This window comes from Trichechus manatus, unplaced genomic scaffold, assembly GCF_000243295.1.
Source record: "Trichechus manatus latirostris isolate Lorelei unplaced genomic scaffold, TriManLat1.0 scaffold00035, whole genome shotgun sequence".
Lineage (NCBI taxonomy): Eukaryota > Metazoa > Chordata > Mammalia > Sirenia > Trichechidae > Trichechus > Trichechus manatus.
This window is the reverse complement of record NW_004443971.1, coordinates 4,658,701-4,727,183: the sequence shown is the minus strand read 5'-3', so window position 1 is coordinate 4,727,183 and position 68,483 is coordinate 4,658,701. Positions and strand designations below refer to the sequence as shown.

Genomic DNA, 68,483 nt, shown 5'->3' with positions numbered 1-68,483 from the left:
ATAAAACAACATGTGTACTTCTGTTTCATGAGAAACTATTTGTTCTGTAAGCCTTCACCTGAAGTACAATAAAAAAATAAAAATAAATAAAAAAAGATGGAAACAACCTAAGCATCATGAACAGATGAATGGATAAACAAATTATGGTACATAAAAAATTGGAATACTACACAATGACAAAGAACAATGATGAATCTGCAAAACATCTCACAACATGGATGACTTTGGAGGACATTATGCTAAGTGAAATAAGTCAATCACAAAAGCACAAATATTGTCTGAGACTACTATTACAAAAACCAAAGAAAAGGTTTACACACAGGAGAAAAAACAGTCTTTGATGGTTATGAGGGAGGGTAGAAGTGGGTAGGGAAAAACACTAAATAGACAATAGATAAGTGCTAACTTTGATGAAGGGAAAGACAGCACAACTTGAACAAGGCAAGGTCTTAGAAGCTTCTTAGACACACACAAACACCTTGAGGGACCGAGTAACTGGGGCTAAGGGCAAGGGACCATGATCTCGGGGGTCATCTAGGTCATTTGGCATAACATCGTTCATAAAGAAAATGTTCTACATCCCATTTTAGTGAGTAGGGTCTGAGGTCTTAAAAGCCTGCGAGCAGCCATCTAAAATACATCTGTTGGTCCCATCACATTTGGAGCAAAAGAGAATGAAGAAAACCAAAGACACAAGGAAAATATTAGTCCAAAGGACTAGTGGACCACATGAACTACAGCCTTCACCAGCCTGAGTCCAGAACTAGATGGTGCCCAGCTACCACCGATAACCACTCTGACAGGGATCACGATAGAGGGTCCTGGACAGAGTGGGAGAAAAATGTAGAACAAAATTCAAATTCACAAAAAAAGACAAGACTTACTATTCTGACAGAGACTGGAGGAACCAACAAGAGTATGGTCCTTGGACACACTGCTAACTCAGAACTGAAGCCACTCCCAAAATCCACATTTCAGCCAAAGATTAGACAGGCCTATAAAACAAACAATAACACACTGAGGAATGGGCTTCTTAGTTCAATCAAGTATAAGAAACCAAATGGGCAACACCTGCCCAAAAGCAAAGACGAGAAGGCAGGAATGGACAGGAAAACTGGTCAAATGGACACAGAGAACCCAGGGAGGAAAGGGAAAGGGAGAAAGTGCTGATACATTGCAGGGATTGCAACCAATGTCACAATTTTGAATGAGAAACTAAAATTCAAGAAATATGTAGGAAATAAAGTCAGCAAGACTTCGAGATTTATTGCATGTGGAGGGGCTTGAATGGGAAGGAGTCACCAGTGCCTCAGTTTCCAGAGTGGACGGCTGGGCAGATGACAACACAGGACACAGGTGTGGGGGAGAAAATGTCAGGTTCAGGGTTACAACTCCACTCCACCCCGACCCTTTGCACTTCCTACTTCAAATTTCTCATATCTCACGTAGTTACGACTTTAGACATGGTGAGCTTGAAGTGACTGCAGGACTTATGGGAGTGATGTTCATCTGCCAACCACCCTTCATTCATGCAGCCACCCCTGCAACCAAGCAACCATCACTGAGCCCCTACTAAGACCCCAGGCACAGTACTAGGCATAGGGAATGCAAAAATAACGAAGGCACAGCCCCTGTCCTCAAAGAATTCACATTCTAATAGGGAAGATAGACAGGTAAGATAGAAATATGCCTGGACTCAGCTACCTACAATTTCACGATCCATTATCTACAATTCCAAATCCAAAAGCCCTGAAAATCTGGCTGGGGACCATGGTCTCGGGGAACATCTAGCTCAATTGGCATAACATAGTTTATAAAGAAAATGTTCTACATATGGGGTCTTAAAAGCTTGTAAGCGGCCATCTAAGATACTCCACTGGTCCCACCCCATCTGGAGCAAGTGAGAATGAAGAAAACCAAAGACACAAGGGAAAGATTAGTCCATAGGACTAATGGATCACCAGTATTATACAGCCTCCACCAGACTGAATCCAGCACAACTAGATGGTGCCCGGCTACAACCACCAACTGCTCTGACAGGGATCACAATAGAGGATCCCAGACAGAGCTGGAGAAAAATTAGGACAAATTCTAACTCACAAAAAAAAAAAAAAGACCAGAGTTACTGGTCTGACAGAGACTGGAGAAACCCCGAGGGTATGGCCCCCGCAGGATACCCTTTCAGCTCAGTACTGAAGTCGCTCCTAAGGTTCGTCCTTCAGCCAAAGATTAATCAGGCCCATAAAACAAAACAAGACTAAATGGGCACACCAGCCCAGGGGCAAGACAAGAAGGTAGGAGGGGACAGGAAAGCTGGTAATGGGGAACCCAAGGTTGAGAAGGGGAGAGTGTTGGCACATTGTGGTGTTGGCAACCGATGTCACAAAACAATGTGTGTATTAATTGTTTAATGAGAAACTAATTTGCTCTGTAAACCTTCATCTAAAGCACAACAAAAAAAAGAAAGAAAAAAAGCCCTGAAAATTCGAAAGCATTTAAAAATAAATAAATTTGAAGTTCATTTGACAGCAAAACTAAATTGAATTCACCTGAGGCCATTTATGCTGTTCATTTATTCCATTTAGTGTAGATATTCATACATTTTGCTGCAGAATTATTCATATGCTTGATTATGGGGTGTTGCCTTAGACTCTGGGGTAGTGTTAGTTCTGTGTTAGAAATTCACGTCTTCCATGCAGGAGACCTGGGTTCAATTCCAGGCCAGTGCACAGTACCACCCTTTTGTCAGTGGAGGCTTGAGTGTTGCTATGATGCTAAATAGGTTTCCAGGCTAAGACGGACTAGGAAGAAAAGCTTGGAGCTCTACTTTGGAAAATCAGCCAGTGAAAACCCTATGGATCACAACAGTCCAATTTTGTTGTACATGGAGTCGCCATGAGTCGGGCGCTGACCCAATGGCAGCTAACAACAAGACTTACACTTTTCTGGGGGTGCTAGGTAATGAGCAATATGCGCACCACACTACCTTCCTAAAATCTGAAAAGGTTTGAATTCCAAATAACGTTTGGAGGGCCCTGTGAGTTTTTACAAGGGGACCGTGTGACCATACCTGGATTTCACTAGCTTGTTCTCTCCCATCTGCATTACTGCTGGACCTCAGCCTCCCGGTTAAAGTTCTTGCTCCTGGAAGCTCAAAAAAATTTCACAGATCAAGCGACCACTGCCCCCATCTCTTCAGTCCCGCATTCCACGGCTGCTGCCACAGCAGCTGACATTATGTCCTGGTTGACGTTCTGCTGCTCCAGGCTGGGGCTGTACTGCAGCCTGACACCGTGAGGCCCCAACAGCTGGGCCACCAGCCTGCCATGACGCCGCAGCTGTCTGTGTCTGCATCCTACAGGCAGAGTCTTCATCAAAGATACTCTCAGCCTCCACCATGACATGAGAGCTCAAGATCTGCTGGGAGGGGAAACAGAGCCTGCCCTGTGCATTCAGCTCCATTGAGAGGTTCACGGAGCAGGGTCACTGGCCTAAGATGCTGCAAACTTGCCGACTAACAGTCTCTTCACTGTACCCAAAATCGATGGTCGTCTCCAATCCCCATCCCCGTTCCTGAGCCTGCTTCTTGGTACCTGATCTTTCTTCTTAAGGATAAATTCTGTTCATAATTTAGTTTTGGTTCTCCCCTCTTGGAGTACCCGGATGGTGCAAACAGTTAAGCCCTGGACTACTAACCGAAAGGTTGGAGGTTCAAACTTACCCAGAGGGGCCTCAGAAGAAAAGTCTGGCAATCTGCTTCTAAAAGGTCACAGCCTTGAAAACCCTGTGGAGCCCAACACATGAGATCACCAACAGCATTGGAATCTACTTGATAGCAACTGGTTTGGGGTTTTTGGTTTTTTCTCCCCTGTTACAGCCAAGTTTACTGAACACACTCATGTCTTTTAGCTCTTCTGTCTCCCTAGATAATCTTATTTGGGCCCTTGGCTTTAACCACACACTCGGCTGCTAACCAAAAAACTGGAGGTTCCAGTTCACCCAAAGGTGCCTCAGAAGAAAGGCCTGGTGATCTAATTCCAAAAAAATCAGCCACAGAAAATGCTATGAAGCACAATTCTACTGTGGCACACATGGAATCACCATGAGTCAGAGTTGACTCAACAGCAACTGCGGTGTTTTTTTGTTGTTGTTGTTGTTTTTTAGTATATGCTAACCAATCTGAAACTGGTCTTACAACTCAGATCTCAACTCTGAGTGCCAGACTTGCACATATCCACTTGGCTGTCTCACAGGGCTCTCCAGCTGAGCATTTAGTCATATCCATAAATGGTACAACCGTCTACCCATCACTCCAGAACTAGAGGCCATCTTTGATTCCTTCTTCTCTCTCACCCCGCCCCCAAACCCCATTCATTAGGAAGTCCTGTCTGCTCTGACACCAAAAGATAACTTGTCTCTGTCAACATCTTCCCACCTTCACCACCATCACCACTGCCGCTATCACCTCTAAGCGCCTTCTTACAGTTATCTCAGTTCTATAATCCATTCTCCACAAAGCAGACCAAGTGTCATGTTACAACCATAGATTAGGTCATTTCCCTGTTTAACACTCTTAATTCATTAGAACAAAATCCAAAATGCAGTATTATACTTAAGTGAGCTACAGAAAGAATAGAGGTAGCATTATGCAAGAGTGATTAAGATCATGAAATTCCAGTTCTTGCACTCAGTATCTGGGTGACTCTGGATAATTCACTTTTTTGAGTCTCAGTGTCATTTGTAAAATGGGGGAATGATGATAACTGTTTCATAAGTTGTGAGGATTAAATGAAATAATGCATAAAAAGCACAGCATAGGGCTTGGCACATGGTAAGTGATCAATAAATACTAACTGTTCTTTGATTTTTCTTTTTCTTAATTTAAAGAAAGTTATTACTATCTCTGCTGTGGGGAATAGGGATTCAGGAACATTTTCAAAGAAAATGGGATGCTTGAATTTTTTTTAATAGACCTTATTTTTTAGAGAAGTTTTAAAAACCATTTACTGTGGAGTTGACTCAAACTCATGGAGACTCCACGTGTGTCAGAATAGAACTGTATTTCATAGGTTTACAGTGTCTGATTTTTTCAGAAGTAGATCCCCAGGCCTGTCGTAGTTATCTAGTGCTGCTATAACAGAAATACCACTAGTGGATGGCTTTAACAAAGAGAAATTTATTCTCTCACAGTTTAGGAGGCTGGAAGTCCTAATTCAGGGTGCCAGCTCCTGGGGAAGGCTTTCTTTCTGTGTTGGTTCTGAGGGAAGGTCTTTTTCATCACTCTTCCCAGGAGCTTCTCAGCACAGGTACCCCAGGTCCAAAGGATACTCTCTGCTCCTGGCGCTTCTTTCTTGGTGGCATGATGTCCCCCTCCTCTCTGCTTGCTTCTCTCTTTTATATCTCTAAAGAGATTGATTCAAGATACAACACAATCTTATAGACTGAGTCCTCCTCATTAACATAACTGCCTCCAATCCTGCCTCATTAACATCATAGAGGTAGGATTTACAACACATAGGAAAATCACATCAGATGACAAAATGGTGGACAACCACACAATACTGGCAATCATGGCCTACCCACGTTGACACATATTTTGGGGGGACACAATTCATTTCATAACAAGGCCTTACTTATGAGGCACCTCTGGGTGAACTCAAACCTCCAAGCTTTCAGTTAGCAGCTGAGCATGTTAACCATTTACATCACCCAGGGACTCCCTAGAGCGGTTTTAGGTTTACGGAAAAATTGTGTGAACAATACAGAGTTCTCATACGCCCCCTCCTTCCTGCACACTATTTATCCTATTATTAACATCTTACATCCATGTGGTACATTTGTTACAATTGATGAACCATATTCATATACTATCATTAACTAAACTCTGTATTTCAACATTCAGTCTTTTGTTGAACAGTCCTGTAAGTATTGACAAATACATAATGTTACGTGTCCAGTACTACAGTATCATACAGAAACATTTCACTGCCCTTGTATGGAGTCTTGAAGGATGAATAAGAGGTCGCTATGTGGATGAAGCAGAGTACAGAAGAGCCTTCCAGCCTGAGGGGAAAACATATGCAAAGAGACATAAACTAGCATAATGTGTTTGGAGATGTACCAGTATGGTGAGGCATTAAGTTAGTGGTGAGGTAGACCAAGTCAGGAGCCTGATGAGGTAGTTGGAAAATAGATTCTGGAGGGTCTTGTTTACTATAACAGAATAAATGGACTTTAGCCTGTAGGAGATCGGAAGCCATTGGAAGATGTCAAAATGAAGGATGACAAGACTGGTTTTGCATTTTACTAAGATTTTCTGAATACATACTCAGGCTTCATGTGTCAGGATTTTGATGTTTACTGTTCATATTAACAATCCCACACATGGCATATATGCCTGGTCCTTGACACCGTAACAGAAGACTCACGTGTGGCATCTCATTTTAGTTGTCATTGAATTGAATGACATTTAATCAAACTCTTTTTGAAAGTGAAAGAAACTCAGTTCAAACTAACTTAGGCAAAAACAGGAAATTAAGGGCTCAATAACCAAATGAAGGACAGAAATCCAGCTGGACCTTAGGGACAACAGGCACCAGACACTCAGATGCCACCGAGACGCTTTCCATAGCTCGTGTCCACATCTCTTGGCATGAACATGTGGCTTCATGTTCTCAGACCAGCTTAGCTTAGATGGCAGAAAAAACAGCCGTCTCCTGCCCTAGAAACGGCCTGGCCCATGTTCCCACCGGCGCCAAGTTCAAAAAACCCATGGAAGGATTGTTATTAGCCCTGTGGGGTCCAGCATTCTCTCTTCACCAATCAGCTGTGCCAGGGGAACGGGATCCAGTGAGTGGCCCAGCCTGTGTCAGGAACACATGGCTCCACCCATCAACTGTGGCCAGACATGGTGGCTTCTATCAGAGCTGCCCAACAGAAAAACAAGTTTTTTCCAGAAGAAAGGAGGGTGAGAATCAGTGCCCAGAAAGGGGAAGGAATGCTGTACAGACTCCACAGGCAGGGACGGATTACCCAGTAAGTAAGGAATGCACGGGCTTAATGGTGTTTACTTACTAATCAAAGATGTGGGAAACCCATGTGAACTTGTGCACTACAGGTCACTAAGAAAACACAAGTAAGCCGGTGCATGCCTTGCTTGCTGGTTAATCTGCTCCTGCCCACAGGAGACGGCCCCTCTGCTTGTGAGAGCCTCCCTGCTATCAAGATTGCATTATACTTCCTACATTCTACAGATGAAGAAACTGAGACTCAGATTTGTCACCCAAGAAGGACTCAAGTGTAGAATGAAAACGTGTACTAGGAGCTAAAAATTTGCAAAGGACTCTAGGACCTAAACTGTCTTTATTTCGAGACATTATTATTTCACTTTCTTGTTGTTTTAAATGCTAACTAAACTCCGCCCACAGACGTGTCTTACATACCTGAGATCTAGCCACCCTTCTCCGGTCCCCAGAGTGAGAAGCAGAATCTCCCCCTTAAGCCTTGTCTTGGAATGAGAAACTGTCATGATCTCCATGGGTGACTGGAAGGGAAAAGCCACAGAAGAGCTCTTGGATTTCCACACTAGAAGTAGGTTCTGCGGAAGACGTGGGCAGGTCGTGTGTGCATGAATGTGCATCTGTGTCTCTGCTCTGAGTTGCACTGCCAAAGTTTGTGCACAGCATCTAACATCTAATGGTGTGTTATGGATTGAATTGTGTCCCCCCAAAATATGTGTTGAATTCCTGGCCCTTGTACTTGTGGATATGATCCTATTTGGAAATAGGTTTTTCTTTGTTATGTTAATGAGGTCATACCAGTATGGGGTGGATCCTAAACCTAATCACTTCTGATAGGACCAGAACAGACACAGACACACACAGGAGGAAGACAGATGCCCCGTGATGATCATCTGTAAGCCGAGGAATGCCAAGGAAGCAGGGAACACTGGGGCTACCAACCAGAAAAGAAACAAGGCCGAGACCCTGATTTGAACTTTTAGCCTCCTGAACTGTGAGAAAATAACTTTCTGTTGTTGAAAGCCACCCACTGTGGTACTTGTGTTACAGCAGCACTAAGAGACTAAGACAGGCAGTGCGAGGTGGAGTCTCAGGGTCCCAGGAGACATGCTAGCGCTGCCCTGTTTTGGGTTAGGAGGCTGGGATATCTATGCCATGTTTCCTTTTTGGAGAAAAAGGACAAATCGATAATCCAGGAGTCTGGCTTATTGACTTATTGCCTCACTGCACCTTCAGGCCTTTAATTACGTCTGAGACCACTTCAACTCTGTACCCTAGCTGCAAACTCAGCGCCATCCCAGCTTGGACACCAGGTCTGGCTTCCTTTAGGAAGCCACTATGCACGAGACTCAGCGTCCAGCCTTCCTCAGGGCTAGTACTCAACTCTGCGACTGAGTCCCTGCCTTGTTCCTTGACCAGTTCCCCTCCCTGAACCCCATTTCCAACCTGGAATCCCTGCTGGAGTTCCTGCATTAATAATCTGCCCGGAGTCTAATTCCTCTGGGACGAGGTACGTCCTTGCTTTCATTTCTACCCCCACCTGGGTTTAGAGTCTTGCCCTGATGGCTTGTACCCTGATGTCTCCCACCAAACCTCACCTCTATGCTGCTACCTGCCAGCTTGCCTGCCTGAATCTTAATTTACATTTATTGAATGAAGTAATAAATTACTAGCTGTTATATGTTAGCCAGAGTCCCTGAGTGGTGCAAAGGTTAAGCACTCAGCTACTGACAGAAAGGTTGACGGTTCAAATCCACCCAGAGCCACCTCAGAAGAAATGCCTGGCTATCTACTTCTTAAAAAATCAACCATTGAAAACCCTATAGAGCACAGTTCTACTCTGACTCACATGGGGTCGCCATGATTTGGAACTGACTCCACAGCAGTTGGTCTGGTGTTTTTATAACCACTTTGAGTGCTGTGTGACCAGGGCTAAAATACACAGATAAGACACTATCTACTCTAAGCCTCAAAATTTAGTGGAACAAATTAATTTAATAATTGAGTATAATGGAGGTGTGAATAAAGTATTGCCAAACTATGGGGAAACAATGGATCCTTTTGTTGTGGAGATTTCACAGAGGAGGTCAGATATGAGCTAGTTCTTGAAGCATAGTTAGTAATTCTCTAAGCAGAGAAGATGCTGATGCTCCTGGCTGAGGAAAGGGCACATGCAAAGGTGTGTGGCATGCAATCTCAGAACAGGGCCTTCCCCAGACGGCCGCTGCGGCTCTCTGCACACAGGTAACGCCCACATTACCTCTTGCTGGAACTTCAGACTTGGTCAATTTGCTGGACATGCCAGCCACTGCCCATTGCCACCTTCTTCAGACACTGAGCTCCACCTGCTCTCTAAATCTTTTCATCCTCAGCAGGGTTACAGGTTACAATAAGGTCAATCTTCCCTTACAGAGAAAAGTCTAAAATGACTGGCCTGGCCTGGTTCTCAAGGCTGACGCTTCCAGAGCTTCCTAGAGTCTGCCTTTGCCGCCACCCTTGCTTTCTCTCCCTGGACTCTGACTTCCCTTTTTCCCAGCTATGCCCTAGTCCAGAGGAAGACTAGAAAGGGTCTCTCCTTCCCCGTCTCTCTTCACTTCTCATCTTGCAGGCCTAGCCCCCAAACATGACCCTTTCAGTAGGCTGATGTAGGGTCCTCTAGACCCCAGAAGTTTCCGATTGGTGCAAACTGTTGATGTGCTTGGCTACTAACCTAAAGGTTAGAAGTTCAAGCCTACCCAGAGGTGCCTCAGAAGAAAGACCTGGCAATCTACTTCCTGAAAATCAGCCACTGAAAACCCTATGGAGCACAGTTCTACTGTGACACACATGGGGTCTCCATGAATCAGAATCAGCCTTATCATAATTGGTAACTGATAGACCCTAGGATCTAGCAAGAATTTTCTCGTGCTACTGAGTACACTGGCCTTCTCCTCCTGCCCCCCATGAAAATATAATCCCTTGTCCTTTTGCAAACGTTTAGCTTGGATACTTTTCCCCAGAGGTTTTAGAAAGCCTGGACTGACAATTCTCTCTTCTTCCTCCCACCTGTTGGGGGGAGGTGGAAGTGCTGAAAGCTGAGATCAACACAATCCATCATGTGGAGTGCAATGCCAACCTGCTCCCTTCCCCAGGACTTGCCTCCAGCATCGGGAACTGCAGCAACTAGCCTTGAATCTGGAGTGTCTATTGTGCCTCGTTTCCAATGCACCGTACAGAGAGGGAGGCAGGCCATTGTCCTCAGCCTGCAGACCTTGCACTGTAGGCATCGTACCCACATTCCCTCCTTCCATACCCTCAAATGAGTTCTTTCAGTTCATCTCTGAAGGTCGTATTTGGACCATTGCACTGAGAATATTCAGACAAGAGATCTGTTGTCTAAATCAAGTTAATTGTTTCCTTCCTCAAGAGTAAAGTATTTCTGCTGATTTCTACTTATCGACAGTTCTATTATTTAAATGTTCCATTTCTGAAACAACAGCATATGAGGACACTTAGGGGTGACACTGCTGTCTCAGGAGCCCTCCTTCTCCTGAGAGCCTGGGGGAAGGGGAGGGAGACGTGGCTGATCTCCCTGCAGCAGATGTCCCTGGGGGAACAACTGCAAGACGGAATTCATTGTTGCTGCCCTCCTCCAGGAGTCCCTGGGTGGTGCAAACAGCTAGTGCACTCAGCTGCTAACCAAAAGGTTGCAGGTTCGATTCTACTTCCGAAAAGTATTCTGAATGAGTCCCCTAACTCGGGCATGCTTCTGGAGTGCTTGGAGCTCAGGACCACTCTTCTTCCTGGAAAAGACAGTTATCCCAAGAGGGAGACTGCCTGTCCCTCTAGGTCTTAGGATCTTACACTGAGACCTCGCTACACATGGAAATCCTCTACCCCAGACATCGGCTTCGTGGACACACACTTACAGACACCCACGCTCCCTCAGCCCCTTCCTGTTGGTTCCTCCGTCCGGCTCTCCTTACTGCTGAGCTGCCTTACTATCCATACTGATCCCTGTACTGTCACAAACTAACTCATGCCCCCGAAGAGTCCTTTTCTCCAGGCCTATCATTTTCCAAGCATTTCACACACATTATCTCATTTAATTCTTGCAACACTCTTCGTATTCTCTTATACCTATTTTATGCCTGAGAAACTGAGGCTCAAAAATGCTAAGAAAATTGCCCAGGATCACACCTCAAGTAATAGAGCACCCAAAATGCAATCCCAAGTCTGCCTCTGGTGTCTGATCCTTAACCTCTTGACTGCAGTGACTCAAAAGAGACAGTGCCTAATACCTGGGAGCCAGACAGTGTTCTGGGGACCCAGCCACCCCTGGGCGGCCTTGGGGAGGGTACCACCCCACCACCAGTTGCCATTGAGTTCATTCCAACTCACGGTAACCCCTTGTGTGTCAGAGTAGAACTGTGTTCCATAGGGTTTTCAATGGCTGATTTTTCAGAAGTAGATTGCCGGGACTTTCTTCCAAGGCACCTCTGGGTAGAATCAAACCTCTAACTTTGGTTAGCAGCTGAGTGCATATTCTGAAATATGACAGGATTTCAGGATCTCTCAGAAGAAAGGAGGGTGTCTGGGTGGCACAAATGCTTAATGCACTTGGCTACTAACCACAAGGTTAGAGGTTCCAGTCCACTCAGAGGCACCTCAGAAGAAAGACCTGGCAATCTACTTCCAAAAAATCGGTCACTGAAAACTCTCTGGGGCACAGTCCTACTCTGACACACGTGGAGTGGCCATGAGTCTGAATCAACTCAGTGGCAGCTGGTGGTGGTGGTATCAGGGACAGGCACTCCTAAAGGTCAGCTCTTTGCTCCATAGACCCGTCCAAAATGCCCGCGTGGTGCCTGCACTGCGCTAGACACCGTGGGGGACAGGAAAAACCAGCAGGCCGTCTCAGTGGCCCGTTTGCATCCTTTCACAGGTGGGAGAGAGCGCAGTAATCATCCCTGGCAAGTTTCCAAAAGCCTGACATGGTGGGCATGGCTGGTCCGAGATCTCCTCTCGTAAGGGAGCTAGGGCAGAAGAGGAGCGGGAGTCATCACAATGCCCGGCACTGCCTACCCGTAAGAGACACCTGGCAGATACAGAGGTGTAGCAACAGGCGGCGGGGGGGGGGGGCACTTGCTCCCAGGCCCAAGTGCAAGGTCACATCAGTGGCGCCACTAGGGAGGTGCGGGGGTGAGGACCGTACGGGGTGACACTGTCCCAGGGGATGACACCACACGGTCCAGAGATACATCCAAGACCAAACTATGCAGGGCCTGAGCTGCCCCAGAAAGCCCGTGCCCGTTTCACGTTTTGGAGCTGCGCTCTGCGGCGGCGCCGGCTGGCTCTGGGTGCCTGCTGGATGATTCACTCCCGCGAGGCGCCACCGCCAACGCCGCTGCCCTGGGGCCCCTCGGAGCCGGCTGTCAGCCCGCCCACCGGCGGGGGCGCGGGGAAGGGGCATCGCTGGCGGGGCCACAGGTGCCCTTTTTGTCGCTGCTTTCAACGTCTATTCATCTTGAAATTTAGGGGCGCAAGTCTGAGATTGCCTCTGGGTACTGAATGAGGGGGATGCAATTTAGAGATTGCCCCTGCGTTGTTACCCTTCCTACGTCCCTGGACAGATATATACTGGTTTGACGTCTTTGTTCTTAGAATATTGGAGAAAAGGAGCAGCAATTACCACCCATATCAGGAATATGGAGAATTTGGAAGAGGTAGAAGGAAAGACTGTCGGAAACAATTCTGCCAAGGAGAAAATCTATTGTCCCTTCAGCCAGCCAGAGGAAGACACAGGCAGCAGGTCTGGGCAGGACATGGCCACTAGAGTGCAGTGACAGCTCACGCCTGAGAGAAGCCAGAGCGAGCCCTGCCTCACTGTAACTCTGCTTTGTCGGAGTGGCTGGCGAGGACTGGGAGGCGCACGCAGTTTTCCACTGGGAATAAATGTATCATTACTTTCACTTTTCATCCATATCATTTCACTTTATTTGACCCCGAGAGCAGACGCTTCGGGTAGACTGACATCATTAGCCCATATGACAGTCATATGACAGAAGATCCTTGAGGCTCAGACTCCTCCCAGGCCCATCTGATAAAGGTACAGCAGGAACAGATGCCAGTCCTCCTAAACCCCTACTCCAGGCCAATCCAGCGCCTGTTTGTAAACAGGGTGATGTGAGCTAAACTCTTTAGTGAAATTCTCACCTTTGTGGGCCGTTGCCTGTGTTATTTGTTCCTCCCTAGGAGGGTTAGGAAGAAACAGAGAAAGGAGATTCAAACCAAATTGGAAAACTGGGTACTTTGTCAAAACACACAACTCATGGCAACCCCACGTAACACAGTAGAACTGCTGCTGTGGTTTTCTTGGCTGTGAACTTTACAGGAGCAGATCGCCAGGCCTATCTTCCACACTTTGTAAGTAGCCTTGAGACAAGTTTGGATGAGGCAAGTGATACTTGTGACCACACACTACCCTCCCTCCACCCCTCACCGGTCCTTTCAGGTCACACACTGGTGGCCTTGGAGAGTCAGCACTGGTTCCTCCAGCTATGGATACAGAAGTACATGCAGATAATGTTGGACATAGAGGTGACAGTATTCAGTCTATGCTAAGGACCAAAACAGGTCCCCACAATAGGAACTGACTAGGTGACAAGCAAAAAATCAGAAGCTCAGGTGTTGGGCTTTATTCCTCCCCCACCTCTTCCTGGAACACAGCATACACCAGGCTGCAGCACCTGGAAACGTGACTCGAGGAAACGGGGGTGCTAGATTCTTCTAGCACGTGATCACACAGCAGCACACATGAGAAGAGTATCAGGCGAAACCCGACTTGCCTTGTAGAGCCCTGATGGCGCAACAGTTAAGCACTCGGCTGCTAACGAAAAGGTTGGTGGTTTGAATCCACCCAGCAGCTCTATGGGAGAAAGACCTGGTGATCTGCTCCCGTAAAGGTAACAGCCAAGAAAACCCTACGGGGCAAGTCCACTCTATCACATGGAGTTGCTATGAGTTGAAATCAACAATAGCACCCAACAACATCCTACCCAGAGCAGAACTAGATACAACAATATAACCAAATGTTTTGACAAACCTTGGCAGAGACTGAGGAGAACAGAAAAACCCAGGGTAAGGGGACACAGCAGGAAGAGGAGAAGGTCCAGACAGAACAGGCTGCTGCTTTTCTCTCCAGGAGGAGTGGCCGTGAGGCAGCAGCCCAGAGACCCTGACTGAACAGTCCCACCTCTGCAGACTCTAAAGAAATTGGAAGATGCAACACAGCAGGAATAAATGGCCTATTCAGAATATTCTTCGGATTTGGTGTGTGCATAGGGCAGCTATGGTAAGCCTGTGTCCTGATGCACCATTCTCCTCCTCCCTGCCTTTGTTAATGGAGTCAGATTCAGGACACAGCACATAACTCTCGAGAACTAGCGCCTCCCTTCCCTTCAGTCCCATTTCCAGGTGATCCAGCCCTGGTGTATACAGCCCTTTGATTTAGCAGACCTTGATGAAACACGGAGTCCCTGGTTGGTGCAAACAGTTAACGCACTCAGCTGCGAATTGAAAGGTTGGAAGTTTGAGTCCACCCAAAGGCACATCAGAAGACAGTCCTGGTGATCTACTTCCAAAAAATCAGCCACAAAAACCCTGTGGAGCACAGTTCTACTGTGACACACATCAGGTCGCCAGGAGTCAGGGTTGACTCAATGGCAACTTTTTTTTTTTTAATGGAACATGCTCTCTTCCAAGCCGTATGGTATAATCCAGGGAACTGAAGGAAGCATGGTTTCTACCTCAGAGAGCTTGCCATCTAAGGCGCAATCCTGATATGCCGCAGGCAGGTTTCAGTGGCATTGGCGAGTGTCCTTGTAGAGATGGAGAGCTCTGGGAGCACAGAGCGTTCGTCCATTCTGCCCGTGGATCCAGGAAAGGATGCTCAGAGGAGGAGGCTTTTTAAAAGCCCAGCCAAATAAAAAGATTAGCACAAGAGGCTTCCCGGGCTGCAGGAATAATGTGGACAGATACAGTTGTGTGTCTGTTCCTGGAAGGACTAGAAATCTGGTGTCTTACTTTTAAAACAAATAACTACTAAAGTAGCTAGTCTTACATAGGTTCACGTCTGGGTGCCAGCCTGTCCCATCTCCCCCGCCCCCCCGCCTCCAGTCCCTGACCAGGAGTACATCTCCATTCTCTGTTATTCAGCCTCAAATTGGAAACATGTTATGAAGTAAGTAATACTGTTTTTTGGTGGCCCCTCTTCCCCTATCCTTGTCCTTCCTATTAAATATAACAACATAGGTATTGTTATGTTTCAAGGCCTTGCCCAGCCTGTTCCTCTTCCTGCCTCACTAGCTGTGTCTTGGGCAGCTCTCCCTTCCTCTCAGTGCCCAGCCACAATGTACATCTGTCTGTCCAACAGGCCTTGCTTCTTCCCACCCCACAGCCTTGGCACATGCTGTTCTTTTGTTCCTCTCTTTTCATGTAGCTAACGCTTCCTTCTTCTGAGTTCAGCTTGAAAGTCAATTCCTAAGGGCTTGGTGAGATCCCTTAGCATATATTTTCATCGTATCGTAAACTTCATGTGCATAGCACCTATTGCAATTGTAATTTAATAATTAACTCTGTATTTGTTTAAAATCTGGCATTTTCCCCTAGAACATAAAATCCATGAGGGTAGAGACTGTGTCTATACTGCTTACTACTGTATGTTCAGAGCCTAGCATACTGCCTAGTAGGTGCTCAATGAATATTTAGTGAATTAATAAGTATCCCTTTCCACACTGGCATGTCATTTCCCCTGGTTGTCATTTGGCAATCCAAAAAGCTCTATCTGTAGAGCAAAATTCTAACTCACACACACACACACATACAAAAAGACCAGACTTACTGGTCTGACAGGACTGGAGAAACCCCGAGGGTATGGCCCCCAGTCACCCTTTTAGCTCAGTACTGAAGTCACTCCTGAGGTTCAACCTTCAGCCAAAGATTAGACAGGCCCATAAAACAAAACGAGACTAAACGGGCACACCAGCCTGGGGGCAAGAACTAGAAGGCAGGAGGGGACAGGAAAGCTGGTAACAGGGAACCCAAGATTGAGAAGGGAAGGTGTTGACGTGTCGTAGGGTTGTTAACCATTGTCAAAAAACAATATGTGTAGTATTTAATGAGAAACTTGTTTCCTCTGTAAATCTTCATCTAAAGTACAGTAAAAAATTTTTTTTTAAAAGGCATGAACTTCATATCTTATAATTTTTTTTAAAAATCTCCATCTGGAGATTTAATTAAACGTAAAAGCCCACGCAGACCAAGCAAGAATCTGCTCTCTGACAGAGAAGGATTGCTCTGTCCCCATGAGCACACCTCCCTTTTCTCCTCCTTACACCAAGCCATTAGGAGACCGCCTTATTTTGTTTATTGGGAGGGGTAAGCATGACCAGATGGGAGCGGTGAAGGTGAGTCCCTAGTCCACACGGCCACTTCTCTCTTTGTTAACATCACCTGCGAATTACACACCTTTCTAAGCCCAGACTGACCGGTGGATTTAGGTGAGAGGGGGACATCCTGGTAGGCATTGCGATCTCCTTCTCAACAGTTCCCCTGCTCCTGCCTGTCTCTTCACCCCTGCTCCCACCATCCATCAAGCTCTCACCCCTCAGATCTCAGTGACTGCAAAAGCCCCCCAACTGACTTCCCAGTCTCCCATTTATCCCAACTTCAGGCACACTGCCATTGATTTCCCACAAACACTCTCTCTTGAAACCCTGCAATGACTCTTCACATCCAAGGTCAAAACCCTCAGCCAGGCTGTTCCAACACTCCACCCCTCCAGCCTATTTCCCGCTGCATTGCAGGGTGGCCTTGCCATTTCCAGCACATTGGCTTGTGCATTCCAACCTCTGTGTCTTTCCTAATCCCACCCCACCTACAACTGACACCTCGAAAGTCTGGTCCTACTCATCCTCAAGGCCTAGGTTGACTTCCAGCTTTTCCATGAAGCTATTCCTGATGTCTCCAGCCTACAGCAATCTCCGCTTGGCCTGGTCTCTAGTGACAACATGAGTTAGTAGAACCTTATTTAGCTATTTCTTGATCTCCAGTTGTTTTCCGTGTTTTAGTCACGTCTCCTCACTGGGCACATAACCAGTTGCTGTCAAGTTGATTCTGAGTGATAGCAACTTCCCGTGTATCCGAGTAGAACTGTGCTCCATAGGGTTTTCAATGGATTATTTTTTCCAAAATAGATTACCAGGCCTTTCTTCCAGGGTGCCTCTGGGTGAACTCAAACCTCCAAACTTTTGGTTAGCAGCCAAGCGTGTTAACCATTTGCACCACCCAGGGACTCCACTGGGCACATAGTTATGTTTAATAAATATTTGGTTGGATTGTTGACTGGGGATAAAGTAGATATAAGGTCATTAAATGAATCTGAACCAGGCAAAACTGCAACTCTGTGTGTGTGCATGTGTGTGTGTGCATGCAGGTACATGTGTTACACTGCCAAAAGCCCTCTTCCACTTCCTTGAGAACTAATATCAAATTCCTCTTTAGTTCTTTAGTCTCCTTCTGCCAACACTCAAGCTGTGGATACCCTGTCCCCAGCTCACAGCCTCTGATGTTTCACTTACAACCTGGTCAGTACCTGGGAGGAGAACTGGTTTTCACGTTTTCTTCTCTGGCACCCAACACCTGCGGAGCCTATTTCTGTTTCCACAGCTGAGAATTCATTCCTGACATTGTGGCTCACCAAGACCACTAGTGTGCAGATGGACTTGAGAGAAGGGGAGGGAGGAAAGGCGATCCTGGTGGGCCAGTGACGACGGACACTTCCTTACCCATTTCAAACTTTTTTATCATATTTTTAAATAATATTTTATTGAGTTTTTGGTGAAAGTTTACACAGCAGGTTAGTTCCCATTTGACAGTTTCCACAAAAATTGCTCAGTGACATTAGTTATGTTTATCACAATGTGTCAGCATTCTCTTTGATTGTTCTCTGTTTGTTCCCTTGCCAGGGCTCTAGTTTCCCTGCCCCCTTATCTTCTCGTCTTTGCCTTTGAGAAATTGTTGGCCTTCTGTTCTCATACTGATGGTTTTTAAGTAGAGCACGGATCTTATGGGTAATATCCTTCACGTTGTGTGCCGCTCAGCTATTTCACTAAGGGGTGACCTCATGGGATAGACTCGGTTCTAGGTTTAAAGGGTATCTCAGGGCGATAGTTTCAGGGAGGGGGTCTTCTGTTCTCTACTATTCCAATTTATCTGGCTTTTTTTTTTTTTAAATAAAAATTTGAGTTCTGTTCCATATTTTTCTCCCATCCTAGACAGGATCAACTATTGTGGCCCTGGTCAGAATGGTCAGTGGTGGTAGCCGGCATCATCCAGGTTTTCTGGTCTCTGGGTAGATAAGGTTGTGGCTCTTACAGACTTGTTTCTTCTCTGTGCTTTTGGTTACCTTCTTACTGTTTTGCTCCTGCCAAGAAGAGACCTGTAGTTGTGTCTTAGATGATGGCTGACAAGCTTTTAAGACCCTAAATGCCACTCAATTCACTAGGATGCAGATCATGATTATTGTGAACCATGTCATGCCAATTGACTGAGTTGTCCCATGAGACTATGGTCCTAAACCTTCAAACCCAGAAAACCAATCTTGGAAGATGTTTGACTATGTCTGAGGAATATCCGTATTTGTATCTTCAATGAATATATGTGCCTGCACCCACATATTTGTATTTACATGTACATATAGATACTTCTACCTGTTCTCACCTATGTGCGCATCTGTACCTACCCATATTCCGATTTGCCTGTACCCATCCATATGTGCTCAAACAGTCGTTATTACTTTGGTTGTTACCGTGCTCACTACATCCACATTCCGTGCCACTTTTCTCATCACCGCAAATAACTGTCCTCTACTGTATAAAGCATGATTTCCACACCACTCTCTCCCTGGTAACCACCAATAAAAGAGGGATCATACAGTATTTGTCATTATATGCTTAACTTATTTCACTATGCAGTATACAATCCAGGTCCATCCATGTTATGTTTTGTGGACTCGTCATTGTTCTTTATGGTTGTGTAGTATTCCATTGTATATATGGACCACGGTTTGCTTATCCATTCATCTGCTGATGGACACTTTGGTTGTTTCCATTTAGTTGATATTGTGAATAAAACAGTAATGAACATAGGTGTGCATGTCTGTTCCTGTCATTATTTTTAGGTCTCTAGGGTATATACCTCACCAGATGGAATACATAGGAATCAAATTGACTATATCTGTGGAAAAAGCCAGTGGAGAAGGTCAACATCATCAATGAGAACAAGACCATCAGTGGAACAAACCATAAATTGCTCATGAAGCTGAAGAAAATAAAACAAGTCCACAAGAGCCGAAGTATTACCTTGAGTATATCGCACCTGAATTTAGAGACCATCTCAAGAATAGATTTGTCACATTGAACTAATGACCAAAGAACAGACGAGTTGTGGGATGACATCAAGGACATCATACATGAAGAAAGCAAATGGTATTAAAAAGACAGGAAAGAAAGAAAAGACCAAAATGGATGTCAGAAAAGGCTCTGAAACTTGCCTTTGAATGTAGAGTAGCTAAAGCGAATGGGAAGAAATGATGAAGTAAAACAGCTGAACAGAAGATTTCTAAGAACGGCTCAAGAAGACAAAGTATGATAATGAAATGTGCAAAGACCAGGAGTTAGAAAACCAAAAGGGAAGCACACACTCAGCATTTCTCAAGCTGAAAGAACTGAAGAAAAAATTCAAGCCATGAGTTGCAATATTGAAGGATTCTATAGGCAAAATATTTAATGACACAGGAAGCATCAAAAGAAGATGGAAGGAATACACAGAGTCACTGTACCAAAAAGAATTGGTTGATGTTCAACCATTTCAGGAGGTAGCACATTGAAGGAATTGGCAAAAAACAAAGCTCCAGGAACTGACAGAATACCAATTGAGATGTTTCAACAAATGAATGCAATGCCAGAAGAGCTCACTTCTCTGTGCCAAGAAATTTGGAAGACAGCTACTTGGCCAAACGACTGGAAGAGATACATGTACGTGCCCATTCCAAAGAAAAGTGAGCCAAGAGAAAGCAGAAATTATTGAACAATATCATTAATATCACATGCAAGTAAAATTTTGCTGAAGATAATTCAAAAACGGTTGCAGTAGTACATAGACAGGAAACTGCCAGAAATTCAAACCGGATTCAGAAGGGGATATGGAATGAGAGATAGCATTGCTGATGTCAGATGGATCTTGGCTGAAAGCAGAGAATACTGGAAAGATGTTTACCTGCGTTTACTGAGTATGCAAAGGCATCCGTCTGTGTGGATCATCACAAATTATGGATAACATTGGGAAGAATGGGAATTCCAAAACACTTAACTGTGCTCATGAGAAACCTGTACATAGACCAAGAGGCAGTTGTTCGAAAAGAACAAGGGGATACTGCATGGTTTAAAATCAGGAAAGGTGTGCATCAGGGTTGTATGCTTTCCCCATACATATTCAATCTGTATGCTGAGCAAATAATCTGAGAATCTGGGCTGTATGAAGAAGAATGGGGCATCAGGATTGGAGGAAGACTCATTAACAACCTGTGATATGCAGGTGACACAAGTTTGCTTGCTGTAGGCAGAGGACTTGAAGCATTTACAGATGAAGATCAAAAACTACAGCCTTCAGTATGAATTACACCGCATCACAAGGAAAACAAAAATTCTCACAATTGGACTAATAAGGAACATTATGATAAACAGAGAAAAGACTGAAGTTGTCAAAGATTTCATTTTACTTGGATCCACAATCAATACCCATGGAAGCAGCAGTCAAGAAATCAAATGAAATATTGCATTGAGAAAATCTGCTGCAAAAGACCTCTTTAAAGTGTTAAAAAGCAAAGATGTCACTTTGAAGGTTAAGGTGCATCTGACCCAAGCCATGATATTTTCGATTGCTTCATGTGCATGTGAAAGCTGGACAACGGATAAGGAAGACCTAAGAAGAATTGATGCATTTGAATTCTGGTGTTGGTGAAGAATACTGAATATACCATGGACTGCCAGTAGAACAAACAAATCTGTCTTGGAAGAAGTACAGCCGGAAAACTCCTTAGAATCAAGAATCATCTCACATACTTTGGATATGCTATCAGAAGGACTAGTCCCTGGAGAAGGACATGTTGCTTGATAAAGTAGTTGGTCAGAGAAAGACCCTCAGTGAGATAGATTGACACCATGGCTGCCATAATAGGCCCAAACATAGCAACGATTTTGAGGATGGCGCAGGACTGGGCAGTGTTTGATTCTGTGGTACATAGGGTTGCTATGAGTGGGAACCAACTAGATGGCACCTAACAACAAGAACAACAACAACAACATAGCATTTCAATAACGTTTAAAAATCTACAGCATTCCTATAGAATGAAGAAAGGGCATTCTATACCAGCATAAGCAGGGATCAGGAGCTTGGAAATCCTTGGTATGCCAGAAATCGGAATCTCATATAGTATGGTTGGAGTGGCAGGTGGGGGAGAGGAGGACTGGGTAGGGGGAGGGAGGGAGTAGTTTTGTGCCAGATCTTGGAATGCCTTCAGTAATGGGCTAAGGTGTTTGGATTTTTTTCTGTAGATAATGGGACACCATTGAATGTTTTTTGAGGTGGAAGTAATATGCTTTATAATTCTAACAAGAATGAAAGTTGAATTGGAACGATAACAATAATAGCTAACATTTATTAAGGGCTTACCATCTGCTTATCACTCTTCTAAGAAACTTGCATTCTGTGGCACTCCACCCTGATACTGTATGAAGTACCTTCAGTAATTATCCCATTTTACAGATGGGAAAACTGAGGTAAAGAGAGGTTAAGCATCTTGCTCACAGTCGCACATCTAGTCTATGGAAGACCCAGCATTTCAACTTTGAAGTCCTCTCCATAGCCATATTTAGCTATCCCACTGCACCACCTCCCCCAGGGACCAGTTAGGACCCTATCACAATAGTACTGGTGAGAGAGGGCAAGGACCTGGATTTAAACTATAAAGATGGAAATACAAAGGAGGCAGCGTTTATTTACTGCCTTTTGGGTGAGAAAGGGGGAAGTATATATGTATAATTTTTTTTTGTAGCCACATAAAGAAATACTGGAGGGGTATATGAGAAACTAATAAAAGTGGTCACTGTAGAGGGGAGGGTGAGGGGAGAGGCGGATGGAAGTGGAGTAAGGTGAGACACCTCAGTGTATGCCTTTTAATATAGTTCTGATTTTTTATCTTTATGAATGTATTATTTATTAAAAAATAAATAATAGATAATGATGTAAATAAAGAAGCACAATTTAAAAGCTAATTCAAAGGAGCAATTGAAAATGCGTAACATTGGATTTGGAAGACAATGATGGAGACAAAGCAGCCAAAGACAATACCTAGGTTTCTAACTAGAGGGTTTGGGAAGATTATAGCCCATTAATGTAGATAAGAAAAGCAGGAGGAGAGCTGGATTGAAGGGGGCCAGAATGTGCTCAGGTTTGTTTGTGGATGGAAGTAGACATTTGGATAACGATGTTAAGGAAGACAACCAAGACAGGGATATTGAGCACGGACATTAACATGAAAACGGTAACAGACCCAGTCAGTGGATGTTAACTCTAAGGTGGGAGTAGAGAAGGAAAAGCAAGAGAACAGAAGACAGAGACTTAAGAAAGCTACACCGAAGGGGCCGCCTATGAAAAGCTAAGACAGAGACAGCAAAGGTCTGGTCACAGGACCGGACAGAGAGGTGAGTACCACGAAGGAGCAGAGTTTCCAAAAGTAGGGCAATGGTCTCCGAGGGTCTAGTGGATCAGGATAGAGAAGAGGATGGTAGCGTCAGAGAGCAGAAGGTTGTGCTTCTAGGAATAGGGGAGACATGTCAGAAGCATTGGGTGGAAACTTCTGACATCAGGTGTCCCCGTATCAGAAGCATGGGCTGGAAATTGCCAAAATAGGCTCCCCCATACACAGAGACATTGGGTGGAACCTTCCAACATAGGGTCCCCCGTGGGACATCCGAGGGGTTCTCTCCCCACCCTTTAAGAGACAATAAGCTAGATGGACACCAAGGGGACTTCAGTCTCTACATTCCTGTCAATGTAGACATACTACTGCTCTGGAACATATTCCAGCAACTGAGCTGTTACAAGGGAAACTGAGGCAGACAGTCCTGGGAACCTTCTCTGATTTTCTGTTATTAACCCACTCAGGCCAATGGAAACACGTAGGTTGATGCTTTGGTTTTATTTCTTACTCTTCCTCTCTCTTTTCACGACACACGTATCTGCCAACACACACGTCAGGCATAAAAGGGCCCCTTCAAAAAAGCATTTTTCTGAATCAGACGGGATGCAGCTAGGAGGGAGGGGATGCAGAGCGGAGGAAAGGAAGGAGAGGTGCCAGCCACCCTAGCGACTTTCACTCCCCTTTAAGGCTGCCTGGTTACAGTCCTGGGAAAGAAAACTCCTGCATTCCTCCCCTTTAATTCCGTTTATTGTTAAAGCACTGGAGCAGCTAATCCTCACAGACCTGTAAGAGCGGAGTGGAAGCCCAGAGCGCTCTTCTTTCTGAGTCCCGGGGTAAGATGAACCTGCTTCTTTTCTTGGCTTTAGGGGTTTCCTTGCTTTAGTGGGAGGCATGCGGCACCTAGAGAGTAGACTTGAAGGGCCACTTTTGTGAGTGACTTGGGCATTTCAGCTCCAGCTTCAGTCTCTCCTGGCTCTCGTAATGTCGAGGGTAAGTTGTAGCTGTCTTGGAAATAAGTCTGAATGAGGGTCCAGGTAGGATCTCCCCGGAGAGCCATCTGGCCATCACCCCAAGGCTGAGGGGCAACCTTCCACCTTTCTGGACAGGGAAAGGGGAGCAAATATCTGTGTGCCCCACCTGCAATGCCTGCCTGCCACCTTCTGCTGACAATCCTATAGGGTCTGAGCCTTGCAGTGACGTCCATTGGCAGGGTGTCTGGACCTCCAGCATTTTGGCACCCTCTCTTCTGCTCAACCTTCACCTCTTAACCTCTCTGACCCCATCTGTGAAATGGGGTTATGCCCACTCTGCCTACCTCCCGAGGTTGTTGCAAGGGTTGGGAAAGCTCGGGGGCAGAAAGGAGGTGTGTAAGCAGCCTGTGGCTCAGCATACCCAAAGGGAGATGATTAACCTCCATCCCTCCTGGCAGGGTCCGTGGTCAGGCTCCAGGCTCTCTGTCCCTGGCTGCATTCAGATGCAGAACCCAGGCGTGGTGATGCTGTCAGTCACAAGACCCCTCCTTCACTTCCCTGGGGGTGCAGCTGTCTCCCTCCATCTCTAAACTTCTATAGCTTAGTTCTCAAGCAAAGATGTTAAAGGGAGGTCTGGCTTCACCACCACCACCACCACTATCCTCACCAGGGCCCCTTCTCTCCCTGTAACTTTGACGCACAGACATTAACCCTGAAGCTCCCAGAGGCAGCTGCCAGGGCCAGCTGTGGTCTGGCTGCAGTGCATGGCTGGCCAGCCTCTTGTTCTGGAGCCAGACAAAGTGGTCATGAGGAAAATCTCTGTGAAGGGTCAAGAGAGTCAAGCCTGTTCCATCCTGGGGAAGGAGAAGGTCTTTCCCAGGCCAGAGACGGAGCTGGGTCATGTCATTCCTACTGACCCAAGCTTCACCAGGGCCAAAGATGAGACCCAGTGGTCAGTTTCCAGGTCTGACATAGACCATAACACAAAGTGCTTAGTAATCCTTGGTACAGGACTACACTCATACAGTTTATAATGTGCTTTTAATTAATCATCTCTGGAGAAGCCCATCCGATTATCCTTCCCTTATCCAAGATGAGAAAACTGAGGCTCAAAGAGATTAAATGGAGTGTCTGGGGTTGCAAAGCTGGATGCTGGTGGAGCCAGCATTTGAACCTAGATCTTCTGACAATTCAGAGCCCTTCCTGCAGATAGTTATGGTGTGCGCGTGTGTTAATAGCATGCTTCAGTAAAATGGGGCAGAACTATTCTGGGAAAGAAGACAGGTTAGAGTGAGGAAAGGTTTGAGACGGAGCCAGGAGAGGCGCAGGCAATGGACATGGTGCCACCAGCCTCGATTCTGAGACATCTGGGGGCTCTCGGAATTCAGCCATTCCCAGATCATCCAAGCCACATGTTCCAGGGGGAATCAGTCAGGTGTTGGGGTTGCATGAAAACATAATAAAGAGGGGGGTGGAGGTAAGTGACATCCTGGCAACCACCTCTAGAAGAGGCAGCAGGTAATACGGTGCAGTGACAAGGATACTGGTGTTGGGATCTGATGGCCTGGGGCACCAGCCCAGCTCTGTTATTTGCTATCTGTTTGATTTGGGACATTTTACTTAACATTTCTACCCATCAGTTCATCGTATACAAAATGCATTGCTGATATCTACCTTAAAGGTGGCAGAGAGGCATTAAACAAGACAATGCATGTGAAGTGCCTAGCACAGTGCCAGTCCCGAACCAGGGGCTCAGTCCGTGGCAACAAAACCTGTAAGTCAGGGAGCAATTGTGGCTGGAAGTAAAAAGAATCCCCCTGTAAGAGGAGAGGCCTCCCTCGCTCCCTCTCCTCCATACACACGCACGCACGCACGCACAGCCAGAAATAAATTGCCTGAAGGAGTTGGAGTGATGGCGCCCAGCCGCAGCCTGCCAGCGCCAGGCAGAGTGAATGAGCTGCAGCATGAATGAGAGGGGGAGGGCCGAGTCTGCAAAGAGCCTGTGTACCTGTGCTACTATGCAGGCACACTGCCGCGGTCAATGGCGAGGGGCTGGGGAGAGCCACTGCCCGCAAAAGCAAGCCCTTGGGGAGCAGGGGGCTGCGCAGACTGTCAATGATTGTCAAACTCGTGTCCTGGGAGGGAAGGCTGGTAACACGGAGCTTCCTGCCACAGCCCTCTTGGGCTCAGCCTGTCCTTCCCTCTGCATCCCCTCCGCAGGTGAAGATCTATTCTCTCACCTTCTGAAGCCTGTGGAGTCCCTGTCAGAGGTGTTTGGTGGAGATGAGCACCACACCTGTAGAAAGGAGGTGCATTTGGCGTGGGAGTTAGGCTTAACAACAGGTGCCCCAGCATCTTGCCCGTGGAGAAAGCCAACACGGGCAGTGTTTTCTCCAGTGCTGCCACCAATGTCTGTTGCCTTGGTTGAGTACCAGATAAAGTATTTGGCTGGCATTGCAGGGCCATGGTGTATGGAAACTCATATGTCTTTAAACGCTCGAGTCACAGTGACACGGGATGCTCACACCAGCAGCTGAGACCAGCTGAGGAAACAGCAAATTCACGAATCCTATCTCCTGTTCAGGGACATCGGTGGTTCAGTGGTAGAATTCTTGCCTTTCAGGTAGGAGACCCAGGTTTGATTCCCAGCCAATGCAGCTAATACACAGCCACCACCCATCTGTCAGTGGAGGTTTGTGTGTTGCTATGATGTTGGCGGTGCAGTGGTTAAGAGCTTGGCTGCTAATCAAAATGTTGGCAATTCGAACCCACCAGGCACTCCTCAGGAGAAAGGCTTGGATATCCAATGGGGCAGTTCTACTCTGTCCTGTGAGCTGTCCTATGGGTCACTATGAGTTGGAATTGACTCAATGGGTTTGGTTTTTGTTTGTTTTTATGATGCTGAACAGGTTTCAATGGAGCCTCCAGACTAAGAATAGGAAGAAAGGCCTGGTGATCTACTTTCAAAAATTAGCCAATAAAAACACTATGGATTACAACAGTCCATGGAGATGGCTCAGGGCTGAGTTGTACATGGGGTTGTCATGAATCAGGGGCAACTTGATGGCTATGGCAATCATGGACAACAGCATCTCATGTTCACCCATAATTAAATTCTTTCTTTCTCTATCTGTTTTCCCAGTGCATAGAGATTAATTCATGTGCCTGCAATGTGAACCCACTGGATAGCACCTTAAAAAAATGAGTTGCTATTGAATCAATTCTGACCCATGTTGACTCCATATATGCAAGAGTAGAACTGTGCTCCATAGGGTTTTCAATGGCTAATTTTTCAGAAGTAGATCACCAGGCCTTTCTTCGAGGTGCCTCTAGGTGAACTCAAACTTCCAACTTTCGGTTAGCAGCTGAGCATGTTAACCATTTGCACTACCCAGGGTTTCCAGATAGCACCTTAGAGGTGGCAAAATGCTTTCATGCCCGTTGATATATTGGATCTCCACAAGAAAGCTGAGAAATAGACACAGCAGGGATCATTGTTCCCATTCAGCCCATGAGGAAAGGGAGGCCCAATGTGGTTAGGAGCACATTAGGAATAAGTAGTACAACTGGTCCTAGAAGCACACCCTGCTCTCTCCAGCGGCTCCTATATGCTGACCTCTCAGCCACCAAATTAAGCCCTGGAGAATTCTCCCCTCATTTCCTCTGAGAGGCACACAATCCACCATAAACAAACACGTGAATCTGGCTTGTCCGTGCACGGGGGGTGATCTGGGTTAAACTTCAATGTGAGTTTGAGCCTGAAATAAGCTGCAGGAGGCAATTGAAAAACTGTCTTCTCAGTGATTTTGTGAACAGAAACTGCCATGCAGAGCTGGCCCTTTAAATGCAGGATTAGTGGGGGACCCAAGAAAAGGTGGGTGATGTCCGTGGAGTGTCTGTGCAGCCAGGAGTCTCTGGGAGCCTGTAGGGTCCAGGGCCTGGGCTTTGGCAAGTTGAGGAGCCACTGGGGTTGCAACACAAACTGGACATGAGAGCTGACAGCACCCACAGACCCACACACGTGACTACTGATGGCAGGGGGCTGCAGGAAATGTGAGCCAGGGCTCCAATGGAGATCACGATGTGTCGGAGACGGCCTCGCCCACATTCTCCAAGTGCAAGGAACCCCAGATCCCTGGATGTCGGTAGGTGACAAGAAAGGAAAGGATTTCACAATCTCCTAAATGTGGGACTTGCCAAATTAAACAGCATTAAACAGCTGTCTTTAACAGTCCTCAGAGCCTTTACTAAGCTAATGTGGATCGTGAATCTCCAGGCAGGGGGCAAGAGGGGGAGCAACTCTACTTTTCTCATGAAGAGTCTCCTGGGACTAATATTCTAAAAAGCAAACTTCAGGGAGCCTTAGTCAAGTCCCATCTTCTCTGCTCACCAAGAAGGATGGAGACCCAGGGAAGTAGAGTGCTGTACCTGGGGGCCCCACTCCTCCCTGCCAAGGGTGCAAGCACCTGGGCTTTCTCGTCTGCCTCTTAACTGGAAGGGAGATGGTAGGACCCAGGCGGGAAGATTTTTAATCCCTTAAAGCCTGTAGCCTTTTAATCCCTTTATAACTACGTGATCGATATATTTCCATGATTCCATGTGCCCCTGCCTAGAAGCAGAGAGCTCATTTTTATTAAAGATGATCCAGCTGATGACCTCTCTCCCCAGGCCCACAGACCTTGCCAAGTCTTACTTCCAAGGAAAGGAAAACCCCAGAAGCAGAGATCATGTATAAAGCAGTCTTAGGGTGGACTGACCCCTCCCGCCAAGGTCAGCACAGAGCCAGGCAGGGCCCAGAGGAGGGCTCCAAGCCCTGCTCATCATGCCGCAGCGTGGACGGCGCCTCCTCAGGAGTCCGGGGTGAGAGCACTGGGAAGGCGGGATGCGCCTGGTGGCTCTTCCCATCGTGAAGTTCAGACTCAGCAATTATTTGTGGGTTGGAAGCTGCCAGGGAGCCCCTCAAAGGATTCTCTCCCTCCCTGTCCCCATCACATCACATTGCATCTGAAATGCCATCACAGTGCACGAACCATGTCCAGTTTAGAAACACTACTGTGAGTTGAAGGAGCTCTGGTGGTTCCGTGGTTAAGCGTTCAGCTGCTAACCAAAAGGTCAGAGGTTCGAACCCACCAGCCGCTCCGTGGGAGAAAGATGTGGCAGTCTGCTTCCATAAAGATTTACAGCCTTGGAAACCCTATGGGGCAGCTCTACTCTGTCCTACAGGGTCGCCATGAGTTGGAATGGACTCAACAGCAATGGTTCCCCCCTCCCAAGGGGTACTGTGAGTTTAGTAAACGTACATTGGATTAAATTGAACTCCCTTGGATTAACGTGCAATGTCCCAAGACTCTGGACATCTTATTAGAAGGGTAACACTCTTAGGCTATTAGCCCAGTTAATTTATTGATAAACACCTAAGTGGCTGTGACTCCGAACGGGAAACTTTGGATAGAAAGGCCATGTGCAGCAGCGGGACAAGAGTGAGAGTCCAGAGAGGGGGTCCTGCGCAGTGTGGAGTCATGAGGTGACTTGGCACCTTCGGGGTATGTTGATGGCAATAAGGAGGCCACTGGAGCCAGCCCCCTCCCCCTCTGTCTGGGGCCAGTGCAGCACCTGTGACCAATAGCTCCAGGAAGGAGAGAAGGACAGCAGAGGCTCCGTGGAAGGGCTATGTGAAGGGCACCTGCTCCTGGGCTCTCAGCCCAAGCATCTCTCACCAGCACCTCATAAACAGCCAGGCTGGCTGCCGCCAGGGACCACACAGCCTGTCCCCAGAGCAGGGAATGGCCTGCACTCAGGGGAAGTCTTCACCCCAAGGCCTGCCCTTCAGTAAAGCATTCCTGTCTATAGCCTCCTCCCCAGCTGCAAAGGCTTCCCCAAGAGCCAGGAAGACCCTTCAAATCATGCAACAGAGCACTGCCCAGGAGCCAGTCACTGCAGGCCCAGGGAGACAGTGAGACAGACAAGGCTTGGTCCATTGACCTCAAACAAACCAACAGGATAATTTCAGATTGTCATATGCATCACAGAAGAAAGGAACAGGCCCACATGATAGAGTATCTTTGGGTGGGGGGTGAACTGACTCTAGACAGAATGGCCAGGGCAGGTCTCTGCAGAGTGTCCCAGGGAGGAACTGGCCCCAGATCCCACCCCAGGCCCCTGTTCCTGAGATGATGATGATGGCAAAGAAGCCAGCGTGATTCTGCCTCTGTGCCATCCCACCCCTTCTGGTGCTCCACAAAAGGCCGAGCCTGGTGGTAGGAAGCTTGGAGAGGGAAGCCCTGCAGCTTTACCTTCCCAGGGCTCAGTCTTCTCACTGGGGCAGGGCCCTCTGTAGAGCAATATAAAGAGGACACCCTCCTGCCTGCCCACGTCCACCTTAAGTCCTACTCCTCCACAGAGCCTTCCCTATCAGCCCTCCCACTAGAGGTCACGTCTCCTTCGTTCATTGAATAAACATGGACTGGGCCCTAAGTGTGTGCCAGGCACTGTGCTAGGTACTGGAGATACAAGATAAGTAACACATGGCCCCTGCCCTTTACGAGCTCACAGTCTAGGGAGGGAAACTGATAAGTAAGCAGATGGTTACAATCAACTTCTGAACCATTTTGGGCCTGAGCCAACCTGCCCATTCATTTGCCAATTCCAATTGACTGATCTGTGGTTTTAGTTGTTTATTTATATACCTATGTTTGGCCTTTCCAACTTAATTGTAACCACGTTCAAGGCTAGGCTCACATCATAGGAACTTCTGTATTTATCCCAGTGGGGAAGTCCATGTGTGGGCGTAAAGGGTTAAGTGCTCATCTACTAGCTGACATGTTGGCAGCTGGAACCCACTCGGAGGCACCTTGGAAGACAGACCTGGAGATCTGCTTCCAAAAGCTCAAAGCCTGGAAAACCCTCTGGAGCAGTTCTACTCCGTACACATGGGGTTGCCATGAGTTGGAATTAACTTGGCAGTAACTACCAACAACAGTACAGTAAGTACACAGACGGTGCTCGATAAAGGCATGTTGAACAAAGGAGTGTTATCTCCTCAACTCAAAGGTGGTCCCATGAATAAGGTCATTTCCTTTGGCAGGAGTTATTTCTGCAGGATTTTCTTGAGGGTCTTGCCCTGTTGGGGAGTGAGGGTCCCGATCAGCCTGCACCAGCCACGAGTGCCCGCATCCAAGGCTTTTCCTGAGCTGTAAATGTGAAATCAGCTCGAAACCTCAGTGGAGCTGTTCCTGAGCTTTGAAACTCAATGGAAGTTGTTGCCGAAAATAGAAGGAGAGGCAGGGAGCGCTTTGGAAAAAAATGAGAGCAATATTGGAGCTTCAAGCTTCTCAGAAGTCATCTGCTTTTTCTCTGAAGGGGCCAAAATTGCAAAAGACAAGAGAGGAGGGGAGGACTGTAACTGAAAGAAGCAGATGCAGCCACAGGAAGTGGACTGGCCCCTGGGAGCCCAGGGTCAGCCCCCTACCGCACAGGGCAAGGACTGCCTCCAGGAGACTTCTCTGAGGCCAAGGAGGAGAGGGGGAGGAAGAGCCAGCGTGGGGGCTTATAGCTGGGCCCCTGAGTTTTCCACGTTGCACGGATGATGGAACTAAATTGTTAGGATTGAGTGTATGGGAGGAGGGGTGGGCGGGAAAGATGTTTTCTTAGAGCCGAGCTTCAGCTAAGAATGCTATGTTTTGAAGCTATTTAAGAGAAATGGGGAAAGAAGGAACAGTGAGTGCAGATCCACTAATGAGGTGGTGAGGCCTCCTGGAAAGCAGGCCGTCATCCCATGGGGGCCTCAGGAGGGGGGTGATAAGTGCCTGACTGATGGTCCCCGAGCTGGAGAGAAGGCTCTGGACTGGCTCCTCACATGGAAAAGCACCATCTGCATCCCTGTTGTTCTTTGGGGGGGCAGGGATGGGGAGGCAGAGCAAGACAGAAGAACTGAGTCTGTTGATTTTGCCCCTTTATGCATCCACCCCTCTACCCTCATCCCCTACGCTCTTCAAGACTTCCCAGCTGCAGGGTTTCTACGCAGTCAGAAGTGCTGGTCCAAGCTCAGATGCCAAGCATCCTGAGAAGTAGAAGCTGCTAGAGTTGGAGTCAGAATCTGCAGAATGAAAACTGGCTAAAGATATCCCCCATGCTATTTCATTCTCTGCAAAGCAGTCTCTGCCAGTCAGGGTCCATTGTCTCTACCTTGTAGACTGTGTTCTCGAAACCAAGGGTCCAGTTGCCATTGCTGACAAGTCCTCCCTTCACCTGAAGCACAACAACAACGAAATAACCCTATGGAGCACAGTTCCACTCTGATACACGTGGAGTCACCAGGAGTCAGAGTTGCCTCTACGGCAATTGGTTGGTTGTTTCTTAGGTAGACAAGTTGCAAATGTATATGCTCTGCAAAGACATACGAAGATACCATAGAGTCTTTATTTCCCATGATATCTTTCTCATAAGCTCCCACCCCACAGGTAGCAACCACGGGGACAGGAAACTCTAAATTTGAACTTATCCATCAATGACATCTCAATAACTTCAGGTTTAAACAGTCTCATTTAGATGACCCAGTCTCTTTCAGGAAAATGCACAGCCTTGAGATGGCCTGTCCTCGTCCTGCTGTATATCAAGGACGCATTTTGTAGCATAAGGTACTTACTTGAACTCACTGTGGTACGGGAGAAGAGGATCTCAGGCTCATCGGAGACCTCAGCTATCACAGTTCTCTAGGATCTCACCAGAAGCTCACTCTGACCACTGAGGTGTGACTGGTCCTGTCTGGCTGTGAGGGTCATGCTGGTAGTCTCCACTAAAGGCCCTGATCCCAGCTACCGCCTTCCACTTGAGAAGCTCCGCTTTTAGTTGTCTCCTCTTCCCAGCCCCAGGCTTCTGTGAGCCGACGGCCCTCCTGCACCTCTAAGGCCCCTCTTCAGGGCCATGGGCAGTGCTAAGCCTGTAAATGTTTAACAACGATTCTCAGTTTCTGTGTGGGGTGGGAGGAGCCCTGTCATGTAGCATTTGCCTCTTTCCTTGGTGTAAATCCTCCCACTTTGGCCAATTTTAAGCTAACGACATGATGCCACTAAACACAGAGTTGGGAAGAGATGTGCACAGTTGGCTCCCATAAGCTGGCACAAGCTGGCTGCAGCACTCCACTGGACCTGGGGAGCTTCTGGAGTCCCTGCTTGTCATACAAGCACAGTCTCAGACTCATCCTTTTCCTGCTATGCCTGTCCCATGATCACTTAATCCTGTTCGTGATGGTTAAGGTTGTGTGCCAGCTTGGCTGGGCCATGATTCTCAGTGGTTCGGCAGTTATGATGTGGTTTGGCAGCTATGGAATGCTGTAATCACCTCCATAATGAGATCTGATATAATCTAATCACCTACATGATGGGATCTGCTGTGAGCAGCCGATCAGCTGAAAGGGAATTTCCTTGGACGTGTGGCCTGCCTCCAATATATGTGGACTTTCTGGCAAGGCTTGAGGGCTTTTGTTTTCTCTGGATCCTGCAGCTGGCTCCTCACCTGACCTTTGAGTCTTGGGACTTGAGCTAGCAGTTTACCTGCCAATCTTGGGATTTGTCAGTCTCCACAGCCTGTGACCAAGAGGTCTGCTGTCTTACCTGCCAATCTTGGGATTCCTTGGCCTCTGCAGCCTGTGGGCCAGAGCCCTGCTGTCTGACTGGCCGCTCTTGGGTTCTCCAGCCCCTGAGGGTACATGAGTCAGAAGAAGCCTCCAGCCTGACTCACAGACTTGGGACTTTCCAGCTTCTACAATCACATGAGCCATTTCCTTAATATAAATCTCTCCTCAATCTCTCTGTCTCTCTCTCTATATATATATATACACACACACATATATAAATCAGCTTCACTGATTTTGCTTCTCTAGAGAACCCAGCCTGAGATGCCCTTTTAGATGTGGTTGCAATCAGTTCCTCAGAGGCTTAGTATCTGCCACTTAGCAGGTTCCTGGGAGCCCACACATCCATGTCACCAGTCTGCCCGATTTTTGGATGGAAGTTATATTCCAAGAGAGTAAAAGCAAATACGTGTGCTTCTTACAACTGCACCATCTAAGTCTCCCATCTCCCTCCTAGTATTCACTTGGGCCAAAGTATCAGTCTTTCTACCTCCTCTATGGCAAGGACCTCACCTGTATCACATTCTCCTTATTCCCAGGGACTCTAATCCTCACGACTCAGGCAGTCATTTGAACAAAAGAAGGGGATACTGTGTGGTTTAAAATTAGGAAAAGTGTGTGTTAGGATTGTATCCTTTCACCATAATTATTCAATCTGTATACTGAGCAAATAATCTGAGAACCTGGACTATATGAAGAACATGGCATCAGGACTGGAGGAAGACTCACTAACAACCTGCGATATGCAGATGACACAACCTTGCTTGCTTAAAGGGAAGAGAACTTGAAGCACTTACTGATGAAGATAAAAAAAACTACAGCCTTCACTGTGGATTACACCTCAACTTAAAGAAAACAAAAATCCTCACAAATGGACTAATAAGCAACATTGTGATAAGTGGAGAAAATATTGAAGTTGACAAGGATTTCATTTTACTTGGATCCACAATCAACACCCATGGAAGCAGCAGTCAAGAAATCAAATGACATATCGCATTGCGCAAATCTGCTACAAATGACCTCTTAAAAGTGTTAAAAAGCAAAGATGTCACTTTGAAGGCTAATGTATGCCTGACCCAAGGCATGGCATTTTCAATCCCCCCATATGCATGTGAAAGCTGGGCAATGAACAAGGAAGACTGGGGAAGAATTGATACATTTAAATTATGGTGTTGGTGAAGAATATTGAATATACCATGGACTGCCAGAAAAACAAACAAATCTGTCTTGGAAGAACAGCCAGAATGCTCCTTAGAAGTGGGGATGACGAGATTTTGTCTTACATACTTTGGACATGCTATCAGCAGGGACCAGTCCCTGGAGAAGGACATCATGCTTGGTAAAATAGAGGGTCAGTAAAAAAGAAGAAGACCCTCCATGAGATGGACTGACACAGTGGCTGCAACAATGGGCTGAAGCATAGCAACAATTGTGAGGATGGCGCAGGACTGGGCAGTGTTCCGTTCTGTTGTACATGGTGTCACTATGGGTTGGAACTGACTTGACAGCACCTAACAACAGAAACAACAAAGCCTCACGTTTGAGTTTAATGGCAGAATTGGTTTCCCTCTATACTATGGAATCTGTCTTATGACATGTATCCTCCAGATGTGACCAGTGGTATGGGAGTCATGGAAGACTTTGAGCTGAGACTCACCAAGATGAAAATACACTGATTTAATATCCCCCAATGTTATCTCTGTAATAAGTGTTTATTATGTGTGAGGTAATGTGCTGAGTCTCTACGCACATTATTTCATTTACCCTTCACCGTAATCATGATGGACTTTGTCCCCATTTTACAGATGAAGAAATCGACTCAAAGAGGTTAGTAACTTGCCTCGGGCCATTTAACTAGTAACAAGCAGAGTTAAGATTGGAACTCAGGTTCCAGTTGTGGAGGCACAAACTTCCTCTTTGTTATGAAGCTATTAGACGACCCCAGGGGTTCCACAGGCAGTTTTTTAAAATGGGGAAGGAAAGCAGTTGCCCAAGAGGGGCAGTCAACAGACATATTTTCTACTTCTCTGCTGGGTCTAAGAAGTATGAGGGGGAGGGCTTTGGCAGAAATGGTATCACTCATCACTCCCAGACACTTAATACCCCTGCCATCCAGCTGTAATAGGGGGTAACTAGGACAGAGTACCCAAAGGAACAAAGATTCCCTCCACTACATCCCATTCTAAGAACACGCTTCTCTCTTGTATTCGTGATCTCAGTAAAGGCACCATCAATCCTCAGGCTCCTACCAGAAACATGGAAGTCTTCCTAGACTCCTCCCATCTCAGCATCCACAAATCACTAAATCCCATAGATTGGACCGCTAGAGTATATCCCTGGTCCACCCACTTCTCTCCTTCACTATCGCCATGGTCTAAGGCACCATCTCTCTCCCGGACTTCTGAAATAGACTCCTACTCATTCTTCATGCATCAACTCTTACCCCCTTCCACTCCATTCTCCAAAGAGAAGCTGGAGCAATCTCTTTAAAACATCAATGGTAAAATTAACTCCACTGCTAAAAGTCATTCCATGTCTTCCTGTTTCGCTTAGAATAAAATCCAATCTCTTTAAAAAACCAAAACAAAACCAGTTGCCGTCAAGTTGATTCCGACTCAAAGCGACACTATAGCAGGGTCTATAATGCCCTGCATGATCTGGTCCCTGTATACCTTTCCCTGCCCACTTATCACCTCATGCCACACTCCCCCTGGTTCACTCTGCCAGCAACCCTCCCCCTCAGTGTCTGGAGCACATCAAATTCTTTCTTCCTTTTAGGCGTTTATATTTTATTCCTTCTGCTGAAATACTCTTCCACACACTCTTTGCTTATCTGGCTCCTTCACTAACTTCTGGTTACCTCCTCAGAGAGACCTTCCCTAACCACTTTATATAAAGAAGATCCTCCTTACTTTTCTCTGTTAAAAACCCATGGCTTTCTCCCACAATTTTTAACTATCTACATGTTAGCTTTCTTGCTCATTGCCTGTCTCCTCCTCTAGACTGCAAGCTCCATGAAGGCAGGGACCACCATCTGTTTGTCCATCAGTACGTATCCAGCACCTGGCACAGGCGGTTATTGTTGGTAGTTGCCGTCTAGTAAATTTTGACTCATGGTGTCCCCATGTGTGCAAAATAGAACTGCTCCTTAGGGTTTTCAAGGCTGTGACCTTTCAGAAGCAAATTGCCAGCCCTGTCTTCTGAGGCACCTATGGATGGGTTCAAACTGCCAACCTTTTGGCTAGTAGTTGAGCGCTTAATCATTTGTGCCACCCAGGACTCCTAAACCTGGCACATAACAGGTCCTAAATAATGATTTGTCGACTCTTGAATGAATATGTTTACTCCAGAATTCCGATATAAAGTTAGCACACTATATAATTCAGTTTGTAATGAATAACTAATACAGTTGGCCCTCTGCATCCTAAGGTTCTACATCCATGGATTCAACCAACATCAGATCGAAAATATTCAAAGAAAAAAAAAGTTCCAGAAAGCAGTACACCAAATTCACACTAATGAAATGATGTGTATCATCCCCTGCTGTGGCCTCCCACCATTTCACAGATCCTCAGTCTCCCTCCAGCACTCGTTGTTTAAGCATTACTCACCTCTCATCACTATTCCCTAAACAATACAGTATAACAACTATTCACATAGCATTTATATTGTATTAGGTTTTATACCTGACTTGGACAAATCTGTCTTGGAAGAAGTACAGCCAGAATGCTTCTTAGAAGCAAGGATGGTGAAACTTCATCTCACTTACTCTGGACATGTAGTCAGGAGGGATCAGTCCCTGGAGAAGGACATCTTGGTAAAGTAAAGGGTGGCGAAAAAGAGGAAGACCCTCAATGAGATGGATTGACACAGTGGCTGCAACAATGGGCTCAAGCATAACAATGATCATGAGGATAGTGCAGGACCAGGCAGTGTTTCGTTCTGTTGTACATAGGGTCGCTATGAGTCGTAACCGACTCAATGGCACCTAACAACAAGAGGTATTATACGTAATCTAGAGATGATTTAAAGGATAAGGGAGGATGTGTGTAGGTTATATGCAAATACTATGCCATTTTATATAAGGGACTTGAGCATCCACGGATTTTGGTATCTGGGGGGTCCTGGAACCAACCCTCTGCAGATACTGAAGGATGACTGTTTGCCAAGTACTGTGCTAAATGTTGTGGGAGTCACAGAGGTAATACTATTCCTTCATTTAATGCATGACAGGTAGTAGAGAAGTAGGAGTAAGAATGACTGAGGACGTGGCAGAGATGAGCTATTAGAAAGGAAGCCAGGTTGACTCACTAATGTGAATAAACATCTTGGGGACCATCTGGGTAACATAGGAAACACTCAGCTCAGCTCAGATTCCCTCAAGCCTGAGTATCTCCATGTTAAGCTGTACATATATGTATTATTGCACTTAATAAATACATATGTTACAAAGTAGAGTTTCTACTACTGACTCTAAACTCCCTGAAGGCAAAGACTAGGCCTTACTGATTTTGTGTTCATAGTACTAGCACAAGAGCATCTAGTGGGCATGCAATAACATGGTTGCAGCAATTAACAAAAATAAGTGGGGAAAATAGTCTTATTTTTGCCAATTATCCAGGTATTGCTCCTAATCCTTCCTTCTGGCCATCACATAATGCCTCTGAAAACTTGCTCTCATTTTATGTGAGAAATTACCTGATCAGAGCCTTTCTCCCATCTTTCCCTTTCTCCCTCCTCAAATAAAGCATCCCCAGAAGCTTCAACTCTGGAGGCAATGGGTCGAAAGGAAGAAGATGACTGCAGTTCCTGGAAGAAACAGACCACCAACATCCGGAAAACCTTCATCTTCATGGAAGTGCTGGGATCGTAAGTCCTGGAGCTAGGAGACCAGAACGGGTTGGGCGCCTACTGTGGGAAGGTGGAAAAGAAAGAGTTGTTCTGGACTAGCAGCAACTGGTGAACTAGAACTGAGGCTCACTGTGATAGAACTTCAGTAGCTCTAAGGGACCAACCCATTGCTGTCAAGTCAAAGGGACCTAGGGAGTCTCTATGTGGTGCAAGGGGTTAACGAGCTCAGCTGCTACCAGAAAGATTGGTGGTTCGAGTTCACCTAAAGGCACCTCAAAAGAAAAGCCTGGTGATCTGCTTCCAAAAAACCAGCTATTGAAAACCCTGTGGAACACAGGTCTACTCTGACACACATAGGGTCTCCATGAGTCAGATTTGACTCACTGCAACTGATAAGGAACCTAGGGAAAATTTTATGGCCTTGGGGGGTAGGCTGGGGAGGACAACTTAGGTTAATACAGAGGACAGGTTAATGCATGGAGAGCTCAGGGAGCACCTGCCTCTCTCACCCAGTTTCTGCCTCTTCTTGACCTACTCTCAGTGAGCCCCAGCCTACTTCCTGATCGATGCCCATTGGGCATTCTTGCACAGATCTCAGGAGAGATGTTCTACAGCATTTCCAGAGATTCATGACCCGCAACTTTCCTGGCTTCCTTCACGCATCTTCTTCATTTCCCCCGTCAGTGAACAGGGCAACTCTGTAGTCAGCTATAGATGGAAGAAAAGGGGCTTCTGAGGCCCAGAGAGCTCATGGGTTACACAACACCTGAATCAGCTCCCCACAACCACGCTCTTCTCCCTATCTAAGTGCTTTGGCTGTGTGAGAAAAATAGTCACTCAGTAGTCCAAACTCCTCCCAGCCTTGGGGGTGTCTGCATCTGCCTCTTGACAATGATTACACAGCTTGAAAACTAGGGACAGCTCATCTGGAGCTGAGCGCCCACTTAGTTCTGCCTCTCCTCCAGGCAGGCACACAGTCTCTGACGCAGGAGGGCAGCTACTCCAGGCCACCAGCCCTGCCTTCTCAGAACACTAGGTGGTCAGCTAGCTACCAAAAAAGCCAAACCCAATGGCTTAAAATCGATTCCAACTCATAGTGACCTTATAGGACAGCTAATTAGTTGGGACTGATTGGGCACCAACAGTGAGAAGCTTTCTGTTTAGCCAATTCTGGACAAGTTTAGCTCCAGTCTGCCCTGCCCAGGGGGCGAAGACCTCAGGCAATGATGGCTGCCCACACTCTCACCTCAGATGGAGAGAAGCCAGGAATGGCCTTAAGGAGAGACCTCCGGGCTGCACAGACAAGCAGGGCTCAGCCCATAGGACCACCCAGCACCACTGCTGGTCATCAGTGTTGGGGCTCTGCTAAGATGGGGTGGCTAGAGAGGGGCAAGGCTGAGAGTAAATCAGAGATGATCTGCTAAGCATCCCAAAAGCAGAGAGACAAAGAAGCCAAGGTCTATAAGAGCTTATTTACCATCTGCTCAGACTTGTGTTATAGGACTGGGAACAGAGTGGTGGCGCTCAGTGACATCTACCTCAGTGGCTTCTAACCCTATGAACACCAGAGCCACCTGGGGAGCTTATCCTTCTGTCTTTTTTCTAATTTTTTTTTTTTTTAATTTTAGTAAAGTATGTTGTTCTTGTTAGGTACCATCAAGTAGATTTTGATTCATAGCTACCCCATGTGACACAGTAGAACTGCTCCATAGGGTTTGCTTGGCTTTAATCTTTACAGAAACAGATCACCAGGTCTTTCTCCCACAGAGCCACGAGTGTGTTAGAAAGGCTGACTTGGCAATCTACTTCTGAGAAATCAGCCATTGAAAACCCAAAGGAGCACAGTTCTCCTCTGACACACATGGAGTCACCATGAGTTGGGATGACTCGATGGCAACTGGTTTGGTTTGGTTTTGGCTTTATTTCACTGAGCATAATGTTTTCAAGTTTCAGCCATGTCATAGCATGTGTCAGAACTTCATTCCTTTTTATGGCAAAATAATAGTCCATTGCAAGTATATACCACATTTTGTTGATCTATCCATCTGTTGATGGACATTCTGGTTATTTCTACCTTTGGCTATTGTGAATAACACTGCTATCCACATTGGCATACAAGTATCTGTTTGAGTCTCTGTTTTCAATTATTTGGTCATATACCTAGGAGCGGAATTGCTGGGTCTTATGGTAATTCTATATTTGACTTTTTGAAGAACCACCAAACTGTTTTCCACAGTGGTTGATACCTCCAAATTTTAATTATGAAAATGTTTAAACATAAAAGAAAAGTGAATTAATAGTATAATATGGTATAATAGACATGAATATACCCACCACCTAAATTCAACAATTATTAATATTTTACCATATTTTTCCACACACACACATATTTTTGCTCAGCTATTTGAAAGCAACTTGCAAACAACATGACCTGTCACCTCTGAATTTTCTGTCTGCATCTCCTAAGAATAAAGACATTTTCTTAAATACCCACAATATTATTGTCACACTCAAGAAAATTAAGATAATTCCCTAACATCATCTTAGCTAAGTAATTTTTTAAAAATATAGATTCTTGTTTTGAACTACTAAACTGGAATTTGGGGAGATAGGACCCAGTGGTCAAGAATCTATATTTTCATTGTGTCTCTGGTGATTCTGAAGTAGCCAACTCAGCACTGATTTAGGGGAGTGGAAAGACAAACATGGAATAAGTCACAGATGTTGCACAAGTTGGGGCTGAGCAGAGGCTAATGAGAAGACACCTCTGTGGAGCTTAGGAGTGAGACAGAGAGCCCCAGGCTACAAACCCCACAAAGCTACCAAGGTGATGTGTGGTGCAGGGGGATGTAGATGGAGGGAGAGAGCAAACTCCCCTGGGTAGGCGTCACCAGAATGCCATGACACAGACCTCCTCTCCTGGTCCTCAGCTCTTCTGGAAAAACCTACCGGGTAGAATGGCCTTCTGTTAACTCTGCCCAGACACCATCCACAATCCCAGAGCTATCTACTTCTGAAAAATCACCCACTGAAAACCCTATGGAGCACAGTTCTACTATGACACACATGGGGTCACCATGAGTTGGAGCCAACTCAGCACTGACTGGTTTTGCTTTTTTAGGGTAGCTGTAGTATTAACTGGAAAAAGCTAGTCTACAATGAGGATATGTCACCCAAGTCCCAGGCCTGCTCCTTTCTGGAAGAGAATTTTCTCCTTGGTTCCGCACCCCACCGCTTTGCCCAGGCTCCCCACAAGAAAGGAGAGCTATTCTGAGCAGGAACTGCAAACCAAGCTCCACTGCAGCAAGCACACCTGGATCTGTGTGTCTTCTTGGCTTCTGACCCATGCAACTTTCGTGACTGAAACTAGCTCTCTGCTCCCTACCCTGGCAGGAGGCACAGTTAAATCTTCTAATCCCCCTCCCCCTCGCCACGACACACACCTCCACACACAAAGTATGTGACTAAAGCTGTCTGAAGCTGAAGAACAATAACACCATTTCAAATTGCCACAGCATTGCACAACCCTAGGAGGCACCATTTACATACACTGAAGACAAACCAGGGGATGCAAATGATGTCCCCAGAGCTGTACAAACTGAGGACCTATCTGACCCATTCCATAAGAGGAGCCAGAGTGTGTGTCAGCTGTGAAATCAGAGGCCCATCCATGTGTGGCTCCAAGGTCACAGGTGAGAACTCCCAAGGTGAGTCTTAGCATGTCACAGCTCCTAGGAATCCTTAAGGCCATGTAGTTCAACTCCCTCATTCTACAGATAAGGAAAGGGGACCTAGAGATGAGTAGGGCACATAACTAATCCCAGTCCAAACTTCTCACCCATCTATCCATCCATCCATCTATCCACGCATTCATTAAATAAATACTGAGCAGTTTCCATTTGCAATTACCTCATATGCATGCAAAAGCTGGACAATGAATGAGGAAGACCGAAGAAGAACTGATGCCTTTGAATTATTGCGTTGGCGAAGAATGTTGAATAAACACCATGGACTGCCAGAAGAACAAACAAGTCTGTCCTGGAAGAAGTACAGCTAGAATGCTCCTTAGAAGCAAGGATGGCAACACTACGTCTTACATACTTTGGACATGTCCATCAGGAGGGATGAGTCTGGAGAAGGACATCATACTTGGTAAAGTAGAGGGTCAGTGTAAAAGAGGAAGACCTTCAATGAGATGGATTGACACAGTGGCTGCAACAATGGGCTCAAGCATAGCAACCATTGTGAGCATGGCGCAGGACCGGGCAGTATTTAGTCCTGTTATACATAGGGTTGCTATGAGTTGGAACCAACCTGACAGCACCTAACAACAACAATTCTCTCATTCATTAAGACTGAGCTCATAGTGTTCTTAAGTCAGGAGGCCATATATTGTGTGCTCCTCAGCTAGTCCAAGTGGTCACTTTGTACAAAGTAGGAAAAAGCATTCCTTTCTCTAGACTATTGTCTGCCAGAAAAGTTGTTGTAATTATTGTACGAAAATCTACACTGGCACCAAGGTGAACGGCATCTCTTGGAGTTGTGCAGTACATAACATGCCCAACCATAGCAGAGACCTTGTCTTAATGCCCATTTTCTGTGATCTCATAATAACCCTGCTTATCTGTGTGTGCCTGTCTCCCACACTAGGTCCTAAGGTAGACCAATACTGATCACAGCGCCTAACATACAGGGTTCATCAGTTCCACAAGCATTCACTGGATGCCTGACAACATTTTTCAAATTAAATATCGATTGCTTACTTGTCCATGTTCTTCACTAGACTATTGGCTCCTTAAGAGCGATAACATTTACTCACTTTTATCCCCATGTCTAGGACTCCATTGGTGCTCAGTAAATCCTGGATAAAGGAGTTAGTGAGTGGATGGATGAATAGAGCAAGCTCTAAAGCCTCTAATTAACTTGGTTCCGACTACAGCTGGGGGAACAGGAAACTCAGCACAGGAAACACCAAGTAATCTCTAATGAAGATTTTTAAAGTCTAGGAAAGCTTGACTGCTATTGAGCCTTCATTCTAGAATGCTCAGACGGCAGGGGAGATGGTGGCTCCGCTGTTTCTTCACTTAAACAATGCCTCCGCTTATAAAAATAAAATAAAATAAAAGTTACCATTGAGTCAATCCAACTCACGGTGACCTCATGTTTGTCAGAGTATAACTGCCCTCCCTAGAGTTTCCAATGACTGAATTTTCAGTAGATTGTCAGACCTTTCTTCCAAGGCACCTCTGAGTGGACTCGAACCCCCAACCTTTCAGTTAGCAGTCTAGCATATTAACCGTTTGTACTGCCCATGGACTATTCTCTTCCTTAATAGTATTCAAATAATAAAAATAATAATATTCAATCAGGCACCAAAATGACAATGGAAACTAATTAACAGCCACACCTTCCTTCATCTACCCGTTCCTTTTGCCTCTAGCAATGCTCTCTAGCCAAGCAGAACTAAATTTTATTTCTTCATGTCTTCTCCTCAGGGGAGCTTTTTCAGAAGTTTTCCTGGTGAAACAAAGGATGACTGGGAAGCTTTTTGCCCTGAAGTGCATCAAGAAGTCGCCTGCCTTCCGGGACAGCAGCCTGGAGAATGAGATTGCTGTGCTGAAAAAGTGAGTGTGTTGGATTGGTAGGGTACAGCTTTGAGATCACAACATTTCCCTCAAAATTACCTTCAGGAACTGGAGCTGGATTTCCACACCCAAAGGCATTGCTCCCTTTGACTGAGCTGATGGTCAGCTTGCTCAATTAGCTGAGTTTGGTCAGACAGCTGTTTGACTGACTGTCTTTTTTAAGCAAACAAACTAGTGACATTGGTGGCAGAGTCAGCTTGTGCATGCAGGCCGGAGAGTAATTAGCTCAAAGGAGCAAAAATCAATAGAGGGCCAACACCAGTAAGCATCAATAATTAGCAGCATAAGATTTGGAAATTAGGCTCAATTTGTACCAAAGCAAATGTGGATTCAGCACCCAGCCATCGTGGTGGAAACTACACTAATAAATTATCAAATGTTTGAGCGGAGCTCATGCAAGAAACCCTCGAAGACCTCCTATGGTGTGCCGAAGTGTGTGAGGCATTAGGACCACAAGGGTGAGGTGACAAAATTTCTCACCCTCAGGAGCTCACGTTTTCTGGGCAGAGACCGAGGTTGTTGTTGTAGTTATGTGCTATCAAGTCAATTCAGACTCATAGCAACCCCATGTGACAGGCTAGAACTGCCCCATAGGGTTTTCTAGGCTATAATACTTATGGGAGCAGATCACTAGGTCTTTCTCCTGTGGAGCTTCTGAGTGGGTTCGAACCACCAAACTTCCAGTTAGCAGGCAGGCTCTTAACCATTGCACCAACAGAACTCCTTAGAGGTAGAGGGGCCCATAACAAACTCTTGTCCTGCTGGATGTGAGTCCCACTAGCCAAAGGCAGAGTCTGGAGGAGACAGGATTCATTTTGCCTACATGTGTGTTTTTATGAGGATGGGTTATTAGGTACATTTTCAATGAAGAGGGACCTTGATAGACGAGTAAAATTTTGTGAGGGCAGGAGGGGCAGTGCACAAAAGGAGGAGTAAAAGGGAAATTCAGGCCGAGAGGAGCATAAACCTTAATGTTCAATCATAGAAGGACTATTAGAGAAGAGTAAGTATTGGGAGTACCAGAATTTAGAATGAGTAGCATCAAGGGACAGGAGAAGAAACTACAATGGTGAAGTGACATCTGATGATAAAGGGTCTTGGGTGCCATGATAACGAATGTTGACTTTATTCTGTAGGCAAAGAGCAGTCATCAAAGGATTTTAAGTATGGAGAGGCATGATCAGATTGATATTTTAGAGCCATCCCTCTGAAGCATGGTGGAGGATGGATTGGAGGATGCAGGCCTAGAGGATGGGAGACCAATTACAAGACTTTCACCGTGACCTCAGTAAGGAGTGAGGATACAAGCAAAGGTAGTGGCAGAATCTCGTGGTGGAAAGAAGACTGGGTTCACGAGATGTTTCAGAGAGAGGAGTACCTGTGTTTGTGTTGGCTGGTAAGACAGAAGAGCATTAAAAATGACCCTAAATGATGATTGCACATCATAATGTAATCAATATCACTAAATTGTACACCTGAAAAATGTTGAATTGACAAATGCTGTGTTATCTATATCTTTACAACAATAAAAAAAATTTTTAATAAGAACAAAATGACCCTGAGATAGAGTGTATGAGTGGACAGTAATATCATTGCTTTGGATAGAGAGCAAAGAAGGACATGTGGTGTCGAAGGAAATAGAAATAAATTGGTTTGAAAACCCTGCATATAGGTATCCACCTATCTCCTCATGGAGCTGTCTGGTAGGATGTTGGAGATACAGGTCTGGGTGCCAGGGAGATTAGGGAAGAGAGAGGTTATAAACTCATTGAGAGAAAGGACTGTGGTGGTCTTTCTTATCATTGCATTACATCGCCAGTCCCTAACATGGTATATGCTCAATGTTGGTTCAGTGAGTGATTGAATCAATAAATTAATGATAGCATTGTCAGCTTCTAAGTGTAGCTGAGTCCATCAGATAACTATAGTCTGTGCCTGTATTTTTTAAAAATACCTTAAAGATGATAATAGCTACTATTGATTATACTTTTACTATTCCCCAGGTACTATACATGCATTTTATATGCATTATATCTTCTAATCCTGAGATGACCTTATGAGAAAGGTATTCTTTACAGACAAGGAAACTGAAGCTTAGAAGATTTAAGTAAGCCAACCAAAGTTACCCAATTAGTAAGTGCCTGGGCTGGATGTGAACCCAGACCCGCCTGACTCAGAGCCTAAATTCTTAACCCTTGTGCTCGCAGCTATGAGTAAAATGCCTAGAGACTTTCCTCCTGAAAAAGCTTTCACAAGAGTGTTGCTGGGAGTGCCAGGCCTCTCAGCTAAGGTGGCTGTCCTGCTGCCGGCGCCTCTGAGTCATCCCAGATGCAGGCAATCCAGGCAGGCTTTTGGACTGCTGCACTATTGACATTTTTGACCAGATAATTATTTTTTATGTGTATTGTAGGGTGTGTAGCAGAATCCCCGGCCTCTACATACTAGATGGCAATAACACTCCCTGAGTCATGACCAGAAAATGTCTCCAGACATTGCCGCATGTCTGCTGGAGGCAGAATAGCCCCTGGTTGAGAATCACTGACCTGAGGCATCCCACAGAACAGACTCCGAAGTGTGTGAGGCATTAGGACCACACTTAGGCCTCACTCCTCACAATCTCCCAGCACAATGACTTTGTAACCCTTTCTCCATGATTAACCAGCGAGAGACTTCTCGTTGTTGTTAGTTGCCATTGAGTCACCTCTGACTCATGCCGACCTCAGGTATAACAGAACGGAACATTGCCAAGTCCTGTGCCATCTTGCTGTTTGAGAACATTGTCGATTGTTGCAGCTATTGTGCCAATCCATCTCATGGAGGGTTTTTCTCGTTTTCTCTGACCCTCTGCTTTACCAAATATGAAGCCCTTTTCTAGTGATTCCCTGATGATGTGTTTCAAAGTAAGCTAACTGAAGTCTCGCCATCCTCGCTTCTAAGGAACATTATGGTTGTATTTCTTCTAAGACTGATTTGTTCATTCTGTTGGCAGTCCATGGCATATTCAGTATTTTTAGCTAACCCAAATTCCTCCTGTTGTACTATACTCTCTTCATGCAGTGTTTCTGAAAGAGATCTCCGAAGGAGATACCCTATTTTGTAGAATAATCTAGTGGTGTGTGCTCTCTCCACCTTCCTCAGTTCTTCTAACTTCTCTCTTGGTAAGGTTTAAGAAAATTCCTGGAGTAACAGTAAAATGTTTGTCCCCTGCCTTCAGCAGGATGATCAACATTTCTTCAACAAGTATGGAATGAACACCACACTGGGAATCTTTTCTTTGGGATTATTTTGACAGCTTCTTATTGTGAAGGCTTCACAAGGACTTGATCTTCCTAAACATCGTCACTAAAAGTCTCTATCAGAAATGAAAGTCCGGTTGGGCTGACTTTGCATTATTTGTTTGGCAACCTGAATCACATACCTTTCACCAACCATGACGCTTGCTTTTTTCCAGGATCAAGCATGAAAACATTGTGACCCTGGAGGATATCTATGAGAGTACCACTCACTACTACCTGGTCATGCAGCTGTAAGTGAAAGGTGACCCACTACCTCCACAGAGGTCCTGGCACAGGGACTTGTGGAGATTGGTGGGTGGTGAGGGAAGGGTAATGACTGAAAGGCAGAATCAAGCATTAGTTCAAGAGGCTCTAAAATGCCAAGAGTCCCTTTAGCTCAATGTGCCTCTGGTCATGGGAGCATTCCATGTGGGCTGATTATTGAGTTGGTACACACCAGTACAACCTCACCGCTTGTTACAATATCTCCTACCCATCAGTAAGTAGCTGTGTTTCCAGCCTATCCATGCTTCCCTGCTGCGTCAGCCCCTCCCCTGGGACTTTCTGAACCTCTTCACAATCCACAAACTTCTTGAAAGGGTAAGGCCTGGCACAGTGGGGAGGGACCTGCAGGACTCTTCTCTGGCACCATGCTTGCCCATCAAACTGGATGTTAAGTTCTTTAATATCACTCCAGGATAAATTTATTGTAGGAGTAGAAGCCACAGGTAGATAGACTGCAATTCAGTATAAGGAAAGACTTTCTCAGAACAGACCCAACCAAGTTAAGAACAGGTTGTGATTGTGTTTGTCTATCTGTAGGGCAGAAATGGCACCTCATTAGAAAGATCTCTGGGTCATTGTCATATCCAAACAAGAATTCTGTTGGAGAACAGCACTTGTAGTGATTAGCAGGGCTCCTGAAGGCCCAGCCTTGGCTCAGGCACCTGTGTTTATAAAGTACATGCACACATACACTCTCTCTTTCACACACTCAAACCACATACTCAACACACACACGGCTCCACAATCTCTATGTGGCTGGATGCAATGTGGTTTTTTGATTTACAGGCTGATCCCCAGATCCCTCTGACGCCCTGAAACTTTAATGAGCTAACCCAGGCCTAAGCAGCCTGTTATTTCTGGGCTCACCTGAGGTGCAGTAAAGACAAGTAGCAGGCAGTCAAGGGAGCAGAGTGAACTGTGGTGGGATGGGCCCAGAGCAGCACTAACAATGGAGCGGGGACAACACAGCACACAGCCAGTCAGGTCAGGCAGTCTAAGGCAGGCAGGGCGGGGGCAGGTTTGGAAGTCACTGAGAGCTGCCAAGCCTCCTAGAGCATCAGCTTCAGGACTCAGGCCACCCAGAATCAGGAACTCACAGATGCGTACAAAGACTGTCTTCCTTGTGGGTCTCCAGCTCCTACAGCGGAGCTCAGTGTTTAAAGGCAGAAACAAAAGGAGTGGGATGATGTGCATTTCGATGAAAGAAGCTATACTCCCTCATTACTGTATGATACTGCCACGTGCGTTATTCACATCTAATGTCTGTAAGGTCTCCATGAGTCCCAGTGGGCTCCACAGCATGGGGTTTAATGTCACGGGACAGTAGGAAGGGGGGCCAGGATGGTGAGGGAATTGGGCAGCATGGTTGAAGTAGTCTGGGGATGTTTGTCCTGGATAAGCAAATACTTGAAAAGATTCATGTGTACGAGATGGTATTCTTGTTCTGTGTGGCCCCAACTGTGGACTTGGTATCTGCTGTTAGAAGCTACAAGAAGTCATATTTCAATGTAACATACAGAAAGATTAAGAAGCTGCCAAAAGAGAAAATAGTCTGTTTTAGGAGGTAGCGAATTCTCTGACACTGAGGTGTTCTAGTGTTGGTGAGAAAACCTCCTGGCTGAAAGAGTATGGATGGTGCTCACAGGACTGACCAGTCGGAACTGATCTTTAAGCTGCGCTGAGTCCTGAGACAGCACACCATTCTCAAAATACCCCTACAGTCCCCACCCCGTAATTCAAGCTTTTAGTATCACAATTTTCCAAAATGAGGAAAGAAATCCCGGCGTAAGCAAAGTTCGTCTCCTTTGCCCACCTTCTCTCTCCTAGTTTGCCCCCATTTCAGTCTCCCTTCCTCTTTCCATCATGGCTTCCTGGGTCCTAGTCCAGGAAGGAAAGTAGCTAAGAAAAGTGTTCTCACTGAGGGATTAGGGCTTCTTGCCTGTTCCCAAACAGGGGCATTTGCATTTTAAAGGGAGTTTCCAGGGAGAGGTCAATGCCTGGCCCAGAGAGAGGACTCCTTGTGCTATAATTCCAGCACAGGGAGGAGCAGCCCTCCCTACACCCCCAGTCCATGGGCACCTGCCCCATGGCTTCAGAGAAACACCTTCTAGTTCCTTTGACCTGAAATAAGAAGTGGATTCCTGCTTGCCCTTGTGCCCACAGTGTTTCTGGAGGGGAGCTCTTTGACCGGATCCTGGAGCGAGGCGTCTACACAGAGAAGGATGCCAGCCTGGTGATCCAGCAGGTCTTGTCAGCAGTGAAATACCTCCATGAGAACGGCATTGTGCACAGAGATTTAAAGGTGCCCAGGCGGGACTCCTCTGGTGGAAAACTGATGATGGCCCTTCAGGAAGCCGCATGGGGCTTGGGAAGTCTAAGCTCTTCAAAATGAGATGGTTGGACTAATTGATTCCTAAGACCCCTTCCCTCTCAGATTCCTTAAACAAATCTTGGGTATTTAACAATCATTATTCTTTTACACCTCAAAGTTTTCCTGAACTAGTCACTATACCTCGTACAATTAGGATACAAAAATAATCCACACATTTCTTATAGCCAGCTACAATAAGAATCAAATGCAACAAACACTTACTGAAGGTCTACATTGCACCAGGCATTTTACCAAGCTTCGGAGAGATCAGAGATGGTTAACCGAGTGTTGTTGTTGTTGTTGGGTGAGATCGATTCGATTCCAACTCATAGTGACCTCATGTGACACAGTAGAGCTGCCCCGTAGGGTTTTCTTGGCTGTAATCTTTACAGAAGCAGATCGCCAGGTCTTTCTCCTATGGAGCTGCCAGGTGGGTTCGAACTACTAATGTTTATGTTAGCAGCCAAGCTCTTAACCATTGTGCTACCAGGGCTCCTTAACCAGGTGTTAGTTCCCTCAAAAAACTAACAGCCCCAGGGTACCTGGGGGTGAGGAGAAGGAGGGGTTGGGAATGAACGAGATGGGGACATAAATCACCATAAGGTGAAGCCAAGTCAGGTGAGGGTGCAGATAGGAGGAAGGAGGGAAGAATGGGGGAAGATGAACCTGGCCTTGAAGTCAGAAACCGAGGGCTCAGCATCCTGAGAAATTATAAATCAGGGGAAGGAAGGAGATGTGTGTTTCAAGTGATTGCATCCTGCTCTGCATGATATTTCTCTTCCATCACAGCCTGAAAACCTGCTGTACCTCACCCCTGAGGAGAATTCTAAGATCATGATCACAGACTTTGGTCTGTCCAAGATGGAACAGAGCGGTGTCATGTCCACTGCCTGTGGGACCCCAGGCTATGTGGGTGAGTCTGGGAGCAGGAGGGAGGTTGACCAGTTGGCTACATGCAACCACATAGATGTTACTCAATCACAGACAGGGTGGTTGTGAGGAGACAGGGTTCAATTTCAGGGGGAGTTCTGGTAGAGTATTCACTTATGAGGTTTAGGCCCAGTCAATCCTTCTATCTCTGAAACCACCACTACTGCTCCCAAATCCTACATCTTTAAAGCTAGCCTAACCCGAAGCCCCTTCTCACAGCCCTGCCTATACTTTGGCTCTAACTTCTGCAGACAGACTTCCTGGTTCTTCTCCCCAGCCAGACCAGGGGCAAAGACAAGGTCACAGACCCAGAGATCTGCGGAGAGCGGAGGGGTTGAGCACTAGCCCTATCTCCTTTTTCCCATTCTGGAGGAGAGTTCAGTCCACAGCTGTTAGGAGCCTGGAAGCAGAAGATGTTAAGTTTGGGCCTGATGAACCCAATGTGGGTCCTCAAATGTACACCCAGGGAAGCACCCTGGGAAATAGGCAGAGGTGGGGCCTCCTGCCTGAACAGCCCCGTAGGCTTCCAGGACCCCAAAAAAGGTGACAGTGGGCAGGATAACAGGGACCCAAAAATCCCTCTTAGCCAAGCATTATCTGCTTGGGAGTGGGAGACAGGGTCCAGGCTCTAAAGAAAGAATCTGCTGTCTCCCAGAAAGAGAGATCAATCACTCTCCAGCAGATAGTGAGTGCCACTAGGCGCATAACCCTGGTCTCTGGGATAAGTACAGGAGGCAGCTCTCTACTGCCAGAAGGAACTCAGTTCAATAAGGAATGCTTGGTTCCTGCTTTGATGGTGCTGTCAGTCTGATGGGCAGACTAAGACCCACCTCAGGAAGTACCCAGAGTCTGGTGGGGAGACATACTCTCTGCCCTCCAGGAGCCCCTGACCTAATCAGGAGACTCAGCTTCTGCCTTCAGGGAACTCCCAGTCTAGTGTAAGAGAGACACCCCGACCCTGGAGATCTCCCAGTCTGAAGTGGGAGACACAGCCACCCCTTGTGGTCCCCCATCTAAGGAGGGAGAGATGAGCTCTGCCTTCAGAGAATACCTAGTCTGATAGAGGAGACATATCCCTGGAGATCCCAAGTCTAATAGGGGAGTCATAGTCCCTGGCATGAGGACCTCCGAGTCTGATGGAGAAGTTACAGACTCTCTTCTCAGGAAGGTTTAGTCTGGTGGGGGGACACAGCCTCTTCCCTCAGGGACTTTACATTCTCTCAGGAACAATGCCATCCCGGTAGGCTGCCCTATCCTTTTCTCCAAGCCTCTGCATGACCTCCAGTGCCACCCCATAGCTAACTCCTCTTGCCCCCAGCCATCACTCTGCCTTTGGTTTGCTGCAGCTCCAGAAGTGTTGGCTCAGAAGCCCTACAGCAAGGCTGTGGATTGTTGGTCCATTGGCGTCATCACCTACATACTGTGAGTAGAAGCATTGGCTCAGCTCCCGAGAAATCTCAGTGCCTGCCCACCACTTCTCCTCCCTCCCCTGTCTCAGCTCCCCAAGCAGCATCCACCTCCAGAGCATGTGCGTGCGGTGCATGTGTGCACATGTGTGCACACGCGTGGGTGCACACACACGCGGGCTGACTCATGAGCACAGCCCCAAAGGTCCCTCTGTCCTGCTCCCCACCAGATTACAAAACCAGAGCTCAGTGTGAGCCTACTGTTCAGGGACCTGGCCTCCCGCTTCTGCACCCCACCCGCACTTGCAGTACATGAATGTGCTGAGCCCCACTCCGTGGACCCGGCAGTGAGAAAGAGAGAGGCCAAAGCAGGCTCTGAAGCCAGGTGGACCCAGTGTTCCAGCATCTCAGCTTTCTCTCCTGTGACGTCAGCCCAAGACAAAACCACGGCCTGGATGAAGTCTGTCAGGCCTCTCCACGCATTCTCACGCTCTCCCTTCCCACCCCTCTTCTCTGCCATCCCTCCCTGCCTGTAGCAAACTGCTGTGAGGAAAATACCTGCTTTCACTGCTACCCTTAGTGGGGGTTCAGGTCTCAGTTTCCTCAGTTTATGTCCAATAATGACTCTCCCTCCTTCATTCTTTCCCACAAATACATGTTAGCTGTCTACTCTGTGCCCGTGACTGTGCTAGGTGCTGACGAATACTGCAGTGAACAACAGACTAGACACAATCCCTGCCCTCATGAAACTCACCTTGAAGTGGACATTCTGCCATCTTTCTTAAAGATATTTTATACATCATCCAAGTATAGGCAGAGGTGGGGAGAGGGGTCTTCCAGGGCTGCCTGTCCCAAGTCCTGGCTTCTGCATAAGCACTTTATGGGCCTGTGTTTTCCTTGAGTCCAAGGTAGATCCATCTCCTGGTCCCACCGCTGGTCTGGGACCTCATTGCCTGCATGTACTGTGAAATCTGGGGGTGGGGATGAGGGTGGAGGACGAGACAGGCCCAGGGAGGGCAGGATGGTTCACCAGCACTTCTTCCTGTTCCACTGCAGGCTGTGTGGGTATCCCCCTTTCTACGAAGAAACTGAGTCTAAGCTCTTTGAAAAAATTAAGGAGGGCTACTATGAGTTTGAGTCTCCGTTCTGGGATGACATTTCTGAGTCAGGTGAGCCCAGTGGGTGTGAAGGACAAGATAACAGGCTCAAGGCAAGGGCTGCCGAGAGAAGAGAGTCTCACAAAGGCTAACAGGCTAGCTCCCGAGAGGGGGCTATACAGAGCAAGCTGCCAAGGCAAGCGGAGACATCTGCATAGGGTGCAAAGGCTGGATACATCATCTGGGTCTAAGGTTCACGCTCTGTTTTCCTGGAGCAGGAATGCCTCGTAAAAGGGGAGGGAGGCAGTTTAGATGAGAGGCCTGAAAGACAAAGCCAGGCAGAGGGGAATGTTCCAGGTAGGACTAGCAAGGAGTTAGATGCCAAGCCCCAGGAACACGCAATGTGCATGCCTGCGAGAAGGTAATCAGTACAGCACGCACATGTTGGGCCTGTTAAGTGGAGAGCAGAGCTGGAAGAAGCTGGCCTCACACGTGTGCCTTTGCACTGCGCTGGGCCCCGTACCTGTGCAAATGCATGCACGCGTGGTGTGCAGGCACATGGGTGCCTCGTGATGAGGGTGGATCTGCAATGCTGTGTGGGCAAATGAGGCTACTTAGAGCCTCTCTTCCGGTGGCTTATAGTGGGTTGTTGTCAGGTGGTTTGAATTTTTTTCTCTTCTAAGACACTTAAAATTGTTTCTTTGGAAGATTAGCTAGAGATGCATCCACCCCCCCAGCCCAGAAGTGAATTTCCATCAGTCATGCAATGTGATCCTTAGCTGTCATCTTTGATTGCCCCCCTCAGCCAAAGATTTCATCTGCCACTTGCTGGAGAAGGACCCAAGTGAGCGGTACACCTGTGAGAAGGCCTTGCGGCACCCCTGGTGAGTGAAGGGGAGCTCCAGGCCCTAAATGCCTGCCTCCCCAAACCTTGCTGACTCCTTAGCACTGCAGTCCCCAATCCGCTTGCCCTGAGCTGTTTCCATTGTGGCATCCGTGAGCATGCAAATGTTCACCAGGTCCTGGTGGGGACGCAGCAGCAGTTCATTGAGCAGCTTCTGACCTGAGGCTGCCAGCTGAGTCGTCCAATCAAGCACAGGAGAACGCTGTCAGCAGCCCTGTGTACTGGCCCCCAAACCAAGCCACACCCACTGCCGACCAGTCAGTTCCGACTCACAGCGACCCCGTAGGGTTTCCAAGCCTGTAAATCTCTACGGAAGCAGACTGCCACATGTGTCTCCCACAGAGCCACTGGTAGTTTAGAACCACTGACCTTTTGGTTAGCAGTCAATCGCTTTAACCACTGCACCACCAGGGTTCCTGTATTGGCCCCACAGGGTGCAATTCTCTGTACTAGTTACTCAGAGGCACCCAGGAACAACTGACTCTGCTCCTCTCTTTCCAAAAGACCAAACTCGTTGCCATTGCGTCGATTCCAACTCATAGCAACCGTATAGCTACCCCATAGGGTTTCCAAGGCTGTAATCTTCATGGAAGCAGACTGCCACATCTTTCTCTGGCAGAGTGGCTGGTGGCTTTGAACTGCTGACCTTTCAGTTAGCAGCCAAGTGCTTAACCACTGCACCACCAGGGCCCCTTGCTCCTCTTCTTACGAGCTTCATTTTACTCTGAGCTGAAAACCTGTACCATGTGAAGTGATTTAAGAACAATCATGAAGCATTCAATTGGTAAAGTCACTCCCCTGCTCAAGAATTTACAATAGCTCCCCACTTCCTGCCACAGCAAGCCTAGATTCCTCTGCCTTTCTAGGCTTTGCTTAATACGGCCTCACGCTTTATCTCCAACCTCAACTCCCAGAAGACAGGCCTCAGAGAGCTATACTTTTCTCCCTGCCTTCCCTGACTGCACCTGGGGTCATACCATTTTCACCACTGAGACTGTCCTGTCTCTTGCCCTGTCTCCAGCATCCTTCAGGATCCAGGTCAGTCTCTGCCCCTTGCCTGAAGCCCCAACTCCTGCCGTCCACGCAGACCTCCCCATGCCCGAGTTCCTACAGCTCTCTTTATTCAGTGCACAGCTACCATGAATTGCTCTTGCTCATGGGATAAAACAACCCCACGTCTGGACTGTAAGCTCCCGGGGATCAGGGTCCACAGTCCTTACTTCCCTGGGCCCCTTAGTAGCTAGTCCAGTGCGTGCACATGGCAGGTGTCTGAGGAACACTCAGAGATGGGTGAATAAGAAGGGGCTAAGGGGACAGGGAACCCTGGTGGCGCAGTGGTTAAGAGCTCAGCTGCTAACCAAAAAGTTGGCAGTTCAAATCCACCAGCCGCTCCCTGGAAACCCGACGGGTCAGTTCTACCCTGTCCTATAGGGTCACAATGGGTCAGAATCAATTCGATGGCAAAGAGTTTGGTTTTCAGTTTTTTAAGGCGACAGAGAGCCCTGGTAGTGCAACAACTAAGTGCTCGGCTGCTAACCAAAAGTTGGCGATTCAAACCCATCCAGCCACTTCACTGGAGAAAGACCTGGAGAGCTGCTCCCGTAAAGATTACAGGCAGACAGTACCTAAGAACAGCAACAACAGAAGGACAGGGAAAGTGCACCCCGTGTCGGAGGGCCTGAGAAGGGAAGGCTTCTAGGAGAAGGTGGGTTCCCAGCCAGATTTTGAGCTGAAGCCAACCCAAGTGCCCTCCAGAGCAGGGGTGGTAAACTTTCTGTAAAGGGCCAGACAGTAAGTACTTTAGGCCTTGCTGGCGTCCTGTCTCTGTCACAACTGCTCAGCTCTGCCGCTGTAGCAGGAAAGCAGCCACAGACAACACAGAATGAATGGGCGTGGCTGTGTCCCAACAAAGCTGTAATTTGCCCACCCTGCTCTAAAGCAAGCTCTTGGTTTTGCCAAGGCATGAGCCCACTATGACCTGCCCCAGGGGACCCAGCAGCCCTGGTTCCGGCCTTTTCCTGCTGTGGGCCACCTTTCTCCTGGCATTCCACCTGGCTTTAACCTGGACCTGCGTGCACCACCCCCTGCCCACCCCCGGCTGCATTTCCATAGCCACCACCTAGCCAGGTGTCCCCTCCTCCCTCCACAGGATTGACGGAAACACAGCCCTCCACTGGGACATCTACCCGTCAGTCAGCCTCCAAATCCAGAAGAACTTTGCCAAGAGCAAGTGGAGGGTGAGTTGTCCTCTCCAGGGAGAAGCGGCTGCTCTGGGCCCCTGGAGGCTGGACCAGGCAAGGGCGGGCACAGGCCTCTCCTGGGGCTTCTCTGTGGACCGGACCCCAGCAGACACCGGTGCTCCCTGGGCCCTCTCTGGAATGAGAAGAGGGCACACTGGTTTCAGGAGGCCACAGGGGAGAGGGGAAGCTTGAGCCCGTGGCCCCGGGGGGACAGAGCAGCCAGGGTCTGGCGTTGTTTCTCCTCAGCAAGCCTTCAACGCGGCAGCCGTGGTGTACCACATGAGGAAGCTGCATATGAACCTGCACAGCCCCCCAGGCCGTGCGGAGGTGGACAGCAGGCTGCCCATCACGCAGGCCCTGGAAGCCTCTAGGCCCTGCTCCCCCGAGATCACCATCACCGAGGCTCCCGCCCTGGACCAGAGTGTGGCCCTCCCTGTCCTGACCCGGCTGCCCTGCCAGCACAGCCCCTGTCCCACTGCCTCTGGAGGCAGGTACCTCGACTGCCTGGTCAACGGCTCCCTCCGCATCAGCAGCAGCCTGGTGCCCATGCAGCAGGGAACCCTGGCCGCGGGGCCCTGTGGCTGCTGCGCCAGCTGCCTGAGCATCAGAAGCAAAGGGAAGTCCTCCTACTGCTCTGAGCCCACGCTTCTGAGAAAGGCCAACAAAAAACAGTATGTATTTTCAGCCAGAACTGGAGGCCCAGCGGTGCTCAGCCTGGGTCTGAGAGAATTCAGGCAATAGGACTGAAAGGAATGACAGAGGGCCTCTCCCATTCAGAAGCAGTTCTCTAGGGCTGGGAGAGGTCTGGGTCAGGCATCAAGGGGCATGCTCCCAGCCCTGTCCCTGCCAATCTAGCTGTGTGGCGTTGACAAGTCAGTGAATGTCCGTTTCTAGTTTGCTCTTCTGTAAGGCAGGTTGGTCAGCTTTCACCTACCTGCTCCGCCAGCTGCACAGAGGCACTGGTTCAGAGAAGCAGCAGACAGTGTTCACACCCAGAGAAACTGTAAAGTGACGGGATCATGAGATTCCCTGGGTTTTCTGGGACCTCTGTGTTTGGGGGACTGAGAGGGGATGCTTGGTTGTCTTTTCTGCTGGGTCTTGTACTTTCTGAACCTCATAAAGGGAGAACTGAGTTGATGCCAGACACAGAGAATGACGCGCGCGCGCACACACACACACACACATCCCGCCCCCCGCCAGCTCTGCTTTCTCCACAAATAAGTCAAAGCTGCTGCTTCATCTCCTTTCCAGGCATTTCAAATCAGAGGTCATGGTGCCAGGGAAAACCAGCGGCAGCTCCCACTGCCGGGCTGGGCAGACCGGGGTCTGTCTCATTATGTGATCCCCGGAGCCTCTGCTTGTCCCACTGCAGTTTTCAGGTGAGGGGACCAGAGGCAGGAGGGGCAGGGTGGGTGGGGGAGCTGGGGAGAGCGTCTGTCCCAGAAGAACAGACCCACCCCAGAGTCTAAATGATGGGTCTAAGGTGGGCAGGAGGTAGCACTCTGCCCTCGCCCTGAGCCCCTTTCCTTTGCAGGAGAGACTCTGGACTCTTCTCTGCCCTTCCCAACCTGGCATCTGCCCTGCAGAGGGAGGAAGGGGAAGAAGCAGAGCAGGGCCTGGCAGGAACGCCTTCCAGTCAGAGCGCCAGACTGCAGCCACCCAGGGCAGGCCCTCAGAGGTGTCCCCAGAATGAGCCCCGAGGTGTGAGGCCGCATTGAAGCTGTGGGCAGGAGGAGAGGCCTCACCGGCCCCAGGTCTCCCTGACCTGCCTGCTCGGTGCCCCCAACCTTACTGCTGTGGCTCTGTGCAGTGTGCCTAGACAGCTCTTGCCAGGTCTGTGTCATCTGTCGTGAAAATCTTCATAGGCCGGCCAGGCTGCCACCTCCTCCAAGCAAAGCCATACGAGTATCTCTGGGCTCCCCGCTCTGTGTAAGCTCGCCCCGCCTCTGCAGGGCTCGGTAACCTAGCTGCCTGCCCGTCTGCATGAATACTGGCAGCTCCTGGGTCTGCCTGCGGGCCCTCCGAGTTCATATCCTGAACCCCAGGACTAGCTGCCACCTGCCGTGGCACCAGCCAGCAGACTTCTCAGCACATTCTGAACCACCGGAACCACCTCCATCTCCAGCCCCAATCTAAAGGCAATCTCCCATCCTCCACAGTGAAACAGAAAGAAATCCAGCCCAGGGACTGTAGGAATCATATCCTGGCCCAACATCCTTCATGCACACCCAAATGAATACAAATCAGAGTTGACTATTTTCAACCAGGAATTCTAACCCTGCCTCTACTCCCATCTCTCCCAGAAAGCCAGGCACATCGCTCCTCCCCAGTGTCCCTGCCCCTCTAGCCCCTCCAGCTTCATGCTCAGTGTTGTGCTCAATAAAATGGACATATTTTTCTCTATGAGGCTTCATTTGGTTCTTTCCAAAGTCAGAAGCAGCTCAAGGACTTGTGGTCCTGAGCAGAGTATTGAGAAGTACGTAGAGAGTTTGAGGTCAGGTAGAAACGGACAATCATGGCTGACGTGTATTGGGAACGTACCGTGTACGCTGGTAGCTAGTACACCTATAACGTGAGTTACACATATTAACTCATTTACTCCTCACAACAATCCCTTGGGGGAAGGTTCTGTTGGAGCCCAAGCTGGCTGGCTCCAGCATCCAGTCTTTGGGTGAGTGTACTGGATGAGCATGAGCTTGAAGTCCAGCTCTGCCCTGACCTACCAGATCTGTGATATTGGCTGAGTTACTTTACCTTTCGTGCCTTGGTTTCCTCACTTGTCAAATGGGACTAACAGTGTCACCTATAGCATGAGCTAACATAGGTGATGTGCCTAACATAGGCTCAATAAATGGTTAATATAATTAATATTGATAAAGAAGTGAGTGCAGAGAAAATGCCTAGCACAGTGCCTGGGACATGGTGAGCACACAATTTTCATGCCTTTGAGCTCCCAAGAGACACAGATTCTAGCCTTAGTCCAGGGAGCTATATGAACTTGGAAACTGCTTCTCTGGATTTCTACTCTCATCTGTAAATGGGAAGCTGGATCAATGTTCAAAGGTGGGACCTGCTCGTCTGTCTCTCAAGGATCAAATCCATGAGGTCCTAGGGCAAAGGGGTCCATCCCCAAGCCAACCTAAGTCTGGGTGATGGGCAAACTGGACTGAGCAGAGTGGGGCGTCTATGCTTCATATACCGGGCCTTGGGCTCAAACAGAGGAGGCACCCAGGAACGCTGATGGAGGCAGAAACAATGGAAAAGGCTTACTTAATGGAGAGAGACCATTTTCCCTCACTGAACCTCCAGGCTCCTTTCCAAAGATTTTTATTGGACTTTTCATTTGTACATCATTTTTGTGGTTAAGTTTTTGTGTTGGTCCAGGATTCAGCCTCAAAGAAGGAAGAGGGGAGGTATAGGGATGCTGCCCAGACCAGCTCCCTCCCCTTGAGAACTCCCAGCGGCAATGGCAGGGCTGCCTCCACCTCTGTCCCTTGAATGGAGTTGTCCCATCAATTCAGGCTCAGCTGCAGTCCAGGGACGGCCCAGGCTGGGCTTCGGGCTGAAAAGAAGTCTCAAAGAGCTAGAAAGCATTCCAACCGAATTTGCCCTCCAAAAGCAAAGGGGGCAGATAAGTGGGGCCAGGGGCTGGAAGCAGAGCATCACTTGCAGGTGGCGTAGTAGAGCACGCGCCCGTTGATGTGGTCTCGGATCTGCTCCACATGCTTCTCCAGCCCAGTCAGGGCCGCAGAGCGTAGAAGGATAGCCTGGCTCCCTCGCATCAGCTCTGACTCCATGTCTGAGGACAGATGGAACAGTGGGGTAGGAGGGGGAGCTGGCGAGACAACCAAAGACTCCCAACCCTTCCTCTCCTCCCACCTCAAGGCTGCTTGTTCAGGAGAAATTGTCTCTACAGTAGTCTGGCCTGTAAGCTAATGACTGGGAATAAATGGTCTCTCCAGCCCCATGCCTCTCTTCAAGCCCCCATCTAACTCCTAGAGAAATCCAGTAGGGGCCAGACCCAGGAGGCCCTAACCCCCAATTAGTCCCTTGCCCCTGCCCGTCTCCACTGCTCTGGGCTCTCAGTTGTTCCAGACTGAGGCCATTGGCACCAAGATTATCAGCACGCTGCCACTAGACCCAGGCAGCTGTTACCCCACCAATGGTCCCCAGTTGGGCGCCACAGCAAAAGAACTGGTCAGGCTACCAGAAGTCCTCCCCACTTTCTCTCCTCAAAATGCCACTCCAGACAAATCTAGTCTTCCCCCTCCCTGAATACCATCACCCAACTATGCCTGGAGGGTTTGAAGGACGCCAAAGTGACCTAGTTCCAGCCTGTTCCTCCTGTCAGTCTAGGCCATCGTCCCCTCTTCAACATTCATGAGAGCTGGTAACCAGCCTCAGCCTGAACTTTTTAGGAATAGGGGGAATTGAGGTAGCTCTAGTTACTTAAAATGTCTTTTTCTCATTAAGCAAAATCTAACCACTTCTTGCTTCCACCCAATTGTCTGGTTTCTGGAGGGGTAGAAATACATCTGTTCTGTCTCCCAGGTGGCAACCCTTCACATGTTTGAGGCCCTATCTTCTCCAGGTTAAACAGCCCTAGTTCCTTCATCCAGTCCTCGTCTGATATAATTACTGGGCCCCTCCCTCGCCACCCTGGTCATTCTCCCCTGATGTGTTTAGGTTTGTCAACATCCGTTCTGAAGACACAGTGGCCACCACTTGAACACCATCCCCCAGGGGAGAGCCTATCAGCAGAGTATACAAGGGTTATGACTGGGCCGACATCCAGCCTGTGGACACCTAATGCTTCTATAGCTGCTGTCTCCTACCTCCAACCCAGATGTCCCCATGCCCATGATCCTCCCCATAATCCAGCAATTAAAGGTAAGTGCCTACTGCTGTGCTACAGCCTGAGCTTTTTCTGGGTGGTGGGCGCATGCCATACCAGTTGCTGAACATTTTTAATATCATCCCTGAGCTGTTTCTTGTCTTATTTTGGCTGCTTTGTGTTTATTAGCTCTTTTGGCAGCAGCAAGACACTGCTGGCTTCTATCAAGCTTGCAGTTCCTCGAACCTCTTGGGTCTTTTTCAGGTAACAACTCATATTTGCTAAACATTCACCAGTTATGAAGTGTTTGCAGCAACATCAGTCACTGAGATGCCAGGCCTCACCTGAGCTGTACTTGTAAGCTTAGGCCCAGACAAGACCAGGGTGGGAGATAACTTTTCTCCTTATTTAATTTCATTCTGTTAGTTTCAGGACATCCTTTTAGACTTCTGAGATTGCCTTAGGACATTAGGTCTGTTACCTCATGAATCAACTATGTGTCATCCACAAACTTGATACGCACATTCTTTATCTTTATGCAAACTGTTTGATGGACAAGATCAGGGCAAGCAGAGACCCAGCCACTAGGCTCATCCCTTGAGGTCAACCCCTCTGGCCTTGCCCTTTGGTGTGGTCAGCCTCAGCCTCACATACGCTCAACCCACCAACCCCCGCCCCTTCTCTATGGTGTCCACCTGGCTACCCTAAGAGATTTTTTTCAACAGCTTTTACTGAAATTCAGAAACACTGTGTGGTGTTCACCAGGCACACCAGTCCAGTGACCCATCATCACACCTTAGAGAAGTGGCCCTGGTTCCTGGAAATCCCTGTTCCCCTTTCTGAGTGAGCCTCAGCACCCTTTCAAACACTGGAGTCAAGAGCCTTCGCTGGTTCTCCACTGTGTCCACAATTAGGTTTGCCCTCCTCCTCCTGGCCCTGGAGCCAGCCACGTTGATGCAGGCTGCTTCTCTCTGCCAGTCCCAGCCCTCACAAATACCGCTCTCCTGGGGGTGGGTCCTGGCCCCATCCTCTGAACATGCCCTGTTTCTTCCCATCCACCCTAGTCTTCATGTCCCTCCTCTTCCTCTCAGTTTCTCCCAGGCCTGCACTACCTCCAAGGTCCACCTCCAATCTGACCTTTTCTGAACATTACCGTCACTGAACATTCTCCTTGGAAATGATTCATCCTCTGAAGCCCTAGAGTTCTTGTTATTCAGGCCCCTATCTCAGGCCACCTTGTGCTATGAAATACATTTTTGTGCATCTTATAGGAGGTGGGAAAAATGGCCCCATCTGGATTGTAAGCTTCTTGAGGGCAGGGCCATGTCTTGGGCTGGGAACATCTCTGCATTCCCCACAGCCCCTCACTGACGCTCCTATTTATTAGGTGCTCAGTGAATCCCGACTGGTCTCACTCCCTTAGCACTGTGCACTCACCGAGGAGTAGACCTGGGAAGCTCTGGGCAGGGACCAGCCTTTAGCGACGCGCTGTGGTCCAAGTCCCCGGACCATCCCCTCACCTTTCATCCTGTCCATCATCTCCATGGTCTCCCCAAACAGCTCCTCAGCCTCCATCTTGATGCTCAGAATCCGGTTGCCCTGCTCACCCAGCGAGGAGCTCCAACCCAACCGGTCCTTCAGCTCCGCATACTTCTGCTTTACTCTCTCAAATCCCTGGAAGAGGAAGAGAGGTCTCAGTGTCACCATCAGCATCATCCAAAGTCCTAAAGACCTACGGTTAAAGCACTTGATATCACCCAAATCAACACACAGTAATATGGTGGCTCCTATTCCACCCAAGTGAAGTCCCTGGGTGGTGCCTACAGTTAAATGCTCTGCTGCTAACTGAAAGGTTGGATGTTCAAGTCCATCTAGAAAAGCCTGGCGGTCTACTTCCAAAAAATCAGCCACTGAAAACCCTATGGAGCACAGTTCTGCTCTCACACATGAGTCAGGGCAGCTCGAAGGCAACTGGTCATTACACCCTAATCTAAAACTCCTAGGCCACAGACCACGACTTAAACTTCCCCTGTATTTCCCTTCCTCCCACCCCCAGCCCCTGCCATTTTACCCACCTCGCTTCCAGCACAATGCCATGCACACAGTTGGCACTTAGTAGTATACCTATCAGTGTGGCCACTGCATGGGATTATAAGGGCCAAGGTTCCTGGCCCTGGGGAAAGCAAATGGCATATCTAAGGCACGAGAATGGCCCTTTAATCTTCTCTCGGATCTAATTCTGGCACAGATGGGGCCTGGTTAGGCTAAGTCAAGAGTGTCTGTCTGGGCTGGGGAGCCAAGACAGGACCCAGCACAGTGGGACACGCTCTAGACTGCCTGCTTGTAGATGAGCTCTGGGCCTCTGGACAAGTCACCACTTCATCTGTAAAATGCGAGAGACTGGCCCAGATTGTCTGCAACATCCCTGAACAGACGACACCACAGGCAGCCAGGGGGAAATTCAGGTGTTAGCCAGGTCTGGGTTATTCCTGAAGCCCCTTCTTGTTCTGTTATTCCAGTTGCTTTTGAGCCAGTGGTCTTACAAAGTATATAAAGTCCTCTCCTGCTCAGGACCCCCTCACTGATGTGCTTCCTCTGGCACTGCCCTTAACTCCACCCTGCTCTGTACCTCCTGGGCGCTCAGTGCCCGCTCGCTGGCGCCCGCGGCGAGCTGCTGGGCCTGGGCTGCCTGCACCCGCTGCTGCCCAGCCTGGCGGCGGAGCGCCTCTATTCGCGCCCGGAATCCACTCAGCTGCTCCATCATGCCCGTCACCAGCCTTTCCGTTGGCCCCAGGACCTGCTGAACCTATGGGAAAGTGGGAGGAAATCGGGGTTTGTGGTGGGTCCTCCAGACAGGGGCCTTCAACCTTCTTGTTTTTCCCTGACTCGCTAGGCAGCAAAACTCTCTCCAAGCTGAAAATCACAGACTACCCCCCTCCCAATTCTCTGTCTGTCCCACAGACATCCTGGCCTCCTCCCCCTCCCATTCAAATGACCTCGCCCCCACTGGGGCTCAGAGTCCACCCCTGGCCTCTGCATCCTAGCCACAAGACCAGAAAATCAAAGACTCAAAGCCAGGCCCAAGGCTTGTAACCCTACTTCTTCAGGCCTCCTGCTCAGTTTCCATCAGGGTCTCTTTCTGGCATCTTCTATGCCCTGGGCTTGTGTCTGGCTCTGCATTCCCCAGATAAGGGGGGGACGGGGGTAGCCACTGCGCCTCACCTCAGCAACCCTGTCCTGGATCAGCCGAAGGGAGCGGCTGGTGCCCTGCATGGTGTCCTGAGCCTCCTGCAGTGCTACCATGCCCTGCCGCAGGTGCCCCACCACGTCCTCCACCTGGCCTTCCACAGCGTGGGCTCGGGTCCTGGGGCAAGAGGAGCAGAGGGAGAGCAGACACAGAAGCAGGGAGCAAGTGAATGAGTAAGTGTGTGGTTCTCCTCACTTGCCCGTCCAAGGGAATACACTTCCCAGCCAAGACACAGGGCAAGGGGAGTATTAACTCAGCAGCTTTTACAGCCCAGGACTTTCCCAAGCAGACAGGATGAATGTCGGTGTTATGTCTAAGACCCCTTAGGGCAAAGTTTCCAACATGGAAAGCAGGGCCATGCCGAGTAAGACTCCGCACCACTTAAGCATCCCCCACCTGGGTAAGCACCTCTTGCCCCCAGCCCTCTGCACCCTCTGATCTGCAGCCCAAGCCTGGGCAGGGGAAAAGTTCTGGGGCGGGGGACGGTACCTGGCCTGCTCAGCCTCAGCCTGCAGCCTGCGGGCCCGTGCAACGTCCTGCTTGGTCTGGGACAGCACCAGGTCCACGTTGGGGAGCCTGGCCGCCATAGCCTGGATCTCGCTCATCTTCCGCAGGACTGTAGCGGAGTCGGTGGGCAGCCACAGGGCCAGCACCGCCTCACTGACCTCCTGGATGGTGGCTGCATCAGTGTCAGGGTCTGGAAGACAGCGTTCATCAGATTTGGGGAGTGCACCCCTCTCTTCAAAGATCCAGGCTGCGCACACTCGTGGGAGGTACGCGCCATGGCCCTTCTGCCCTGGTTCCCCAAGGAGCTGCTGCTTCCTCTGACCCAGGCTCAGACCCCAGTCCTGTCCTGTGAAGACACGGGGGAAATGCTGCAGGCAGACGGCTGTCCTGGGCTTCCTGCTGTGTGGAGGAGAGTGTCGGCACAGCTGTGGCAACTAAGTGTCTGGAGCCAAAGGAAGCCGCAGGCTGGGGAGGGGAGGTGGTGCCAAACAGCTGGTACAAAACAATGCTGGAGCACATATAATCAGCCCTAAATTAGGAAGAGCAGCCAGGAACCCGAGCTTCCCTAGAAAGAAGACCCCGTCCACACAGCCCTCCTCTGGCCAGAGTGCCCATTTTGCAAAGGCAGATAAGATCATTGTGTCTTTGCTCAAGTGTCCCCTCCCCGACTGCCCAGTCTATAACTGCAGCCTCCATGCTACCCCAGCGCTCCTTGCCCTCCTTGCTTGCTGCAGTTCTCTCCCTGGCACTCACCACCACTCACATGCATACACTTAACTCATCCATCTGACTGCTTGTCTGTTCCCCACAGAATGTAAGCTCTTGAGGACAGGGGCCCAGCACCTAGCGCAGTTCCTAGCACTTGGAGGCACTCAGTATTTGTAGAGTGCATAAATGACTGAAAGGGCTCCAGACCCACCTCTCCCCTCTCCTACTCAAGCAACCTGGGGCAAGTCTGAGCTCAGTTTCCTTATCTGGGAAACGAGAATAACAACCCCCAACCCAAGGGGATGAAATGAAATAATCTGTTAGCAAGAGTGTTTAGAAGCCAAATCTCTGTTAGAGAGCAAGAGCAGAACTAGAGTCCCTGGTGGTGCAGACAGTTCATGTCTTGGCTGCTAACCAAAAGGTTTGAGTCCACCCAGAGGTGTCTTCGCTTGGTCATAAGCCACTGAAAACTCTGTGGAGCACGGTTCCACACGTGGGGGGTGGTCACCATGAGATGGAATCAGCTCGACAGCTACTGGTTTTATTATTTTATGGATTACATTTGCAGAACTCAGTACTGCGACGTCCCCTCCCTCCTCCACGCTGTGGCTCTGCGTGTCAACAGACCCTCGTACCCAGCCTTCCGCCAGCAGCAGGACTCTGGAAACTAGAACCCACACTGCCGCGGCCAGTGACAATTATTCCGGGTCCCTCTCTGGGGTCAGGCCTCTCTCAGGCCCTGTTCCTTCTCTCTGTCCCTGCCCTCATCATAGGACTGGACCTGAGACACAAGCATAACCGAGAAGACAAAAAGTCCCACTGCCCAGTCACTCCCTGCCTGTTTGTGTGAGCCTGGGATGCACCCTGGAGGAAAGGCTTCCAACCCACGTCCCACCGCCTGAGGCCGGGCCCCTGCTGGGGTTAATGCAGGGCAGTGGCCTTTCAGCCTCACTGGGCTCCTTGGCCCAGGAGCTGGGCTCCTTGGCCCAGGGGCTGGGCTCCGCCCAGGGGCTGGGCTCACGTGTGAGTCTGTGCCCCAAGCGTTGGCCTGCTTTTTGGCCCGCGCCTGCTGTGCACCATCTCCCTGCGTCCCCATGTGGCACTCCCCCACTGTGGACCTCTTGGGGAGACTGCCCCACATGACCTTGGACAAGTCACAGGACTTGTGTGCATCCTTTCTTCCCCTCTCTGACCTGCCATTGACATTCAGGAGGGCTCTGGTCTGGCCTGTCTGGGGCAAAGGCCTTGCAATAGTAGCAAGAAGAGCCACTGTAGCCACATCAAGCCCTCGGCTCGTGTTAACTGGGATCCCAGGCAAGCAAATTCCCTGGCAGAGACCCAGAATCTAATAACAGCAACTCGCATTCCTGACGCACTTTCAGTTTTCAAAATACATTTTACATCAGTTATTTGATCCTCAGAATCAACTTGTGAAATACTATTGTTATGGATTGAATTGTTGTCCCCAAAATGTGTGTCAACTTGGCTAGGCCACGATTCCCAGTTTTGGGTGGTTCTCCACCATTTTGTCACCTGATGTGATTTTCCTATGTGTTGTAAATCCTAACCTCTATGATGTTAATGGGAGCCCTGGTGGCACAGTGGTTAAGAGTTTGGCTGCTAACCAAAAGGTCAGCAGTTCGAATCTACCAGCTGCTCCTTAACCCTATGGGGCAGTTCTACTCTGTTCTATAGGGTCACTCTGAGTCAGAACCAACTTGATGGCACATAACAACAATAATGATGTTAATGAGGCAGGATTAGAGGCAGTTATGCCAATGAGGCAGGACTCAAACTACAGGATTAGGTTGTATTTTGAGTCAATCTCTTTTGAGATATAAAAGAAAGACTTGAGCAGAGAGGAGAGGGAGCTCATGCCACCAAGAATGAAGAACCAGGAGGGGAGCACATCCTTTGGACCCGCCATCCCTGTGCTGAGAAGCTCCTAGACCAGGGGAAGATTGATGACAAGGACCTCCCCCAGAACTGACAGAGACAGAAAGCCTTCCCCTGGAGCTGGCACCCTGAATTTGGACTTCTAGCCTCCTAGACTGTAAGATAATACATTTTTCTTTGTTAAAGCCATCCACTTGTGGTATTTCTGTTATAGTAGCACTAGTTAACTAAGACAGAATTTGGTACCAAGAAAGTGGGATGCTGCTCTAACAGATATCTAAAATGTGGAAGCAGTTTTAAAACTGTGAATGGGTAGAGGCTGGAAGAGTTTTGAAGTGCCTAATAGTAAAAGCCTAGATTGCCTTGAAGAGACTGTTGGTGGCATTATGGACATCAGACAGTTCTGGTGAGGGCTCAGAAGGAAGTGAGGAGAGCTGTTAGACTGGAGGTGGCACAGACGGCGAGAAACAGCAGCAGAACCAGCAGACCAGCAAGTGACAGCACAGGAGCCAACCCACGGAGCAAGAGAGTTGAGTGCCTGTGCACCCCTGGCTGAGTGGGGTGCCTTGAGACACTTATTGGTGGAGTTAGGCTTGCCAACCCATGGAGCAAGAGAGCCAGGTGTCTTCTGGCTGAGGTTTACTGGCAGAGTGGGGTGCCTCCAGGCACTTATCAGTGGAGCTAAAGAGCTTTGGAACACTTGCCCCAGCAGGGCAGACATGGGCAGTGAGGCTCAAGGGGCCGAGAGGCCAAGGAACCAGGAAACAGAAACTGAAGAGACAAGCAACACAGGAAGCAGAGCTGCCTTAGTCTTAAAGGGTAGGGCCACAACCTCTGGGATCTCAAAGGGTGGAGCCATGGCCT

The 68,483-nt window shown here is 48.1% G+C and overlaps 2 protein-coding genes across 3 annotated transcripts in view; one reads left to right on the top strand and one right to left on the bottom strand.

The window, feature by feature from the left end:
* Positions 1-23,581: 23,581 nt before the first annotated feature.
* Positions 23,582-57,807, top strand: CAMK1G (calcium/calmodulin dependent protein kinase IG). The gene is made up of 12 exons (XM_012555235.1): positions 23,582-23,654; positions 38,172-38,292; positions 43,770-43,898; positions 47,371-47,445; positions 49,643-49,781; positions 50,640-50,763; positions 52,127-52,202; positions 53,243-53,355; positions 54,089-54,167; positions 56,337-56,424; positions 56,674-57,098; positions 57,679-57,807. The coding sequence occupies exons 2-12, from the start codon at positions 38,201-38,203 to the stop codon at positions 57,767-57,769; spliced, it is 1,431 nt and encodes a 476-aa protein (XP_012410689.1). The 5' UTR covers positions 23,582-23,654; positions 38,172-38,200; the 3' UTR covers positions 57,770-57,807.
* A 1,912-nt stretch (positions 57,808-59,719) lies between these two features.
* LAMB3 (laminin subunit beta 3) overlaps positions 59,720-68,483 on the bottom strand; it is a 52,360-nt gene continuing 43,596 nt past the window's right edge. For both annotated transcript variants that reach the window (XM_023730287.1, XM_004375193.3), the window contains 5 exons: positions 64,998-65,205; positions 64,484-64,625; positions 63,891-64,067; positions 62,782-62,935; positions 59,720-60,226 (listed from right to left, as the gene is read on the bottom strand). In XM_023730287.1, the coding sequence (XP_023586055.1) occupies positions 60,090-60,226; positions 62,782-62,935; positions 63,891-64,067; positions 64,484-64,625; positions 64,998-65,205 (818 nt within the window). In that variant the 3' untranslated portion in view covers positions 59,720-60,089. The remainder of the gene's footprint in view (positions 60,227-62,781; positions 62,936-63,890; positions 64,068-64,483; positions 64,626-64,997; positions 65,206-68,483) is intronic.

Coding starts and splice junctions, on each gene's coding strand:
- CAMK1G (XM_012555235.1), top strand. CDS start 38,201: ATGGGTCGAAAGGAAGAAGATGACTGCAGTTCCTGGAAGAAACAGACC. Junction 47,446..49,642: donor TACTACCTGGTCATGCAGCT/GTAAGTGAAAGG, acceptor TTGTGCCCACAG/TGTTTCTGGAGGGGAGCTCT. Junction 54,168..56,336: donor AAGGCCTTGCGGCACCCCTG/GTGAGTGAAGGG, acceptor CTCCCTCCACAG/GATTGACGGAAACACAGCCC.